This window comes from Lycium barbarum, chromosome 2 (assembly GCF_019175385.1).
Source record: "Lycium barbarum isolate Lr01 chromosome 2, ASM1917538v2, whole genome shotgun sequence".
NCBI lineage: Eukaryota > Viridiplantae > Streptophyta > Magnoliopsida > Solanales > Solanaceae > Lycium > Lycium barbarum.
This window is the reverse complement of record NC_083338.1, coordinates 97,570,064-97,642,152: the sequence shown is the minus strand read 5'-3', so window position 1 is coordinate 97,642,152 and position 72,089 is coordinate 97,570,064. Positions and strand designations below refer to the sequence as shown.

Sequence of the window (72,089 nt, the reverse complement as noted above, 5' to 3'; positions counted from 1 at the left end):
CTCTACTCCAATGTCGTATCGACGAGCGGTTTATTGTGTTGGAAACTAGACTCGACAAACTTCACTTTAGGCTTTTGAAACACCTAGTAGGATCTCCAACACATTTCCGAAGCATCGAAACATGAAATACTGGATGAACTGACTCCAAGTCTGGAGGTAGATTTAGCTCATAGGCGGATTTGCCTATCTTGCGTACAATTTCGTATGGCCCAATATACCGGGGACTGAGCTTCCCCTTTTTGCCAAATCTCATCACGCCCTTCATCGGCGACACTTTCAAGAATACCTAATCTTTCACTTCGAACTCTAAGTCTCTTCGACGATTATCCGCATAGGACTTCCGACGACTTTGAGCCGCTAGCAACTGATCTTGTATGATCTTAACTTTCTCTATTGCTTGCTGGACCAAGTCTGGCCCTATCAACTTAGTTTCTCCGGTTTCAAACCACCCAATTGGGGATCTACACTTTCTCCCATATAGAGCTTCATACGGTGCCATTTGAATGCTGGAATGGTAACTATTATTGTAAGCAAATTCAATGAGTGGCAAATGGTCATCCCAATTTCCTCCAAAATCTATCATACATGCTCGCAACATATCTTCAAGAGTATGAATGGTACGTTCGGCCTGCCCATCGGTCTGTGGGTGAAACGCCGTGCTAAGGAGCACTTGGGTCCCTAGACCCTCTTGGAACGATCTCCAAAACTTGGCTGTAAACTGGGTCCCTCTATCGGAGACAATAGATACTGGAACACCATGGAGTTTCACTATCTCTTTAAGATAAAGCTTCGCATAATCTTCTGTCATATAGGTCGTTCTGACCGGTAAGAAATGCGCTGACTTTGTGAGTCTATCCACGACCACCCATATAGAATCATACTTACGTCGAGAACGGGGTAACCCTGTAATAAAATCCATATTAATCACTTCCCACTTCCAAGTTGGGATTTCTATAGCTTGCAATAAGCCACCCGGCTTTTGGTGCTCGATCTTCATTTGTTGGCAATTAGGACATTGAGCTACAAATTCTGCTACGTCTTTCTTCATCCCATTCCACCAATATATAGACTTAAGATCATGATACATTTTCGTCGCTCCGGGGTGAACGGAGTAACGGGAACAATGAGCTTCCCTCAATATTTGGTGACGTAGACCTACCACTTCGGGAACACATAACCTGCCTCGACATCGGAGAACTCCGTCTTCCGAAATATCAAATGATGACTCCTCCTTCTGAGGGAGTGTATCTCTGTACTGCATTAGCATGGGATCCTCATATTGTCGCTCTTTTACTTCCGCTACTAGCGATGAAACGGCTGAATTATGAATAGTAGCTCCGCTGTTACCTGAGTCCACTACTCGGACTCCTAGGCTCGCTAACTGTTGAAGCTCACGGGCCATCTCTTTCTTTTCTGGTCGTACATCACTTAGACTTCCCATGGATCTGCGGCTAAGAGCGTCAGCCACAACGTTAGCCTTTCCGGGGTGATACAAGATATCAACATCGTAATCCTTTAGCAACTCCAACCATCGTCGTTGTCGCAAATTCAACTCTTTCTGCTTGAAGATATACTGAAGGCTCTTATGATCTATATAAACATCCACATGGACACCATATAAATAATGTCGCCATATCTTTAATGCATGGACCACTGCGGCTAATTCTAAATTGTGGGTTGGATAGTTCTGTTCATGTTTCCGTAATTGTCTAGAAGCATACATAATCACCTTACCATTTTGCATCAATACACAACCTAGCCCGACGCCTGAAGCATCACAATAAATAACATATCCTTCCAATCCCTCTGGAAGTTTCAAGACTGGGGCTGAAGTCAATCGGTCTTTAAACTCTTGGAAACTACGCTCGAAAGCATCTGTCCATTGAAACTTAGCTGACTTCTGAGTCAACTTGGTGAGTGGCGCAGAAATAGAAGAAAAACCCTCAACAAATCTTCTGTAATAGCTTGCTAAGCCCAAAAAGCTACGAACCTCCGTAGGAGTCCTGGGCCTTGGCCAAGTCTTCACGGCCTCGATCTTTTGGCTATCCACTCGAATACCATCAACTGCAACAATATGGCCCAGAAATGATATCGAGTTCGACCAAAACTCACACTTGGAGAATTTTGCAAACAACTCTCGAGCTCGAAGAACTCCAAGGCCAATTCGCAAATGATCCGCATGCTCATCCTCGGATCTAGAATACACTAAGATGTTGTCGATGAATACAATTACAAATAGATCCAGAAAAGGTCTGAATACATTGTTCATTAGGTCCATAAACACTGCAGGGGCATTAGTTAACCCAAACGACATTACTCGGAACTCGAAATGGCCATATCTTGTTCTGAAAGCTGTCTTAGGGATATCTTTCTCCCTAACTCTTACTTGGTGATACCCGGACCTCAATTCAATCTTTGAAAACCATTTGGCACCTTGCAATTGATCAAATAAATCATCAATCCTCGGGAGGGGATACTTGTTCTTAATCGTCACTTTATTCATTTGCCGATAATCAATGGACATTCTCAAGGAGACATCCTTCTTCCGGACGAACAATACGGGTGCTCCCCACGGGGATGAACTAGGCCTAATAAAGCCTTTATCAAGCAAGTCCCTTAATTGCTCCTTCAACTCTTTCAATTCCGCGGGTGCCATTCTATATGGGGGAATAGATATGGGTTTAGTGTCTGGCAACACATCAATCGCAAAATCGATCTCTCGCTCGGGAGGAAGGCCTGGAAGCTCTTCCGGGAACACATCCGGAAATTCGTTCACTACCGGAACTGACTGAAGAGTCGGCGACTCAGCTTCTAAATCTTGAACTCGCACTAGGTGGTAAATACACCCTTTCGTGATCATCTTCCTTGCCTTTAGATAGGAAATAAACCTACCTTTTGGTGATGCCTCATTCTCTTTCCATTCTAAGACTGGTTCTCCCGGAAACTGGAAACGAACCATCTTCATTCGGCAATCAACATTGGCATAACAAGAAGCCAACCAATCCATGCCCATAATAACGTCAAAATCTACCATTTCTAGCTCATGTAAATCAATCATGGTACGACGATCACAAATCACAATCACACAATTCCTATATACTCGACTAGCTATTATCGAGTCACCCACAGGTGTAGACACCTCAAAAGGTTTGATAGACTCCGGCTTAATTATAAATCGACCCGCAATATATGGAGTAACATATGATAATGTGGAGCCCGGATCAATCAAAACATATACATCATGAGAGAATACCGATAATATACCTGTGATCACATCAGGAGAAGACTCAAGATCTTGACGTCCAGCCAAAGCATAAATATGGTGCTGAGGACCGCTAGTACTGGGAGCTCTGCCTCTACCTCTACCATGGCCGACTGGCGCATGTGAACCTAGCCCCGTAGGGCATACAGATGCCGAAGATCCGGCTACCGACCCTGATGGCTGGGTCCTACCTCTACTATGCACTGAGGGGCAATCACGCATAATATGGCCCAGTCGACCACATGAATAGCAAACATCTGAACCCAATCAGCATTGACCCCAATGCGACTTCCCACACTGGGAACATCGTGGTATAGGTGGCCTTGACTGGCGTGAATCACCTCTAAACTGGGACCCCGGATAACTCTGACTCGGCCCTGAACGGACAGATCTATCAAGGCCCTGGTCTGGAAACCGTGGAGGTGGACTGGCGCATAGAATAGCCCGCATGTCTAGGGAACTGTTGCCTGTGTCCGCCTCTGGACTCACTTATTGGGCCCGAAGATCTAGCCCTCTTGCTATGTCCCCTATCCTGTTCACGTTCACTTCTCCGCTGCTGTAGGATTTCCTCGAAGTTCTGAGCATGTGCCTGAATACGTGCAATATCCATACCGTCCTGAAGGGACGCGGTCAAGCATTTGTCCATCAGATGGGGCCCTAGGCCCTTTACAAATCGGTGTACCCGGTCGCCCATATCTGCTACCATGGCCGAAGCATACCTGGCCAAGGAGTTAAAACGGAGGCTATACTCTAGGGCACTCATACTGCCTTGCCTCAAATTTAAGAATTTATCGGCCCTAGCTCGCCGAAATTCTAGGGGTATATAATGACGGAGAAAAGCATCAACAAACTCTTGCCATACCGGGGGAGGTGCATTGGCCCCCCGTGAAGCCATCCACACTGTATACCACTGGATCGAGACGTCTCTTAATCTATATGACGCCAGCTCTACCGACTCGGTGTCTGAAGCATGTATCAACCGGAGCGTCCTTAGCATACCATCAATAAAGTCCTGGGGGATCCTCCTCCGGTTTTGACCCAAAGAATTTCGGAGGGTTCAAAGTAATGAAATCACGAGCTCTTGCACTAACAACCCTATCACCATACCCTGAACTGTGCCTCTGAGCCTGGGCCGCAACCAATTGAGTCAATAAAGTAATGGCCTCTTTTACATCTTGGCCCGAAGCATTTGGTGGAGGAGCTGGAGCTGGGGCTGAGGCTCCCACGTGCTCCTCGGTAATAGGCACTGTCTGGGAGGACTGAGATTGAGCCGCACTCTGGGACTCATCTTCCTCTACTACCGGTGGCGGTGCTCTTTCAGCCCGCTTTTCTGCCACCGTCTTGCCCTTTTGGGCTGCTGTAGACTTTTTCTTTTTAGGCATCTCTGAAATACACAACACACGATTTAGGAACAAGAATTTCTTACATCATAGCTCTATCGCACGATTCTTATGAAGAAAGAAGGTCATATATTCCTAAAATGTCCGCAGCTTCTTGTTTATAAGTGTGGCGCGCAACACACCCATAACCAAGACTCTACTAGACACGGCTCGTAGACACATCCTAGGACTGAACCTGGCTCTGATACCACTTTTGTCACGACCTGACTCGGGGCCGCGACGAGCACCCGGTGTTAACCCACCCGAGCACCCTCTTAGCTTACTCTTATACTTACATCTAGGTGAGCCACATAATTATACATGCATTTCCATTCATTCGTCAACTAGTCTCATCTGGACAACAACCCATTTATATCATCGTAGGCATTTATGCCACATCAATGTACATGGGCCCACGTGGCCGACAAAATGATATACAAAACATAGGCCAACAAGGCCAAACACATCTACCCCCCCACACACATATCTACGAGTCTGTAAGAGTATAACATATCACATTAGCGGGACAGGACCCCGCTATACCCATAATTATATACACAAAAGAATGAGTACCCAAAAGATATGGCTCCGAAGGAAATGGAGCTCTCTATGTAATCTCCAAATAGGCAGCTATGGATCAAGTCTGTCTCCCTGTGCACCTGCGGGCATGACGCAGCGTCCACAAACAAAAGGACGTCAGTACGAAGAATGTACTGAGTATGTAAAGCGTGATTAACATCAATATAGAAGCATCATAGACAATATATGAAGTGGCACAGGAGGGAAGACAATAATATCATCATCATGGCACTTACCTGCCTTTCATAGGAACTTTCCATTTCTCATGCGTATTTCATAATAGTACTCGTACCCTACTTGGGCTCATATTCGCATACATGTCCTTATTCGTATTCGTATACATAGTCTTTTCACATTCATATTCATATTATATACATAGCCATATACTTATATACATACATAGCGTGCCCGACCATAAGGTTCGGTGTTTCATGCGTACTTAGCCAACCAAGGCCCAATGTTATTTCTACCTGGCCCTACCAAGGCTTCAGGGTTATCCGTACCATCTGCAGAGGTGTGCGCGCGTTACGTAATCGTATACATACTTTATACATAATCATATACATATATCCTACCCGGCGTTATAAGCTCGGGGTATCATTATAGCCCTTCATAGGCACATATAAGTATAATAGCCCGTAGGCACCTTTGGCATCATTATTATTATTATCGTCATCACTATCTTCGTCATTATTGATACATCCATATCTTAGGCTTACTCGTCATATGAGGGGCGTAGTACAATCGTAGTACATTTTAAGGATCGTGAGCTTATGAGCTCGGAGTGTCAATCACTTGAATACAACATACTCATATAAAGGAATTAGAAGTTTTGCCAAGAATCATGCCTTATGAAAGAAGGGTTAGCCTTACATACCTTTTCGTCGGACTATTCTACACTTGCACGTTTCTTTCCAATGCTAGCGTCTATACCTTCATTAATATCATAACAATGGCCATTAGTCATTCACATCATTCACATTATCTAGATTTCTCAATTTGCTTCTAATTCTCCCATATTTATGGTCATGACCTCCAACTTCGTCCATTCGTCTAAAGTGTCGAGTTCATGATCTTAGTACCATTATAATACATTCATATCGTAACACAACAACATTCATAATTCAATTCAAACTATTCCTCAAAATGTCACTATTCACCATTCATGACCTAGTTGACCACATTTCCTACAATCTATGTATTTTAATTCTCCAATACCTTAAATATCATGTAAAAATCATGAATCTTACCTTAGAAGTTGTAGGAACAAGCTTTGGTTGATAATACTCCTCTTTGAGCAAAACCCTAGTTTTTCTCCATTTGGATTTCTTGACTTGGATGATCCTTGATGATTCCCTTATCCTTCATTCACTTGTCTTAATGTTATTGATGGATTATAATCCTTGAAAACCCATATAATAAATGTAGAGAGAAGTTTTAGAGAGAAGTGGTGTAGTGTTGTAATGAAATAAAACAAGTGTTGGTCCCTTTATTTAATGACTTGTGAAATCTGTGCTGAGATGAACAGTGGTCGTCCATCGTGGTTTACGGCCTGTATTCCACTATACGGCTCGTCCTCCATGGGCGTATTTAACCATTTCCAGAACCAGAAGCTGGGCTGCCTTCATGGTGGTTTACGACCATGGTTTACGGGCCGTAAATCACTTTACGGTCCGTCCACCTGGTCGTGTTTTACCATTTCTTGACTGGGTAGAAAGTTGAAACCTTGCATGGCAGTTTACGACTGCCAGTTTACTGACCGTATTGCAATTTACGGTCCGTATTTTGCGATTTACGACCACTGGGCAGTTGCAATTCTGCAACTTCCCATATTTCTTAGACTTCTCATTTTAATCACCCCCGTCCATGCACATGCATTGCTCACCTTGTATCTCATCTTAACTTAGCCAACTTCCTCGTCTCACATCGGATACTTTCAAAATCTCGCCTAAGGTCATCAAACGTCGTTTCTTGCTCATAGATATCGTGCACTCACATTCATCACTAGTTCATCCACTTGCGTACCAACGGAAAATTTTCCGAGGTGTAACAAAGAATCATGAACTTCTAGCTTTTGAAAACAAGGAGGTTATGGAAACATTTATGGAATCATAACATAGGAATCATGCCTTTGAAAGAAAGGGACGAGCCTTAATATGCCTTTTTGGTCGCCTTAACTTTAACTACTCAACGCTTGTCCTCCCAGGCTCGTAAATCTATATTCAAGAAAATTTATGCTATTGTTAGACTCCCCTTTATACGCTTGTCTTAATCCGCCGAATAAATCTTTCTAGAGTTGCCGAAATTCAGGCAGCATCTCCCCTGTTTATATGCCTAGCCCGAAATCATAATTCAACAACCAACAACAATAAAAACAATACCAACATCCATAGAATCATTTTTAACACCATTATGTATCATAAAACATTCCACACGATGTTTTCCAATTTCCATAACTAACCAACTCGCTATACAATTATTTAGCGACTTTATCTCCGTAAATAAACCAAAAGTAATATTAACAAGGAGAGATTCATACCTTATTCTTGTTCAAACAGCAACATCTTCAACGTCTACCTTGAATCCAAGCCAAAATCCTCCGCAAAACAATACTAGAATCACGACTATACGCTAGCCGAGCCTCGATTAACCAAAATCACTTCAAACCCTCAACTTTTTATGACATAATTGCCCTTTGTGTGTGCTGAGCCTTTATTTTTTTCTGATTTTTGTGAAAAAAATGGGGTCTTTACCCTTTTATAAGGTTCTAAATTTGGGTCGGGGTCGCTGTAGCAGTACTGTAGCAGCACTGCAGCAAGTCGGTTACTATAGCAGTTACTGTAGCACGCGTTTCTGCTCTGTCAGCCTAACTTTTAACGTCCATAATTCTCTACTCCAATGTCGTATCGACGAGCGGTTTATTGTGTTGGAAACTAGACTCGACGAACTTCACTTTAGGCTTTTGAAACACCTTAAAACTCCTAATATACTAGGAGATATACCCCTTCAAATTCGACCTAGAATTCTATCAACTTTTTTCCAAATTTTTGACAAACTTATTTTTCTTCGATTTGCTTGATCCCGGAACCTTTAGATACTTGCTTAACACTTGTTAAGAGTATTCATTAGACTTATAAGGGTTCCATGACCTCTCCGATCTTATGTTAGTTTACTTACAACGCAAACAACGCAAAAACAATTCGAGGTGTAACACCACTGCAGTGATGTGTCTGCCTAAACGGCACGATGTTATACTGCCTGGCCATGTAGGCGCGGTGTTATACTGCCCGGACATGTAGGCGCGGTGTTATAAAAATACATATATAAATACATATAGCATGCATGAGAGCCCAATTAAACATTTCTACTCTATCAGAGTGACGTAAGTCGGTAACCCTCCGATTTCTGTTATGGAATCATTATCATCGCCGTATCCCACATTGGAAGAACAACCATTATAAGATGGGATTAATAACAATGAACACAATTGATAATTATATGACAACTCTATAGTATCATGAGAACATTAAGAACTTCAAGCTTTGGCCTTTCTAGAATTGAAACCATCATCATAATCATCATCACTATCATGTCTCACTTGAAGGAACAATAACATAAGATGAGGCCAATTATAATGAACGTAATCAAGAATTATATCATAAGGTCAATCATATCATGAGAACATCTAGAACTTTAGGCTTGGTATCACTAAACATGAAGTCATCACAAGAATCTTGAGAATGATGGACTTCTAGCATTTTTAGGAGTAAGGGTAATATGTATAGCATGTGTGGGATCATAACATAGGAATCATGCATTTTGAAAGAAAGGGTTAGCCTTACATACCTTTACAACTCCTTAATTACTTAACGTTCTCCTCCCAAGTCCGCAAATTCTACATTCAAAGGATTCATACTAAAATTAAGTCTTGAAAACACCCTTAAGTTCAAACTAGAGCAACTAAAAGGCTAACAGAATTTAGGCAGCACTTCCCCTATTTCATCAACTTCCATCATATTATAAAACAGCTCCCAAACAACAATAATAACATCCATAATATCATAATCAAGGAATTATATTCAATTCAATCCCAAATTTATCCAAAATCCCCTTTTCAAGTTCACCTCATAGTCATCTTCTTCACTTCAACATCTATGGATTCTCTAATTTAGATTTCTTCCTCAATAAGAGTTAATAAACCTTTATATCAAATAAATCATATGAATAGGATGAAGAACATACCTTATAATAGAAGAACTTCTCCTTACTCAACTCTTTCTTCAAGACCAATTTCACCACAACTTTGAAAGGAAGCAAGAACCATCACTCTCCATGGATTTACCTTAAGGTGTTGATGTTGATTCTCTTTTTAGATGATATGGAAAGGTGTGGAGTGATTGGGAACCTTCAAGAAATCTTACGAAGTCTCTAGAGAGGTGGAGAAATAAGTGTGGAAGGTTGGAAATGAAGTTGGGGTCGTTTGGGATTTAAAAAGATGGCAAAATCACCCTTCCGCCCCCACTTTGCGATGAGAATGCGGTCTAGCATACTTAGTATACGGCCGCATACTCCCTCCTCCGCTTGGGGGTGGTGTTGGGAAGTGAACTCTCCCAAAATGGAGAGTTTGCGGTACTGTCCTAGCAACCTCCGTTTTCGTGAAATTGCGTTCTTTTCGATTCGTTCGACCTCCAATCCTTATGGAACCTTCTTGGCACTTGTATAGAACTTCATTAACCATCTAGGGGGGCCTATATCTCTCCCTCAAAGTGATGCTAAGAAATGTATAACTCAAAGATACGAAATCTTCCCAAAACATGACTCAAACTCCAATTTCTCTGACGAACTTACTTCCATTGCTTCATATGACTCTGGAACCTTAAGGTATTCGCTTAAAATTATCAAATAACCTTCTTAACCTTATAAGGGCTTCACGTCCACCTTAGTATTACATTAATATATTCATAATGCGAGCGACATGAAATTTCCAAGGTGTAACATTCCTCCCCCTTTAAGAACATTCGTCCTCGAATGTTAAACTCTTAAGGATTCTACAAAAATTTCGCCAAAGTTTCCCCTGTGACTGTACCACTACCATCCTGTTACAACAGCCCAAAATATACAATGCCTCATAATATTACAACAACAATAACAATATTGACCACACACGACCAAGAAATCATCAAAATGAAGCATTACATACCTGAGGACAATGGTGTCTCTGCCTGAACCTTTTCTGGGAGCGAAAACAAATGTGGATACCTGGACATCATATCTTGCTTTGTTTTCCAAGTCATCTCTTTTACTTTCGCATCCTTTCATAATACCTTTATCAAGCTTACATTTCTTGTTCTTAATTCACAAACTTGAAGCTATTTGGGAGGCCAGTAGGAACTTCTCATACGATAACTGTTCTGTAATTCGAATTTCATCACTTGGTACAACTGTGGGGAATTTATCAATACACTTGCGGAGCATGAACGTGTAAAAGCCCAAATATGAAGATTCCAATTTTGACGATAAATCTATTGAGCTCTCTAGATCATCTTGCGCATATTCTTATAGTCCCTTAACAATCCTCATAAATTTCGTCAAAATGAAATTTCCACATTTTAACAATTTGATACTATCCCATTCTTACAAAGCTGCATACGACCATCTGGGTATGTAAATTCCAAGCCACCCTACAGGTCATTCTAACTTCCTTAAAGGTCTAGCATACATGTTCATAGCATATCTTGGGAAGTTTGAAAATGAGCTCTATGCGCTTATCTATCTCAAAGTGGAGGGCTTTACTGGGATGGCTTATATTCTTCAGGTCTCTCTGAATGTACTGATCTCCAGGCGCCTAGGAGAACTGAATATCTTAATCGGACAATTCCATAGATAGCTTATATGATCCTTTACAATTGTAACATCCATTTCAGTTCCAGATCCATGCTTATTTTGATTAATGCCACGAAACTGTCTTACATGAATTTACTCCTCATTATCCTATTCACTAACCTTTAGTTCCTCATTTTAAATCCATCTTACACCATTTATTTACAATGAGACCGTACTTCCTTTACATCTTGAATATTCTATGCCTGAAATTCTCATACAATCCATAAGCTTTTCTCTTCTAGACAATCATACCCATTTATTCTTTCTCATCGTAAGCTGCTACTATTAAGTACTCACATGCTTTCCCAACCGGTATGCAATGTTGGAACTTCGTATCCATGCAACTAGCTCACGGTGTCTATTTCCTTAACTTCTCATCTTAGTCCATTAACTTCAAGTGTCACCATATTCGATCCTTCTTTGTTTATTATGCTCGATCTTTACCTGCTGATAGTTAGGGCAATTGGTTACGAACTCGACTATATCTTTCTTCATTCTATCCCACCAATGAATTGACATAACGTCATGATACATATTCATTTCTCCCGGATGAATGGAATAATAGGAACAATGGGCTTCTTCAAAAATCCGATGACATCGCTCTGCAACATCGGAAACACGTGAGGGAAAGTATCTCGATAATAACTAGCATGGGTTCTTTCATACTTGCGCTCCTTCACCTCCACCACTAAAGATGAAACAACTGAACTCTGGTCAGTAACTCCCGCGTTGCCTGGGTCCATCAAGCGAACTCCTAGGCTGGCTAGCTGCTGGAGCTCACGAGCTAACTCCCTCTTCTCCGGCTGAACATCACACAACTACCCATGGATTTGCGACTAAGAGCACCAGCTACCACATTCGCTTTCCTCGGATAATACTGAATACTATTATCATTTCTTTTAATATCTCCAACTACCACCTTTGCCGTAGATTCAACTCTTTCTGCTTGAAAATGTACTTGAGGCTCTTGTGGTCTGTATAAATATCGACATGAACACCATACAAATAATGTCCCCACATTTTCAATGCATGAATTACCGCAACAAACTCTAGATCATGGGTAGGATAATTTTTCTTATGTTTCCGCAACGGCCTTGAAGCATAAGCAACGACTTGACCATGTTGCATCAACACGCAACCTATTCCCACACCTGAAGCATCACAATAAACAACATAGCCCTCTGATCCTTCTGGAAATGTCAGAACTGGGGCTGAAGTCAGTTTGTCTTTCAGTTCCTGGAAACTATGCTCACAAGCATCCGTCCACAAAAATTTAGCTGATTTCTGGTTCAGTTTTGTCAACAGTATAGAAATAGAAGAGAAGCCTTCTACAAATCTTTTGTAATAACCTGCTAAACCCAGAAAACTACGAACTTCTGTATGTGTTGTAGGCCCTAGCCAAGTCTTCATAGCCTCAATCTTCTGGGTATCTACTCGAATACCATCAGCTGAAATAATATGCCCCAGAAAAGTTACAGAACTCAACCAGAACTCACATTTTGAAAACTTTGCATATAGCTCTCGAGTCCGAAGAACTTTAAGAAAAGTACGCAAATGGTCTGCATGCTCTGCCTCAGTTCAAAAATACACCAAGATATCATCGATAAACACAATCACAAACAGGTTTAGGAAAGGCCTAAACACATTATTCATCAAGTTCATAAATACCACGGGCGCATTAGTAAATCCGAATGACATTACCCTGAACTCAAAATGGCCATATCTAGTTCTGAAGGTTGTCTTCGAAATATATTCTTCCCTGACTCTCACTTGGTGGTACCTCGATCTTAGATCTATCTTTGAGAACCATTTGGCACCCTGCAACTGATCAAATAAATCATCAATTCTTGGAAGTGGATATTTATTCTTTATAATCACCTTATTCAACTATTGGTAGTCAATGCACATCCGCAAGGAACCATCTTTCTTTCTTACAAACAGCACAGGTGCTCCCCATGGTGATAAACTAGGCCTGATAAAGCCTCTCTGGAGTAAGTCTTTTAGTTGTTCCTTTAACTCTTTCAATTCTGTAGGAACCATTCTGTAAGAGGAAATAAATATTAGCGTAGCGTCTGATAAAACATTAATAACAAAATCAATCTCCCGTTCTAGTGGAAGGCCTGAAAGCTCGTTCGGGAATGCATCCGGAAACTCATTCACTATTGGAACAGACTGAATAGTCAGCGGCTTTGCTTCTGTATCCTGAACCCGAACTAAATGATATATACAACCTTTATCAATCAACTTCCTTGCCTTGAGATGGGAAATAAACCTACCTCTCGGAGACGTTGTATTACCTTTCCATTCTAAAACTGGCTCTCCTGGAAACTAAAAACGAACCATTTTTGCTCTGCAATCGACATTAGCATAACAAGAAGCCAACCAATCCATACCCACAATGACCTCAAAATCTACCATCTTTAGCTCAATCAGACCAGCCATAGTATGACGATCACAAACTACAACCACACAGTTTCTATATACTGGTCTAGCTAATACTGGGTCACCAATAGAAATAGACACCTTAAAAGGTTTCAATTGACTCAGGCATCACCCCAAACCAGCCAGTAACATAATGAGTAACATATGACAACGCAGAACTCGGATCAATGAATACCTATACATCATAAGGGAATAATGATAATATACCTGGGACAACATCAAGGGGAGTCTCAAGATCCTGTCGCCCAGCTAGCGCGTAAATGTGATCCTGAGGACCACTCAAACCGAACGCTCCTCCTCGATCCCTACCACGGCCTACTGGTGTCTATGAGCTTTTCCCCAGAGGGCGTACCGATGATGAAGAGCCAACTGCTAATCCCATAAGCTGGACCCTACCTCTACCACGTATCGATGGACAATCACACCTGATATGGCCTGGCCGACCGCAGGCATAACAAACATCTAAACCCAATTGGTATGGTCCCCAATGTAGCTTACCGCACTGAGTACATCGTGGTATAGGTGGTCCCATCTGACTAAAACCACTCCTAATCTGAGAACTGGAAGCTGTAGGACTCTGAATTGGCCCAAAAAGAGCGGGTCTGTCAACCCTGGGTCCAGGAAATTATGGAGGCACACTAGCTGTTGAACGAGCTAAGTGCGTAGAGAAATACTGCCTTGGGGCACCTCTGGACTCACGGTCAAACCCTGAAGACCTGACCCTATTTCTCTGACCCCTATCACCATGGCAAGCACCCTGCCGCTGAGCTTAAGCAGTTACTAATTAGTCAGCAAAAGAATAGACTGTCTCATCTCATGGCCTGAGGCATCTGGTGGAGGAACTGGGGTGCTGGAGCTGGAGCTGAGGCCCCTTTATGCGACTCTAAAATGGGTGGAGTGTGAGAGGACCGAAATGGAACCTCACTCCGGGACTCGCCTTTCTCTATATCTGAAGGAAGCTCCCGCTCAGTCCTCCCTCCGACCACTGTCTTGCCCTTTTGGGCCACTGTTGCTTTTCTATTCATAGGCATCGCTAAAAACATAACGCACGATTAAGAAAAACGGGAATTCTTACATCATGGCTCTATTGCACGATCAATGATAAGGAAGAAAGGTCAATCACTCCTAAATGCCCCCGCAGCCTCCTGTTTATAAGTGTGGCACGCTTCACAACCATAAACAAGACTCTACTGGACACGACTCATAGACACACTCTAGGACGAACTGCTCTGATACCACTTTTGTCAAGACCCAACCGGAGGGCCATGACGGGTACTTGGAGTTGATCCACCGAGCACCACTTAACCTACTTCATATAACCATTTCTCAGTGGACCACATGGATAACTCATGGCTATCATAGTCTGTACACACATGAATTCTCCAATAAAACTCATTTACATGATAATCATCAACTCCATCCCATATATATATATATACAAGCCCACAAGGCTACAAAATGAAATACAAGATGTACACTGGTAGAGCTATGAAACTTCTAACTATTCACACATATGTCTATGAGCCACTATATAGAATACTGGGAATCATAAAGATGGGATAGGACCCCGCCATGCCCAAAATATATACAAAAAATGAAAATACCAATAGACTGCGGCTCCGAAATAAGTGGAGCACTCTAGAGACTCCGCTGATGAGGCACCTAAGGATCAGATCTATCTCCCTGTCTACCTGCACGCATGAACGCAGTGTCTACAAAAAACGATGTCGGTACGGATAATGTACTGAGTATGTAAGGCATGAACAACAACATAATCAAGATATATATATATTGTCACGACCCAACCCCGTAGGCCGTGACTAGTGCCTGATTTGGACACTCATATCGCCTGTTAACTGTAATCATTTATCACTAGCATGTCACGAACTTATTTGTATAAACAGGTAGGGTGTTATTTTTAAGGCTGTCAAAATTTTGTATGTCGTAGGCACCTGTCTCCTGAATAATTAAAATTTTTAAACAACAACATATATATATTCCTACGCAAGCCGACAAGGCTGCCACGATATGCAACATACCAAACATACATATATATGCAAGCCGACAAGGCTGCCATTACGAACGGGTACGCCCCAAACATATGTCATAATCATAAAACGCGTCAACAACCATAAACAGACCCACACAAATGTCCACAGACCTCTAAGAGTAATGACCATATCATATGGCGGGACAGGGCCCCGCCGTACCCAAATAAACTCATATGAATTCAACATAAGGGAGTTATACCACAAGCTAGGCTCCGGAACAAAGGAGCAGTCAAAATAGCTGAATAAGTGTCCTAAGCTGGCGGATCTCCGAAATGAACGTCTGTACCTGCGGGCATGAACGCAGCCCCCCAAAGAAAGGGGGTCAGTACGGAATATGTACTGAGCATGTAAAGCATGAAACATAGTGATAGACTCATACTGAGATAAGATGTATAGGACTCAATGCAACTAACAGAATTTCATAAAGACTTGCCTTTGAACATATTTCATCTGTATCATTCTCATATCAATGTCAATATAGTGTTTTGTAATCAAAGCTGCATAATCATTCTGTATATAACATGTATACGTGTCCCGGCCCTCTAGTGAGGGGCTCGGTAATTAAAATCATAGTATCATAAACATGCACATAGACGTGTCCCGGCCCTTTCGTAAGGGACTCGGTAATAAGGAATATATATGACCTCCTGGCCACCATCTCCATATCATCACATCATCATATCATCATATCATCATATATATATAACGTGTCCCGGCCCTCTAGTGAGGGACTCGGTGAATATAGTCATAGCATCATAAACATAAACATATGCGTGTCCCGGCCCTTTAATGAGGGACTCGGTAATAATATAGTAGATGTGCGCACGAGAACGTGTCCTGGCCCGGGACTCAGTGAAGGATATAGCGATAAGCACGAGCAGAATAATAAGCAACAACATATATGAAATGCATCTTTTGAGACTCAATAGATAAGCAACTAACCAGCTCTAAAGTATTGGGATAATAATCATATTCAATTCTTTTCAACTCTCATTATAAGCCATAGCAAGGAACGTTTCAGCTTTCATGTACATGTATCAATTTTCATGATGTAGCTTTTGAAAATCAAGTATACTTCTATTCATGCCATTCTTTTAAGAGTAGGAACTTCTATACATCATTCATTAGTCAATCATGTAGTAGGCTCGTGACAATAGCATTAAGGAAATATAGAATCATAAGTCATGCATGGAACTAGAGAATAGAATTTACCCCAAGGTTCATATCATTTCATACTTACGTCTAGGACATGCCAAGAAAAGAAGGAATAAGCTTTACATACCTTTAGCGTTTAGTTGTATTCTAACTTGTACTTGCTGCCCAAATACACTTATCCTATATCAAGATATCAAGAGCTACAATTAGTCTACAAGGGAATTCAATATGTATCTTAACGTTAACAATCCCTTTCAAACATTTAGACCACGTTTTGTTCGCATTCAAACCAACTACATACAACCAATCCAACATCAATAATCATATGTTCAATACCAACCCGGACAGCCCACATAACATTCCAAATATCCCACATTCACAACATTCCATAACGATTCACATACGGCTACTACATCCTCAAGTTACTCCTAATAATCCGTAGCCTTAACGTTTTCGTGTAACAACTTTACAACAACCCAAACAACGTAAATACAATATAGATTCTTAACTATCATTAGTATTTCCAATTTATAGAAGACAGCATGTCCAAAACAGTTCCTAACAACAACACGCCCAAAACAGTCCCTAACCAATCAACACGCCCAAAACAGTCCCTAACCAATAACATAAAGGTGCCCGGAATTCTTGCAAACGTTTACGAACATACCAAGCAAACCACATATGATTCTTACACATTATTTCATGTCTTCATTTCATATAATTTCAGTAAAATACGACCAGCAGTCACAAGATAAATATATCACCAAATTCGTACGCAAATAGCTACATTGTCGACACTAAAACCTTACAACGACAACAACATGTTTAATGACATTACTTTCATGATCCTTGGAACTGTTTTAGCATCATTTACATTCTTATAACAGCCCACAATTCATTCCAATTTCGACCTGAATCATTGCACTTCACTTTCACTAAACGTTCACAACAAGAATCAACACTCAACACATACAAATTCACCTCTAGCACTAAAACAATCCACTGTTTTGGACTGCTTATATGCTTCAACATAATTCATTTCTTTAACACCTTAATTCACATATTCAACATGCACACAATACACCACAATGTCCATAACAACAACAATCAAAATGTGACACAAAACAGTCCACAAATTCCTCTAAAACAGCCCCCTCACACGGCTTCAACACAACTACAACAACTTCATGATTTTCATTCATTTATCCATACTACAACACATTCAATCCATTTCCAATACATGTACAAGAATATTAAGCATCATTTCACCTAAGTTTATAGCACACAGCCCACTTCAACTTCAACAACAACAGTCCCTAACTTACGATAACATCTAAGTCTATATATCGCTTGTATATCAACGTTTCCTCCATGTATACACCATATTAAACCTTTAATCCAAATTAATAACATGAGTAGGAGGTTGAAATTACCTTTAACAATCAGAATCTTCAAGAATCTTGTTCCTCTTTCCAGCTTCTTGCTTACAACACAAGGAAAACTTAGGCTACAACTTCTCTTTAACTAATATCATGTCAAGGGTCTAGGATTTAGCTTATATGATGGCTCAATTAGAAAGGGGGTTTGGGAGAGAAAATAAGGGTTCTTGGATCTGTTTAAGTCGTGTGAAGTGATATAGGGAAAAGTGGTGGCTTATATATTAAGTTTAATGGGCCTCATGGGCCGAAATATGAGTGTTTGGGTCGGGTCCAAACTTGCTGCCCTGCCAGCCCAAATTGCATCGTCCATATCTCCGTATTCCGATATCATTTTGATGAGAGGTTTGTTGCGTTGGAAACTAGACTCGATGAACTTAATTTTAGGCTTTTGAAACACCTTAAAACTCCTCATATGCTAGGAGATATTCCTCCTACAATATAGGCTAAAATCGGGTCCGAAATGTTTACTGAAGTTGTTCCGATTCATTTCGTTTAACTTCTAATCCTCTTCCAACCTCATGTAACCTCTTATACATACATATACACACTCATATACATACTCATAACATGATTTCAAATCCTTTAGGTTACCATGTCACCTCGGGATACTGAAGGCAACCATATATATAACGATATTCTTACTAACTCGACTAACTTTCCTTGAACCTTCATAACTCATTTTTTTCTTGTTTTACTTCAAGTAGCACGGATTATTATGGAGTGTAACATATATATATATATATATATATATATATATATATATATATAAAGAAGCGTGAGATAAATAGATAACATGTATATCTGATTGCTTCTTAAGGTGGATACCATGCATGCTTAACTCTTATTTTTCAAAACAATATCAATATATATATATATATATATATATATATATATATATATGCCCATATAGGTGCGGTGTTATGCTGCCCGGCCATATAGGCACGGTGTGATACTGCCCGTCCATATAGGTATGGTGTGATGCTGCCCGTCCATATCGGTACGGTGTGATACTGCCCGTCCATATAGGTACGGTGTGATGCTGCACATGCATATTAGTACGGTGTTATCCCGCGTCCAGGATGATATTATAAGATGCCCACTGTAGTGATGTGTTTGCCCGGCTGCCTAGAGGGTGGCGTGATGTTATACTGCCTAGCCATGTAGGCGCGGTGTTATACTGCCCGGCCATGTAGGTGCGGTGTTATAAAAATACATATATCATGCATGAGAGCCCAATTAAACATTTCTACTCTATCGGAGTGACGTAAGGTCGGTAACCCTCCGATTTCTGTTATGGAATCATTATCATCGCCATATCGCACCTTGGAAGAACAGCCATTATAACTCAATAATACTAAATCTTCCCAAAACATGACTCAAACTCCAATTTCTCCGACGAACTTACTTCCATTGCTTCATATGACTCTGGAACCTTAAGTATTTGCTTAAAATTATCAAATACCCTTCTTAACCTTATAAGGGGTTCACATCCACTTTAGGCTTACATTAATATATTCATAATGCGAGCGACACAAAATTTCCAAGGTGTAACAATCTAATCTCATGGAGTTCTAAAAAGAAAAGAGGTGTTGCTCATTTGTCCATGGAAGCTGAATATCATGCTATTGCTTCAGCTTCAGTTAAAATTTGTTGGGTACGTAATTTTCTTCAAGAGTTATCTCTGTTTCTCAAGGAGCTACCAGTTATCTACTGTGACAATCTTGGAGTGACCTATGTGAGTGCTAAATCAGTTTTTCATTTTAAACTGAAGCACATCGAGATTGACTATCATTTTGTTCAAAATATCTGTCAACAAGGCCTCCTGTGTGTTTCTCATGTTTCATCCCCAGACCAGCTGGCTGATCTTCTTACCAAGCCACTTCCAAAAGTTCCATTCGAAGCACTAAGGTCCAAGACTAGTATATCGGACCGATCTACCATCTTGTGGGGGGCATAGTGGTGATATCTCTTGATTGATCTTCCATATATCTTAGTATCTCTATCAGTGATTTAATTTCCATTATAATTAGGAGAAGATCACAATTCTTTATTAATTGATTCTTTCCTTATTTGATGTTGCTCTCTTGTATAAATACACATTCATGTTAATAAGATGATACACTTCGGGTCCCGAAGTAAACTTCTATACCAAATAGCTTGGTCATCTAAACTTTGGTCAAGCTAATTAAAAATAGATTTCTCATGGATTTTATAATTTGCACCGAAAATACGACATGACACTCCAAATAGCTAGTTAGCTTAATAACACATATTAAATATAATGGATAAATTTCAGCGGCCTTCCCCCAAATTTCTCTACGTAACATTGGTCTCCCTTGTGGATTATGAAATTATGTTTATCTGCTTATTTTGATTACAATATGAAGCTCGTAGATTTTGTGTTAGTCCTTGAATTATTTGATTCTCTAAGAACAATGTATTTTACTAATTAAAAGAGGTATTTATGAAATTCACTAAGTAAATGAGTATATTAATAAGTGCAAAATAGTCAAATCATATTTTTTACATTAATGATAATGAGTTAGAAATTTTCCAAAAAAAATCAAAATAAGGAAAGTAATCGAAATATTGTAAACCACAACGAAGACTATTTTTTTTTTTTGGGTAAATCAAGATACTTAATTAACAGTAAAAATTAATAAAACTAATGCAAAAAGCTAAGGAGGGAGCAAATCCCAAGCATGTTCGGGGCATTCCCCATTTAATGTATTTGTATTACAAACCGGCACAAAACGCTCAAAGGTAGTTCCTAACATGTCTGCCCAAAACACATTACTAATAAACATAGGAGGAACTACTAGCACTTTAACATTTCCAAAAAGTTTTTTCTTGTCTCCCCCCTTTGCTAGCAGGTCAGCAACCTTGTTTTGCTCCCAATAGCTGTGTTTTACCTCGGGGGTTCCCAGCTTGGCCATCAGCAATCTGAATTCAGAAATAAAAGCACTGTAAGGGATGTGACTATTTTTTAACATTGAGATTACCTCTTGTGAATTAGAATTAATTTCCAAGGGTATGAGCTTGTGCTGCCAAGCTAGTTTGAGACCCTGCAATATGGCTAATAATTCAGATAAATTATTAGTGGAACTAGGAATGAACTGCATATAACCAATGACCGAGTCCCCTCTAGAGTCTCTAATCACTCCCCCGATTCCACTATGTCAAGACCCAAAATGCAAGGTCATGATGGCGCCTATTCTTTCCCACAGATAGGCAAGCCAACCCTGATCATAACTAAATCAATTAAAAATCAGAATAAAATAATAATCTTTGCTTATTAGAATAGGTCAATTTGATACAATTTATACAACATTGTGGAACTCAAAGAAATAAGCATTACTTCAAAACCTAGTCATAAGTGTACACGAGCGCTAAAGTTTCCTAACTATATAACAACTCAAAAATACAACTGTTCGAATAAGAAGTAGACAGAATAACAAAAGAGGAGAATTTTGGCGGCCCCACGCAATACCATTAGCTCACACCGAAGTTCTCGACGAACTTCAATCGCATCCGAACATCGGATCCAAACACCAATCAAACCTGCACTATAAAAAGATGCAGCAGTGAAGCATGGTACAAAAACAACGGTACTCAGCAGCATCGTCGACCGTCCCTAAATGATACGGAGATGAGGGCTGGCCGAAAACCACTCACCATTTCACTTAACCATGATTAATACAAGAGATATAAGAAAGAGATCTTACAAAGATCGAGTTCAACACAATTTCACTTATCCTTTCCAACATTACAAATCACCATTTAGACTTAGATTAAAGTTATCATGCACTAGGTGCATTCCATCTGTTTCTACTAGCTATCCTAACCAGTTATGAGGTTTGTCATCCCATAAGCCTAATAGGGCTTCTATCCCAAAGTTTCATCAAGTCTCTAGACATGTTTTACGGATAATCCGGAAGATCAATTCAATTAAGCACAACCATACTTATTACTGTTAACTCACGTGGAGGATAACTTCATCCTAGCCGATTTAACTCACAAAACATGTAAATACCAAATTACGACAAGTCAATACTAATAATTCACCACAAAACAACATGAATACGGAATAAATGCAATGCAAGTGTAAGTAATGCAATGCAAGGCCTTTGTTTTCACTTTCCGATATAGAAATGATCGAATGTCAAAAAATCGTGACCCATGAGGGGCTCATGAGGCCCATATACCACCGCTCCTGTAAATCTTCGTATCACGATCTCAACACATCATATCTCAATAACCTGTCTATGAGCCCACGGGGCACAATTGCCAATAGAATGTGCCACAATATCATCACTCATCCGGAACAAGATTCCCTGGGACTCACAAGCATATCCTCAAAAGTATACATGAGATACATGTAAAGTATGAATATGGCATGCATCAAGTCAATAATAAGTATAAAAGCATGAAATCCATTTTTAAGTTTGCAACAACCTAAAGGCTTCGCCTATTTACTTTCTTTTCATTTCAACGAGGGTATATGAGTGATATGCATACAATAGAAAAGACAGGAAATAATAATAAGGAAAATAAAGTACGGGCATCGAACCCAGTCACAGATCCATATGATTATATTATTCTATCAGCTAGTGCCCAAAGCATGGCATTCAAACCAACTATACAATTTAAAGTGCATAAATACGCTTAACATGATGACCGATATTCGATTTAGGTGCTCGTCACCTCATAAGTATCAGAACCCCTTTAATTACCCCATGACTCTCTTATTAGATTCATTTTAGACCAACACACACACAAATAGAGTTTACATTCTCAACCTGCCTGGAATTGAAGCTTAGTATCTCGAAGCCTTCTTGTTTCTTTGCCAAATATCCGAATGGTTTCCGATCTACTCAACACGTATTATATACGCATATATGAGTCATAAATACTCATATTTATTCAATAAAGGTTCGATCTTAAGACTACCCAACCCCCAATTTGGGACTTTTGGGCATAGAAGGGTAAAATGAGAATTTTGAAATTCTAAATTAGATTACCCAAATCTTTGCGAAACCCATTTCATCAAGAGTCAATCATAATACAACCACACACAAGGTTCATTTAGGAAAGCTTGAAAAGGGGTTTAGGTTTCATGGAGTGTGTTGTCATACTCTTCTCCCCCAACAAGGAAACTACCATTAAAACTTCCCAGTGAAGGATATAAGGTCAAATAAGAGAGTTTAGGACTTACCATAGCAAGGGTCTTGGTCTCTACCCTCCATTGCTGCCCTAGGTCAAGCTTCCAATCCCAAATTCCCAAATGGAATGAGTTAAGGCGAAGTGAGATATTTATTTCTAGGTCTGTTCAGTGATTCGCGCTTCTGCTCGGTTATTCTAGTAGGTACAAACTCGCCTCGGCGGGCAGTCCGCTCGTTGCTACGAGCACACAGGTTTTGCAGGGGCGGGAACCTCATTCGCTACAGCGGGCGCGCCGCTACAAGACTAGTCTCGCCTCTGCGAGGCTTGGCTATTAAACCATGGGAGATCTAACCTCCCAATTACTAACATCCGCGATATAAATGAGACATTCCAGACTTAATTCGATGAGGGACATTATCCCGAGGACACATTACTAACTTACCCGATTACGCAGAATTTTTGAAGGAAGTACAAAATAAACCGAGCAACTTAAACGTATAAGAACTTCGGACTGAAACTCATAGCTAGAATATTACCAAACACATCGAACGACTCATCATTCGCTTCTTACATGTTAACTATGCTTAATAAGAGTCGGAAGGAGAACAATAAAGACAAGAATTTTTGAATCGCGTCAAAACGACTGGACGAGTTGTTACACACTAATCCCAGGGTTACCCATACAAGATCCATCGATATTCTATCTGAAATAGCCTATAGGGGGTGGGTTCCACTTAATATTAATCAGGGTTCTAGAGAGGGGCTTATTATAATGGTTACAAAGTTGATCAAATTCTATGGCCCTACTGTAAGCTTGCTTAAAGGAGGGTATTGGTGCTTGTTCTCATTAGAGTTTCTATTAGTCCAAATACTCCAAAGGCTGTAAGGAATAAAGATGTCCCATTGCAGGAGGTTATTAAACTTTTTACCCTTGATATTATCCCAAGTGTTTCCCTAATTATCAGTAAGGAAAGATTTAATGTCAGTGTTGTAACAACTATCCTGTCTGGCTTGGGTCCAGAAATTTTGGACTCACGACAGTCTAGGAAGATATGGGAAATTTTTTAATTTTGGTGACCACAGAACTTACACTGAGGACTGATATTCAGGCCAATTGTGGAGGAAGGAGTTGGTAGGGAGTTTACTATAAGCTAGGATCCAAAGAGATCTTGTTAGGTGTTTTTGCTTTCCACACCCAGCGAAAGGAGATGTTTGTGCCTAGATCACAAGGAGGGAGTCAATGAGCTTATAAGCACTCTTCTAGGAGAAGGGACCATTACCAATCAAACCCCAATACATTAAGTTTTCTTTATTAATCGAAAGGGGAATCAAAGTACTAAAAATAGAAAGACTAATATCCATAGGAAGGTCAAAAGAGAGGTTACCCAAATCCCATTGCCCATCCTTCCAAAATTCGTCCACTTTAGTGAGCTCCTCATTCCTATTGAGGCGGACCTAAATAACATTCTTAAGAGATTCTAGGTGGGATATCCATCTATCATCCCAAAGATTAACCCTGTTTCTCTTATGGACAGCCCAATAAGTAACCTTTCTGATTAACCTTGTTTCTCTTATGGACAGCCCAGTGGGTAGCCTTCCTGATTAACCCTGTTTCTCTTACGGACAGCCCAATAGGTAGCTTCCTATAGATTTCATAACCCTCAATAATGCCTTTCCATGTTTTTGAAGTAAGGGAGGTATTGTTCTCCTGACTATTCTTAGCAATTAACACTTTTGCCCAGAGAGAGTCAGGTTTTTTAAGAAGTCTCCAAGTGAGGCTGGTAAGCATGGTCTCAACTCTTTGAATTCCTAGAACCCCCCCCCCCCCCCCCCCCCCGGTGTCCCCCTTATCCTTGGACTTAGTAACAGTTTGCTAACTTAGTAAATGTATTTTCTTTTTAGCATTGGTGTTGCCCCAGATGAAATTCCTTTAGGTTATATCAATAAGCTTATTAGTCTTCCTAGGGAGCTTAATTACTGCATAATATGGTTGGGAATACTTTTAAAGGAATATTTTGCTAAAGTTGTTCTTCCTGCCATATTGAGGAATTTTGTTTTCCACCCAGCAAGCTTAGAATTAAGGTTATCAATAATGAATTGGAAATCACTATGAGTAGGTCTCCTATGGAACATGGGAAATCCAAGATATTTCTCAAAAGAGTTTTTTTTTTTTTTTTGCTTTGATGGTAAGGCAATTTTCATGAGGTCTCTGTCTTCTAACCTGCAGTTATTGGAGAAGATGACCTTGGATTTAGCAGTATTAATCGTTTGGCCACAGCTATTACAGAAACTAGTCAGTGTGTTGATAATGGTGGTATAATTTTTTAAGTTAACCCTGGCAAAGAGAGTGAGGTCATCATTATATAACAAGTGAGAAATCTTAGGACCATTTCTACAGTTAGAGATAAGGAACCAGTTTAGATGGTCAACCTCATAATTAATTTTCCTGGAAAGCATCTCCATACAGTAGGGGGAGATGGGGTCTCATTGCCTTATTCCTCTAGTAGGCTTAAAAAAGTCAGTCCCCCTCCATTCACTAAGATAGAAATAGAAGAGGTGCTGATACACGAGAGGATGAGCTTCCTAAGGCTTTGATGAAAATTGAAATAGATAAGGATTGCCCTAATAAAGGACCAGTCAATTCTATCAAAAGCCTTTTCCAAATAAATCTTAAGAATCATATTGGCATTCTTCCCTTTCATTAATTGAATTGGGTAAGTTATTCTTGAACAATAATGGCACTATCAGAGGCTCTTCTATTAGAGAGGAAACTAGCTTGGTTATGCCCAATGAGGTTTGCAAGAAGGGGCTTAATTCTCTGAACAATAATTTTAGTAATAATTTTATATTGGGTATCGCAAAGGCCAATGGGTCTAAAAAATTTTAAGGACAGTTGCATTGGCACATGTAGGGATAAGGAAAAGGTAAGTGGAATTTACCTCTTCCTTTATCTTGGAGTTACTAAAAATATTTCTACAAAAGCTCACTATGGAGTTCTCTACTTCAGCCCAATATTTTAGGTAGAAAAAAGGGTGGGTACCATCTGGACTAGGAGCTTGGCTTGAAAGAAAATACAACTTGTTTGATCTCTAAGTTTCTGGGGGGAGGGAAAGTCTGGTATGGTCAGCCTCAGCAATGGAAGCATAGATGGAAGGGTTTGAGCCCTTGTTCAGCTTAGACAAAGGCTGCTCAGAGTTATAGAGGTTATAATAAAAACTAAGGATGTTCTCTTTAATCTCAGCTTGGTCATAGGTCCAGTTACCCATGTCATCCATAAGGGCAAGGATTCTATTCCTTCTTCTCTTATTAATAGTGGAGGTATGTAAAAACCTAGTATTACTATCCCCATAAGCAAACCAATTTATCCTAGACTTAAGTTTCCAGAATTCAGACTCTTGTTGAAGAATTTTACTATAATCCCTTGTAAGAGTAGTCTCATGATTTTGGAGGTATATGCTAAACTGGTAATTAGGGGACTTTTGTATCCCAGCCAGTCGGCCAAGAATGTTTCTTTTCCTAGTGAAAATATCGCCAAAGGTTACCCTATTCCAGTCAAGAATATTAGTTGGAAGTCATAGTTAGTTCTAGTAAGGTCAGAGTGGTTGTGATAACAATCTTTACCAATATTAATAAAATTCGAACGGTGTACCACATGATCTCTACTCGAAAAGGCTTATCAATGGGAAGACTGTTATTAGCCAACCTAACAAGCATGGGGCAGTGGTTAGAATGGACTCTAGGGAGGTGAATAACAATGCATTTAGGGTAAAGATTTATCCAAGCATCATTAGCTAGACATCTATCTAATCTTTCTAAGATAAGAGCATTTCTGTTACTATATCTCTTGTTAGTCCAAGTGTACTTAATCCCTTTAAAACCTAGATCAACAAGATTACAATGATTGATACAGTCCCATAAGTGGTTTGCTCTATTATTATTGATACTATTTCCTCCAAATTTTTCAGAGGCTTTCATTAAAATCACCCCCAACAAACCATTCCCCAGTTATAGTATCAGAAATAGTAGTAATTTATTCCCAAAGTAATTTTCTATCATTGAAAGTGCTACTAGCATACACAACAGAGAAAAATGAAAAACCAAGTTTTAGGGAGAAAAAATGCCTTAACAACAGTGTGGATGCTTTGTGCATTGATAGAGATGACTTCCAGATTCATGAGTTCCTTCTTCCACATGATAACAATACCTTCAGAATTCCCAATAACTGGAGATTCTAGTTGCCCAGTGAACCCCATTGCCTTAATAAGAGCTTTGTGGTCACTCATTCTAGTTTCCAACAGGACTAGCATAGAAGGCTTGTATAGACCTATCATTTCTTTGCAGTGTCTTTTCAACTTAGGGTTATTCGCACCCTTAGCATTCCATAGTATGAAATTCAGCATAGATTTCCTCGGTGCGGGGGATCTCTCATAAACTCATTCCTTTTACCCATTGAGGATGAGGTTGTTTCCTGAGTTTTCTACTGAGACAGAGTCAGAATTGGGTTCAAGACTACTGCAAAGTTCCCTGAAGTCGGGATCTGAAGTAGTTTGATGCCTAGGCTGACTTTGGTAAGGTCCCTGGGGTATATGACTACTAGTAGCTCGCTGTGAGGATCGTTGAACTCTATGAGCTGTAGTTTTTCTAGAAGTATTGCATCTGACTTTGGTACTTTCATAGGAGTTAGCATGTTTTCTAGTTCCCTATTGTTTGCTTTCAGGATTTGTAGCACCTTGATCTGAGCATTGATCAGTTCTTCTAAAGGAGATGGAGTTACTATTATCGAGTCCACTACCACGGGGGTTGGTATTGTTGGGTTGCAGAGAATAAAGAAAGGGCCTATTTCAAGGAATTCTGGTTCCAGGCTTAGGAAGAGGGGGATTTCCTTCGCCACCTCCTCCATCAGGGTTGATAGCTTCTGGGGTGTTAGGCCTTGATCTAAGTTTTGGGTAAAAGCTTTCAGTAAAGTCGACATCCATAGATGATGACATAGTTGAGCATCCCCTAATTCAACCCCTCTGCTACCACATTGGCTAGGTAGGCTGGGTCCTGGACTATGACATTTATCGGTTGGTTCCCTAGCATCAAACTCAATTATATGGGTTGGCCTTGCAGTCTAATCTCCAACCACGATTTTGGAGCATGGTCTAAGCGAAAAGGTTTGGACATGAAGTTAGGGGTGGAGTCGTTTGATCTCGGTCCATGGTTAGTAGCAGAAGAGTTAGAAAGGGAGGAAGTTGGAGAGGGATTAAAGAGATAGGGATTCTAACTAAGCTCCAGCTCTCTTTTAAAGGTGCGCCAAGTGCTTCATCTTTCAACTCATTTGATGGGAGTTGTTATATTAGAAGTGAAAACTGCCGTCAAGTCTAGCAAAGAGGTATGATTAGATTTTGAAATCTGCACAGGGATAGTTCTCGAATTAGGAGAGGACGTTTGATTTTTTGATGAAAAGTGCTCTTGATGGCGTTGTGCTCAAGGAGAAAATAGGTAGTAGGGGTCTAATTATCCTCTGATTTATAATCAGGGGTATCTGTATTAGAGGGGAATATGCCATTTTTATCCAAAATCAAATGGGCTTGGACCTCATTATTTAAAAGTGGAATATCATTGGGCCCATTAGAGTCAGAGGTAAATGAACTCTGTTGAGCTAAGGCCTAAAACTTATTGTTCTCTTTATGCTTGAAGTGGAAAGTCCCCTTAATGGATTGGGTTTTACCCCTATTCTGGTTTGAGCTCGAGTTAATTGGGCCTTTTTTTCCCAGATCAGAATGGCCTTTGTGGCCCAAATCCTCACCCCTCTCCATAGCACCATTAGGGTTTTGATACTCAGGTTCGCCAGCACCGCTTTTTACTTGACTGCGCCGGCTACTATTTCGATCATGGTATATGAAAGTTTGGGATTGAAGGAACTTACCTATTGTTCCATCTATGGTTTTAACCTGAACTTGCTCCTTTTGATTTCCCCTGCCTCTTGCCGATTTTGTGAGGAGACCTTCTGTAAGCTCTTTTTCTTTTTCGCGAACTCCATCGTTTGCCATTCGCTCTCTTTTGGGGGAGAAGATGAGGAGCTAGCTTCAGAAGGTTTTGGATTTGGGGTAGGATCAAGAAGCTACACCCCAAAACTATGTGGCCCAGTCTACCACAGCCCATACATAGGATACCCTCACTTTCGTAAATGATTTTTTGCCGATGTTGCCCGATGTTAATAGATGCTTTTACCTGAGAGTCTAGAGGTACTTCTATACAGATCCTTGCATATCTCCCTCTCGGGGTAGAGGATGTGCAAATTTTTAGGAGTTTCCCGATCGTTGACCCAACTCTTTCTAAGATCCCCTTGTCATAGAACTCTTTTGAGAGTTAAGGAAGCTTGATCCAGACGATGGTGGAGGAGGTTATTGGGTCAGCAGGGACGAAGTTTGGTCGCCATCTTCTCACTGCGAGAAAATTCACAGCTACAAATCAAGGTCATTCATGGAAGGCCTTTGTTAGGCTTTCCTCCGGTTCGAATTTAACGATATAATAGTCAATGCCAAGGTCGATTAGAGTCAAATTTTCATTTGGCTTCCATAGATCTAAGAGTTTTCCCCTCAAGAATTGGTGGTTGAATCTTTTACCAAATAGTTTGATTATAATGGAGTGTCTCCAAAGGAAATATAATCTAGCTTTGTCTTCAATTGACAGATTAATGGTATCCGTTTCCTCCATTGGGGACAATTCCATTTCAATGTCTTTGCCTTTGGCAAAGTCAGTGTGGTAGTTGGCTTCAATTGATGACGACTTTTCCAAGACTGCATCTTTGTAAGGAGTATTAATTTTTGGTGGGTCCAAATCAATGCCTTCAGTTGGTAAATCTGCCGATTCCGGTGGAATAGGTAGGGGTGGTCCCGAGTTGGAGGTGGTAGGGAGGGCCATACAATAAATTGGGGGCGGGGGGTTGTTGTTGGGGGTTAGTGAGGTAGTAGAGAGTGGTGGGTCTTTCTCACTCTAAAAAAGCTCTCATAAAGCAATGAAAGTTCACAAGGAAGACTATTGTTATGAAGGCAAACATTATGGAAGGTTTATGAAATTATCCAAAAATTAATTAACTTATTGTGAAGTGCCATGTCCTTTTTCCGATACAAAATCTAAAATTTCAGGTGAAATTTAGTTTATAGTCCACTTGGTCAAAGTTAGATGACTTCAGGTGACAACCAATTGAAAAATGACTTTTATGCGAAATGTTTTAAAGTTGGATGACTTTTATGTGATTACAATAGAAAAATAATTTGTGTGATAAACTTTAAAGTTGAAAATTTTTTATTTAACAAAAATAGAAAATTGATTTTTGCGTGATTAACTTGTTGGATGACCACAAGTAAAATTTACCCTAATTGTTTATGACATAGATTTTAAGGAGAAATGATGGAAACTAGAGGGGGGGAAAGAATAAACGAGCTGAAATTACCAAGTTGAATTACCATTTGATTTTGCATAATCTAAAATATAGATAGATATCAATAAACTAAAAGTAAGTATTACATAGCTAGGTACAAAAAAAGCTAGAAAAGCAAACTAAATAAACATAATTGGATATTTTTTTTTATATGTAGATTTTCAAATTTTTATAAAGGAATTAATCATCCTTAAGTTGTTACAGTTTGATCAAGGCAGGCAGGCTGTCTATTTCCTAATAGGAAATACCAGTCTTCTTAATCCAGCTATCTTGGTCAATGAAGTAACCAGGAGCATATTTTTCAGCCTCTTGTGGTGAAATGTTCCTCTTGTAACCACCCCACTTAACCCTTTTGTCAGTGTTTGCTCCTGGTCCTTTGTTTTGATACTCCGCATAAAACAACGTGTTTAGAGCAAAGTTACCATTCCATGGAGCCCATCCTTCAGGATCAATGAACCCATCAATATAAGATTGCATAATAATGGTCCTGGAGTACTCCTTCCATGGACGTCCAAGATATGCCTTGATTGGTGGTTGTGTGCTAGTAAATGCTGGCTCAGCCCGTATTTCGCAGTTCTGCAATACGATTGCACCAACGCCACGGTGATCTTTTCTACCTTGAGCAATGACCATGCAAGCTTGGTTATCACCTGGTTTCCTCACAATCATCTTGCAGTTTTGGAACACCGCAGATGCATCGCCGAAGATGAAGTCGATGGTTCCTGTGATGGTACAGTCCTTGTAGAATTGTCTGTAGGAATGAGTGTATAGGGTGTCTTGGTACCCATCTATGTTGCAGTTGTAGAACACTGTCTTATCAGCTGACACACGAAGTGCAACTGCTTGGTGCTTCATTGCTCCTGCTGTGTTCTCAAATCCTATATCCCTCGCTACAAAACCATCTCCATTCACAGCTGCACATTTTACAAAAGAGTTTAACTTTTTACACTGACCGGCGTCATTTAAAAGATAATAACAGCTAACTGCTTAAAATAAATAGAATTAGGACTAAAGTGTGAAATGGTTATGTATACTGACAGTGTAAAGGTCTTTACACTAAGCAAGTTATTGCTCTGTTTCTGTGGGAGTTGATTTCTCATATGGTCATTCAATTACATTATCTTAGAAAGTCACTTTCTTTGTTGAAGGAAATCGGAATCAAGAAGAAGGGTGACGAGTTGAGATAATAACTATTAGTTAAGTGATCATCCAAGAAATCACCATGTACGTGTACGAAACATAAATCATTGTTCAGAAAACTGAATGACTTACCAACGGTGGCGGTATGGAAAGTGCCAGTGCCATCAGCAAAGTTCTTGTTGCCAGTAATTTTGGTCTTGGTTGGGCCTTCACCAATAAACACAACGTTTGTCACACCTCTTGGGATATCAACCATTTCCTTGTATTCACCTGCCTTGATTAAGATAACATAGGTTTGTGTGTTCTTTGGGGGCACAGCTTTAAGAGCTTCTTTGATGGTCTTGTATTGTCCACTTCCATCCTGAGCAACCACAGCATTAGGCTTGATATTAGAAACTTGAAGAAGCCTACGAGAACCGGCTTCAACGAATGATGAGTAGTCATAATCGGTTGTCAATAATCGGCGATTAATGCCAGGGATATGCAAATTGGTGAGCATGTCACCAAAGCTAGTGATCATGGCAAGGCCATTGCTAGTGAGTTCCCCTGCACTCTTTAATAATTTCTTCATTTTCTCACCAGTGTCACCACTTGTGTTTGAAAAAGCATCTAAACAAGTTTCTTGATAAGTAATTGAAGCACTGATCCATGTTTTTAGATCATCGGTGTAATCCTTGATCTTGTTAATATCAAAGCTGCCAACTTTATCAAAAGATCTTCTTAGATCATCAATAGACACATCAAGAAGACCATTACAAGTTTGTAGAGCCTCTTTGGTTCTTGGATCTTTGGCGGCTTCCTTGATTAAGTCAGTGTTTTTTATGGCATTTTTAATGTCAGTGATGGTGGATTCAAATGCAACTTTTATAAGTTCCTTTGGGTCACTAGTGTTCTTGGCTGATGCAAGACTTTTTTCACATGCTTCTTTGTAATCAGTAGGTTGGCACATTGCTTTCACAGATTTTGTAGAGGTTGAAATTTGACTATTTCCAGCACCACCACCACCACCACTGGATGAATCACTGCTATTATTTTTTGAAATGGTGACAGCTGCTGCCACAACACAAGCCACCACAAGAATTGAGGCTAAGCCAGCAATGGCTATTTTGTTAGCCATAATGTATTTTTTTTCTTATATGTATTTTCCCAAAGTAAAAAGTGTTTCTGTTTTGTTTTTATTGATAAAGAGCTTTTGGGGATTTCTTATTAGAGAGGGTGCATGCCCCTTGGCTCTGAAAGATATGTTTCCTAAAAATGGACAACTCATTTATAGTGTATAGGAACAAGTAATTAACGAAATTATAGTTGGTTTTCTGTTGAGGATGTGAGGATGTGAAATGGTCTAAGAAAAAGACGAGGTTGTTACTGTTCATTTTTACCTTTATTATTCCTACAATCAAGGTTTGCGAAACAGAATTTTACTGTTCAATGCTATTCCCGTTTGTTCCAAACTAATGAGTAATATTGCTTTATCCTTTCAATATCACAATTTATAATACTCTAATTAAAAAAAGATACCGTGGTACTTCAATTTTCACTGAAATTTGTATAGAACTTGAAGGAACAAGGTTAAACCTGAATTACAGGATACATATCAAAGGGAATATCTTGTCAACTATACGAACAATGACTAGGGAGGATATTGTCACAACCCAGCCCCGTGGGCCGCGACTGGTGCCCTACTTGGGCACCCAAACGGACATACAAACTAAATCATCATTTTTAAACAGAGTTGAGAACGAATATTATCTTGCGCGATTGCGCGTACAAAACATTATATCAGAATCAGAAGAGGCAGCGGAATATACATCGCCGAACATATGCACATATATCAAAAAGCCAGCAAGGCTATCAAATATGTCAAAAGCCGACAAGGCTGCCACAAACATATACAAAATGCACGCCGACGAGGCTGCCATAACGAATAGAGTCATGCAAACACATCCGTACAGAAGTAGGCACACACACCCACAAATACGTCTACAGACCTCTAAACAGACAAACTGAATCATATGGCGGGATAGGGCCCCGCCGTGCCCCTGAACAAATACATGTATACATAGCGAACGAATATATACCAAAATGTGTGCTCTGAAATGAGAAGAGCACTCCAAACAGCAGAAGAGGGTGTCCTAAATGGGTAGATCACCAAACTGTGCGTCTGTACCTGCGGGCATGAAACGCAGCCCCCCGAAGAAAGGGGGTCAGTACGAAATATGTACTGAGTATGCAAAACAGAATATACAGAAAGCAAATCTGAGACATAAACGAAATAGAAGTACCAAACATAAGTGCAAATCCAACATATCAAAATTTGCTTACTTTCAAAAATATGTAAGTAATGCATAGGGTACAGAAGAATATGGTCGCCCACCCGACGATGGCGCCATAACACAGCATAACACCAGAAAGTTTCAAATCTCCGTATCCCCGTCACATATCACATCACAACATAACACCATACACAGCATAACACCAAATATAGGTGGAACCCGACCCTCATTAGCGAGTAGCTCGGAGAACCATAACACAGCATAACTCCGGAGTATATCAAAATGCGCACGATAACAGAACCGGCCCGGGAACCGGCGAAAGATATAACAGAACGCACGAGCAGAGTCATGAGTAACCATATGCATAAAATCATTATCATAGACTCAAATATAAGTAAATGACCATACTTGAAATTCGAAATGATAATCATACCAAATTCTTTCAAAAGTTGTCCGAATTACATAAAGGAAAGTCGCGGGACCCACAGATGGGTATTGACCCGAATCGGGCCCGCCTATGGAAAATATACTCATTATATGCCATATAAACTTCTACAACAATATTGAAGCTATCCGAGCCTTTCGGTGAAAGATATGGCGTTTCGTAGTTATGGAATTCTTTAAAACAACTATTTTTGTACAAAGTTTGGAAATCAATTCTTTCAAAAACATAAAGGTTCATATTTCATCACATCATACATAAGAATGCCAAGAAATATATATAAGGATCATAACGTGCTCGGATTTCGAATTTGGAATTTCCTCGAGGCTCGTGATATAACCTATTGAAAACTAAGGCATGCCAAAAGAAAGAAGAGTTGCGCTTTACATACCTCGTACGCACTCCAAGATAGCCAATCTAAAGTAAATCCCAATCTACGCCTCGGGCTCCCCAAGGTCTACAAATATGCCAACGAATATCCAATATTAAACATAGGCACTTAAGCCATTCATTCCAAACTAACATTAAATTCTACAGAAAATTCGGCAGCATTTCCCCTGTAAATAGGCCAACCCGAGAATTTAACTCGCTCAAAATCAACAGCAACAACCACAATAACCAACCTAACAACTCCAATAACCAATCTGAAAGACAATATTACATTAATACTCTCTTTTTCATCATTCGACAACTTTCCAAATATTCAATTCAACGGCTTACCTTCAAGCCAACATCAACGCCTATACATTCAAATACTAACCCAAACCCATACTAACAACATTCAAGAACATTCTAAATAATTCACATAATATTTCCAACGATCTAACAATTTCTCCAAATTGGGCCGAAAACAGCCCCTAAACTATAACATAACGATGCCCGAAATTCTAACGAACACTTACAACACACCAAGCAGCCCATATACACTTCTTACGCCTTATTTCATGCCATCTTTTCAGCAAATTTCAGGGAAATACAACAGCAGCCACACGACACCACATCATCTATTCATATGCAAGTAAATCACATTATTATCTCTATAATCCTTACAACAACCCACAACAATTTTAACTCCAACTCTAACCATTAAATTCCGTCATTCTCATCACATAATCTATGATTACAACAACCAAAATATTAATTCAAATCAATCAATCAAATTTCAATTAAAAACAGCCCCTACGGCATTCAACAACATTCCAACATTCGTGCAATTCATGTTACCAAGTTACAACTATGCTTCAACATCAAGATACATAATTTCACACATACAATTTACATTTGCATATTCCCCACACGTCCAACTTCATCATCAAACACATAGAAAAATGATCAACTCTTACCTTAACAAGTTGGCTTTTTCCACTTGGCTAGAATTTGTGAAATGAACTAATACTTGTTCTTGTTGCTCCAAATGAATTCTCCACGTTATTATCACCTTCCTAAGGGCTGAAATACCTAGAAAAACTGATTTTTGGATCAACAAATTTGAGCTCCAATTTTGCTAGCCATGGTCGAATGCCATGGCTTATGCTCTCTCTCTCTCTCTAGCTTGTATATCAACGTTTCCTTCACGTATACACCATATTAAACCTTTAATCCAAATTGATAACATGAGTAGGAGGTTGAAATTACCTTTAGAAATCAGAATCTTCAAGAATCTTGTTCCTCTTTCCAGCTGCTTGCTTAACAACACAAAAAAAAAACTTAAGCTACAACTTCTCTTTAACTAATATCATGTCAAGGGTCTAGGATTTAGCTTATATGATGGCTCAATTAGAAAGGGGGTTTGGGAGAGAAAATAAGGGTTTTGGATCTGTTTTAGGTCGTGTGAAATGATATAGGGCAAAGTGGTGACTTATCTATTGAGTTTAATGGGCCTCATGGGCCGAAATGTGAGTGTTTGGGTCGGGTCCAAACTTGCTGCCCTGCCAGCCCAACTTGCATCGTCCATATCTCCTTATCCCGATATCATTTTGACGAGCGGTTTGTTGCATTACAAACTAGACTCGATGAACTTCATTTTAGGCTTTTGAAACACCTTAAAACTCCTCATATTCAAGGAGATATGCCTCCTACAATATAGACTAAAATTGGGTCCGAAATTTTACTGAAGTTCCGATTCATTTCGTTTAACTTCTAATCCTCTTCCAACCTTATGTAACCTCTTATGCATACATATACACACTTATATACATAAATAAAAATCCATATACACATCTCGAAGGGTCCAGAGAATCACAATAACCTTAAGCATAACTAGAGAACTCACAAAGCTTTGACGAAACTCCAATCGCAAAAGTATATTCATATCTTTTGTCCATCCTCTATATCATTACTAATAATCTCAAATACTTTAAAAGGTCACTCGCATTACCTCATATACATACTCATAACGCGATTTCAAATCCTTTAGGTTACCATGTCACCTCGGGATACTTAAGGCAACCATATATATAACGATATTCTTACTAACTCGATTAACTTTCCTTGAACCTTCATAACTCATTTCTTTTTCTTGTTTTACTTCAAGTAACACGGATTATTATGGAGTGTAACAGATATTCAGGAAAATAAAATAGAGAAACTTAAGGAGAGTATATATATGACCATATAATTAACTTACTTCACTTACTGATAGAAGTATTAAAACGTACAAAATTAGATAATGCATTTTAATCAAATAAAGTGATAAATGAAATGTTTCAGTACTGACCTTTCCGAATGAAGAACAATTTGATTTAGTGCATCATATCTTTTTTAGAAAAAAGGCTTGAAAACACGCTTGATTAAGTTTATTACTCCTTTTGTCCCTATTTATATGACTCTTCTTTTAATCTAATCCAAAAAGAATGATATCTTTTAAATTTAAAACAATTTAACTATAAGTTTTTCATTTTATTCTTGAAAAAATGATTCATTGCGGCACAAAATTTTATGACTTCTTTTAGATGAATAGTTTCAATTTTTTTCCTTCTTAAATTTTGTAGCCAATCAGACACCATCTCATTAAAATGGGACAAAGGAGTAATTAAAAAGCACTTGGCTAGCACGGAATAAAATATGCAAAGTTTTGACAACAGATCAAAAAGCCTATGGAAAGCAAAACTGTCTAAACGCAGAATGGGAATTTCTAAGGAAAAGCCACCTTATTATTACAAATTTCGTTCTGCTGATGTTTATAATCATTTTAACTCCGTATCATTTTTTTTTTAAACTCCGTATCATGAAAAGAAAAAGAAAAAAAACCAACTACTATAATTTTTTAGTGTTGTTTCTACAATTGATTATGGTTCGTTACTTTGAGAAGATAATAGTAGAATATATCCTGTGTATGTATAGAAATTCCAAAACTGAAAGCAATACGAGAAGTAAGAAATTGACGAGACGATCAAAGCTTCAATGACCATACTAGCGACAAGTCCAAAGCCCATGCAAATGCAGGGAGTTCTCAAGAAAACAAAAAATTGCTTACAAGAAATAAGAAATCTAAGAATAAACTGATATATATATATTTGAGAATACAGTGTAGACGACCTGAGAGATAGTACGAAAGCTCGAAATTACCTTAGCTATTTTACAATAAGGCAATCTAATACAGCTTCAAGAATTTCAACAGAGCAAAATGAGGAAAACTTACTGTAAAAACCAAGATGATGCAACTTAGAACTTGTAGATCATGTTATACATCAGTGGGTAAGATTTATGTAGGTGCCACAAACTGACACCATTATATTATTGACCTAGACAAATGGTGATATAATCCAAGTAACATATGCTTACTTAAACTCATTATTAGGCTATTTTTTGCTCCATAGCCTTCTATTTTCATGCTTTCTGCCCTCTTTTTCCCAATAGTCTCATTATCAATTATTCTTTTCTTGACCAGGGCAGCGGTTGAGGTTGTGCGCAAACAAACGACTTGTATCAGCCCAAAAAGAAAGTATTTGTATCAACCTTTCACAGTCTGGCTCTCTGTAGTTCCATCTTTGCGATTGTCCCCAAGTGTACTTCTTCAGGACCATCTGCTATTCTTAATGTCCTAGCTGTAGCCCAGAGATGGGAAAGAACAGTGTCGCCTGATAAACCAGCACCACCGTGCACTTGCATTGCTGTGTCAAGCACCTTCAATGCCATATTTGGGGCAGCAACCTGTAAACCATATAATCCTGGTAAAATATTTTCTGGAAGAGAGATGATTCAATCACGTAAGTCATTGTCACTATGCTTTGTTACCTTTGCCATTGCGATTGTACCACGGGCCTTTTTGTTTCCAAGCCGATCAAGCTGGTCAGCAGCTTCGAGAACAAGTAATCTAGTTTTCTCCAGATCAATTCGGCACTATAAAGTCCATTGTCATGTATCATTTCATATAGAATTATGGAAAAAGAAGAGACATTTTTAATAAAGTAGTTACTGTTATGGGAGGTTTTCTTTGCGCAAACTTAAATGCAAAAAACTTACCTTAGCAACATCAGAAAGGAATGAGCCATGTTGAGCGATTAATTTTCCAAAAGCTCTCCTTTGAAGTGCCCTTTGTACCATCATCTGCATGCCGCGATCTGCTGCACCTATTAGTCTCATGCAATGATGCAACCTTCCAGGTCCCAGCCAACCCTACAAGAATAAGAATTCGGCAACCAAGTTTCAGATGCAATTCCATATGCTGTCATATATATATATCTTCCCTCAGATAATCAAAATGAGCAGTTTAGCAATCCATACGACTCTCTGTCAGAATGGCCCCTTTACAGATGTACCATTAACTTGAAACGAAAGCAGGAATTTTCTTCTTTCCCCCTCAAACCCCCATAATGGGTGACAATCAAACTTCAGAACATGTAAAATATTTGGAGATTAAATCACTTTCCTGCGATGTGCACAACCCAAAAGAAAATGCAAAAGTATTGATGATCGATTGAATGTAACAGATTTAGGAACTTCTGATGAATAGGCATCAAAAGATTAGCTCATAAAATGTCATAAGATATGTAAATGTGAACTTGATAAATACATGAAACAACGTTACCTGTGCAATCTCAAACCCACGCCCCTCACCAAGCAGGATATTCTTGGCTGGGACGAATACATTCTCGAATATTATTTCTGCATGCCCATGAGGGGCATCATCAAAGCCAAATACTGTTAGCGGTCTCTTTATGGTAATACCAGGACTGTTGATGTCCACCAAGATCATGGATTGTTGTTTATGCTTTGGAGCTGCCAAGTCAGTTTTTCCCTGCCATTCATCCAGACTAACTGCCTTGAACACACTATAAAATGAAACAAATTATTTTTCGTTGAGAAGCAAGAACTAACCATCACAATGAGAATTTTGCACCGGGGATCCATGGCTCCACTGGTCCACCATTTTGTCCCGTTGATAATATACGAGTTCCCATTTCTGTAAAATGCATTGCTTCCACAGTTATTTTCATTAATCCAACAAATTCCAGCCTTCGGGTCCTCCTATTTCCTTTTTGGGCTAGGGGCAGGTAAATCCTAGTCATTGCCTCTAATATGACCAAAATCCCTCTAAAGGTTCCTGTGTATATAACAAGCATAGGATGATTAAGTTGAACACAATCCTTCTAAATTTTGACGGGAACCATCAGAATTTTCTAGATTCACGTTCAACATCTTGCATGATACTCTGATCCCAATGTTACGAATTTCTCTCCTAAATATTCATCAACTATTTAAGACACATAAATGCACTTCAAGATTCCCACAAAAATTTGAGAAATTTAGATTTACCATCTTGGGATCAATGTAACCATTGATCAAATGGTTCCCTTTACCACTAACAATATAAGACATATCATTAGTACCTCATTTTACACAGCCAATTGAACTGTGCAAATATGAAGTTACAGGGAGTACTAAGTCACCAAGAGAAGAGGAGACGATAGAGAGGATGAAAAGACGATTCATAATTTTTGCCTGTGCAATGTATTTCATATAGATAGTAAGATGACATTTGGATAAACATAGAGATCATGAGATAAGGGACAAGATAAAAGGGAAATCCCTTTAGAACTTCTTGTTAGCAATTCCAATTATTTCACTTGAGAATATCATTTTCTGCTTTTCTTATGTTATTTTTTCCATGTCGTTCATTTTCCTTGTTTTTGCCCACTTTTGGCCCCCTCAGACCCTAACAGGATGGGGGAGGGGAACATACTATCAACTGCTATTTGTGATACATATGATGGCTATAATTATTTCTAGTTTGCACTCTCTTAATACCTTGCCAGTCTTTTCTAAGGTGCTGAAAATCTAACCTGGTGCCCAATCTTACACCTCACAGTTTATCTATCCGAGAGTGTTTATATATAAGAGAAATATACAAGAGAGAGAGAGAGAGAGATGCTAATCTCATATATTTTGTCCCTTTCAAAGTTTTAGCTTGTGTCTACCTTTTAATGGAACACTCTATATTGGTGGCATCTGAGGATGCAACTTGAGGCTCTGTCATTGCAAATCCAGAGCGTATCTTTCCCTCAAGCAAGGGAACAAGACATTCCTTCATCTGTAGCTCATTCCCATACCGAAGTAATACCTGAAACGATGAATTCCCCCAAAACAATGTTAGAACATAAACAATTATGCTTGTGCAAGAGATAGTTATGCTTCAAATATGCTATATATCATATATTTGCAAGTGAAGTCTTCGTTGACTTTAGTTAAAAGAAGATTATTGTGATAGCTACCTGCAAACTATATCTTTACAAAATATTAGGTACTAATGTTTATTTTACCTCCATATTTCCTGTATCAGGTGCCCCACAGTTGAAAATTTGCGGCGCCCAAACAGAACGACCCATAATCTCGCACAGATATCCATACTCCAGGTTGGAAAGGCCAGCACCCAATAAGCTACCAAAATCATTGTTGACTAGACCATTTCTGCTGCCGAAAATAAGTTCTCTGGCCCGAGCAGCACTATCAAACTACATATTAGTAGAAAATAACATCAGGTACGCTCTTAGGGAACAAATCTCTTTCACTCCTTTATGATAGAATAGAGCTTTACAAACTCACTGGTATCCACAAGTTCCACAATCCTTCTTTTTTTGCCAGATCCTTTAATTTCTCTTCATCCGGGAGAACTGTCCAACGCATGGTAGACTGTGCAAGCTTGTAAAATTCATTTTCCCTTGGATATATATGATCCTCCATAAAATTTGTCAATTTTTTCCTCAACTTTTGAACCTTCTCACGGGCACAAATTTCCCTCCCCTAGGCATTCCTTGATTTGGGCTATCATGTCCAAGTTGCCTAACATGATCCTCCAAACTTGTCTCTGCATAGCACAACAGAAATATCTAATTACGGAAACAGGTATTACACCTCAGTTTACTATCTAGAGTGACATGATCAACAAAGTCACAGTAGCCTATCATATTTTATGCTGCACCAATTTCACACGGTAATCAGTTCTCGTGGACATTTAATGCCGATGAAAATGAATGTGAAGATAAAGGTTGTTTTCAAGAGCAAACTTGTTCTTTTTGTTTGAGACATGTTGAGGTTGGTTAATGACTAGAATATCTGCAATTTCACTGAAAAGTGGAGTTTGAACAGAGCAGAATTTTGGTTCAACATTTTAATGCTACATAAGAGTTTCAAAAGTGGAGCTGGAGAAAAATTACAGTTGAAATATACAGTATGTAGATAGTCCAAGAGCTATGCATAATAAGAGAGTATACATGATTTCTGGAAGAACTGAAAAGACTACAATGACAATCCAAAATTACATTTTAACAAAATTAGAAACAGCAATGAAGTTGTTAAGGTATAGGATTTACCAGTTGGAGGATGCTGAGGGAGAACAGATTTTCTTTGGATAAACGACCATGCCATTCTAATGAAGGAATCAGCCTTTTCCCCAGCGCATCGGGCACGTTCACCTCCTGAAGCATTACCCTACAAGGTGATTATTAGATAACTATAATATATAGATAATAAATCTTACATAATTAAATTGTTAGCCAAAACATCAAACTGATGTCACTCATAAAATTAATAAGTCTGATTACCATGATCCATCTGCAATGTACTCCAGCATATATCGAAGCCCCACGAAATAAGGAAAAGGTTATGTAGAACTTCCATTGATCAACTGGCCAAGGTCTTCCCTGAATGCACACACACACACACACAAAAAAAAAAAAAAAAAAAAGGCAAAAGAACTGAGAAACAAGTAGTTGCACAATGTTAGGGTGCTTAAAGAATAAAATTTTGCTGATTTCCTCTTGATACTAGATAAATCGTGCATATCGTGTTTAAAATTTTTGGATTTGGGATGATACTATAAGTCAGGCTTTCTCAAAAGACATCACAATCTCTATACTCCAGTCAGTTTATTTTCCTTGCATCACAAAGGAACTAATCTGAACATGCTTTGCTGATAACTAGTGTTCTGTATTAGTAGATCAAAGTGAAGTATAAGAAATCCCGGCTCAAGGATGACCATCTAACAAAGACGGAGAAAATTAGGTCTTACAGCTGCTGAGCAGTAATCTCGGAGATAATTGGAAAGAGAAGGCACTCCTTCAGGGAAGCTGGTGAGTTCAAAGCCATTATTCTCTTCTATACTTTCTGATGCTATATTCACAATATGGCCCTGATAAGAAAGAAAAGATATTAGCAACTTTAAAATTTCTTAATTTGGGTCCATATATCAATCAGAAAGAAAAGATATTAGCAACTTTAAAATTTCTTAATTTGGGTCCACATATCAATCATCTGAAACGAAGGGGAGCCTTGGCGTAACTGGTAAAGTTGCTGCCATGTGACCAGGAGGTCACGGGTTCGAGCCGTGGAAACAGCCTCTTGCAGAAATGCAAGGTAAGGCTGCGTACAATAGACCCTTGTGGTCCGGCCCTTCCCCGAACCACGCGCATAGCGGGAGCTTAGTGCACCGGGCTGCCCATATCAATCATCTGAAACTCAAAATGCTAGTAAGGGGTTTTAATTACAAAAACGTGACTCTGAGGATAGTGCATGTCATTGGTCAAATAACATCTAGAAATTAAGTAGAAGTAGCAAAAGGGTGGCCGTACCAAGCAGCTGTAGGCAACATCACACATTTGATTACCCAAGGTGGAAAGCTCCCAATCAAGAATACCTATAACTCTATCCTGCAACAGCAACTAACAGAGTCAGCGGAACCTATAGCTTATTTTGGAGCAGGGAGAGGGGCACATGTCACATGCATTTGAAACGACTCCAATAACAAAAGCTACAAGGAACAGAAGGAAGTATCAGACGCTTTCAAGGACTGCACCTCAATAGGATGAAACACCACATTATCAATCCGAAAGTCACCATGGACTAGACCTGCTGTTGCACCAGAGGAATCTTCGTGGGGAATATGTTGCCGCAACCAATCTGCCAGCTCCAACATTTTAGGGTTTCTCCTGGACTTACCCTCACCGGTAGATAAAAGATATTGTTTGGCCCACCTTTCCACCTGAAGTAGGTTAGGTAAACTATCACACACTATAAGAACATTCAAAAATTAAATACTGAAAATCACCCCAAAAGTGCATTGCATGAATAAAGCAACTGAACGTGTCAGGGTAAGAACACAAAAGCATGTTTTATTTCCAGTAGCATAGTAATTATCAAGGGTCAAGATTGATAGACCAACAAAAAAATGTCAGGCACAACTTAATTTTCCCAGAAATGTAGAATCAAATGAGCCTAAATAGAGAGAAATATGTAAGAGTGCATGTTGTCGGACCCAACTATTTTGGAATTGAGGTTTATTTAGTTGATTTAATCTTTTCAAAATTAAAATTTTCTGCACCTGCCGCTTACAATAGTCTGTCCGCTTCCCATAGTTACCAAGACCAATTGTATCAACATCAGCAGAGTGAACAACGGCCAAAGCTTGAGCAACAGCACGGTATATGACCCTTCTTCTTTCAGGCAGTACATCCTAAAGAGGCAAAAAAGTACATTTATCTTTCGAATCAATGAAAAGAATCAGGCTTACCAATCACACTAATGTTACTCTAGTAATGCCACAAATCTAAATAATCTAGGAAGATAAATATTTGAAAATAGAATCCGTACAGGTAGCTTAGGGTCTATAAAGATACGTCCTTCCAGATACTCCATAATGTAGAATGGAGTTCCAATCAGACTTGAATCTGTACACAAACAAAAAACCTTTGGGACTGGGACCAGCGTATGAGTACTTAATGCATGTAGAACCTGCCATGTCAACATCAAGATCTCAAAGTTAAACACAGCCAATACGCACATAAACGAGATATTACAATTTACATCATATGGGAAAGAGAGAATGCACAACCTCATACTCTCTCTCAACAGCATGAGCAGATGCCAACAGATTTCCATAAGGTTTCTTTCTCAACACATATCTTTTTGCCAAGGTTCCTGAGCGGACTCAATGAGGAAAGTGGGATTTGACTGGCCGTGCCCAAACTGATCCACAACGAAAACGGTATTTTCTTAAAAAATGAAAAAAGTGAGAACTTTGCATCAGAAAATTGCATTAGACATGGAAGCCTCTGTTTTGAGTACAGACGAAACCACACACAACTAAAGAAAATTGTATGTTCCAACACCAAATTAATAAAGCATGACATCATTCAATTAGCAACAGGTTTACTGCTGAGCTCATAATTTCAGGATTGGCAAGAATTCTTATAGCGGCTTTGATTCTATCCTCCTTCCTTCTCTCCTAGGGAGAATGCCTAAAAGGGAAGTCAGTGTCGTCAAAGGCGCACTTAAGCCCTGAAGCGAGGCTCAAAACATGTTGAGCGCTTCGCCTTGCTTTATGTGCGCTTCAGTGTCATTATCAATGCTCTAAGACATACTTTTCCTTGCCAATGAGCCTTTATTGAAGAGGTGACACTAGATAATTGACATTTCACTTTATCGTAAAGCTTTTACAATTTCTTTGTCCATATATTTGTTATTCATGCTGATTATTATTCTAAGTCTTGGACTAAACATATATATATATTTACTTTGCACCATTGCGTCTTTTTTCATTAAAGCCCATGTTTTATTTGCGCTTTTCGCTTTTGATAACACTGAAGGGAACTAAAACTACTATTACTAATCTGGGGAATGCACTTCTAATCTCTTTTTTTTTTTTTTTTTTTTTTTTTTTTGGGGGGGGGGAGTAACTTCTAAGAGCCCGTTTGGATTGGCTTACAGCTTAAAGCTGTTTGCAGCTTATAAGCTGAAAAAAATAAGTTGGGGTAGTCCAACTTATTTTTTTTGGCTTATAAGCTGTTTTCAGCTTATAAGCTGCTTTAGATAAACTAAGTCAAATGGGTCCAATTATTTTTTTGAGCTTATTTTAAGCATAAAATGACTTTAAGCTGGCCAGCCAAACACTCAAAAAAGCTGAAAACAGCTTATAAGCCAACTTATAAGCCAATCCAAACGGGCTCTAAATTACGTTCAAGAGAATAGCGACATTGCATTAGAAGATGATCTGTTAGAAACAAGCACATCCCAAAATTGAAGTTCTATATAACATTTGTTTATCATTCTAAGAATTCCCCCTTTCCTTAAAACAAATGAATGATAATGAAATCTTACAATATTCCATTTTCATTACTATATTTCATAACCACTCATTTGTAGATTATTTCTGACCTTTCTACCACATGTTTCTTTCTTTCTAACTAGACAAACAAATTGGATTGCCTAGGCTACAATTCCCTGCTAGAAGGAATAACGCTTTGATTGCCATACACATACACCTACTATCAAACAACAATTCCTCCAAACATATCACTGTCTTCCATGGAAGCTACACGAATTCGACACGCTCAATCCCAATAAAATCATATAATTTATTAAATGAAAAGAAGTAGAAAAAGAAAGAAATTTTGTATTAAGCTAAAACTGAGGATTTCTTGAAGCTTAGCTACCACCAAACACACCTTTTGCTAATTCATCATTTAACACATACACTTATGTTCACACAATCAGTCAGAAATCATAGTTTCTGAAGCCTCTCTTTTACATGTCACAGTGATTAATCTTTATTCTTTAAGCAAAATGAATTATAAAGAGAAAAAAAACTAGTCTTTATTCCCACAATTCCCACAAAAAGGGGGTCTTTTTTTATCCTCTCCTTTCGCTAATTCCAGCATGTAACAAATATTATGTATGTGGGCACAATCAGTCACAAATCATAGCTTCTGCAACTCCTATTTTACTTGTCAGACTGATTAATTGGAATTACAAAGAGGGGGAAAAACCAAGTCTTTATTTGTCGCAATCACTATTGTAGTTGGTCCTTTAGCAAAAAAAAGATACTCCCTCTGGCCCAATTTAAGCAACGCTTTTCATTTTTTGAGATTGAAACTAAATGAACTTCGACCAATATTTTAACATTGTATCTTTTCATCAAATTGATACGAAAAAAGCTACAAATTAATACTGCAGATGTATAAATTTTAATCTTAAAATATTAAGTTAATCTAATTCAGTTTAGCTTTAAAATTTAAACAAATTGACTCTCAAAGTGCCCACATAAATTGGAAAGCAGGGAGTAAAAAGTGACTAGAAGAATATAGGATTTGAATATAAGAAAAGAAGACCTGAGAAAGAGTAAATTGAGAAGGGTTTGTAGGGAAGCCAAGAACATTAGTTGAGGGGGGCATTTAGTTAGAGGTGACTCTTAAGTCTTTTTATTGAGAGAAGGTGACTCAAGTTTTAATTATTGAGTGGAGATGGTGTTTTTTTATTAGTGATTAAGAGGTTTTGACCTTGCCCAAAAGTTTTTATTTTGACACTTTGACCCTTAACTTTATTTTTAACACTTTGCCTTCAAGTTTTATTTTTAACACTTTGACCCAGTCAATATAAACCCTAAAATACCAAAATGGGTCAAAAAAAAAAAAGGCGCCAATAGCTGCACCGGTTTTTGCTCTTTTCCCTCCTCTGTTCTTCTTCTCCTTCCTCCATTCGTTCTTCCTCCTTCTTCTTCTTCTTTTCCATCCGCCTGTTTTTCTCCCTCCATTCTTCTTCCTCATCTTCCATTGCTGCTTCCCGTGCTTCTTCTTCATCCATTGCTGTTCCATTTTGAAGAATCTGCTCAACAAAAGAAAAAACTAAACCACCAAATTTGCAATTTTTTTTGTTGGATTTCGTTAGTGTCTACGTGGGCATTACTTCATAAGTATTGCTTCTTCCCCTGCTTCTTCTTCTTCCATTGGTGCGACATTTTGAAGAATTTGCTCAACAAAGAAAAAAACGAAACCAGCAGATTTTGCAATTTTTTGGCTGGGCATTACTTCAGAAGTAATTTCCGCTCATTTGGTAAGTAAAATATTACTGTTTTGTTTCAATTGTTTATGTGGGTTTTGCTGCTGATTTTCCAACAATTTACAATAGCAATTGTACTTGTTGCATCAAGTGCTAAAGCTGCTGTATATGAGCTTCTAAATTTTTGCAACAACTGTTGTAGTTGCTGCAGAAGTTGTTGTAGTTTATGCAACAGCTACTGTAGTGGCTGCCACAATTACAACAGATTATGTAGTTGTTGCAACTTCTATACTAATTGTTGTTAAATACGTAGTATGAATAAGTTGCAACAGATTTGTGAGTTGTTGCAAGTAGTGTACTACCTGTTGCAACAAGTATCTTACTTGTTGCAACAACTCACTGATCCGTCGAATTCAGCTTCAGTCCAACAGAACCCAAAAACTGGACCAAAAAAAAAAAACTGTAGCTGACTCCCACAGATTAGTTAGTTGTTGCAACAAGTTTATTACCTGTTGCAACAAGTTTATTACCCGTTGCAACAAGTAATTTACTTGTTACAACAACTCATTAATTTGTTGGACATCTTCAACTGTCTTTGGATTAAACAGAACTTAAAAAACTGAAGTTGACTCCAACAGATTAGTTAGTTGGTGCAACAAGGATAATACTTGTTGCAACAGGTAATCCACTTGTTGCAACACCTGATTCATCTGTTCCAACAAGTCACTAAGTTATTGTATTTTGTTACTATACAGTCATGACCGTTTTTAAAAAAAAAAACAAAATATATGTTACATCCGACATTTTCGCTTATTCAAAAAAATTCAAGATAAATTGACTTGTGATGAATAAGGCCACAATTGGACCTTACTTGGTATGCATGTGTAGGTTATGAATTCAATGGGGTGGAATTACGAAAGGTGGCCAAGGGCAAAATTGGAATTTTGGAAACTTGTTCCATGAATTACCATATGTAACCAACCATTTTGGGCTCAAAAAAAATAAGTGAAGTGAGGCCCAATTTTAAGAGGCCCATTCGGCCAAGACCAACCCAAGGCCCATGGAATTAATTAATTTCCATGTGCTAAATATATATCATCCATATCCTTAAGAACATTCAAGAAAAAAATCAAAGAGAAAGAGTAGAGAGCAAGAGAGAGCATTTCGGGTTTGGAGAGAAAAAAAGAAAGAAAAGAAAGAAAATTTTTTGGAGCCAATCCTTTGGTTTAAAAAGTTCATCTCTTGAGAGATTATTGCTAAGCACAAGATTCTCTACAAGTTGATATAAAGATTGTGGCAAGAAAACAATTTCATCTTCCAAGTGTAGAACTTGAAGAAAGGTAAGGATTTCATGCTTTTGTTGTGTTAAAAATGATGTATGTATGTTGTAGTATGTGTGAATGAATGAAAAATATGGAAATTTGGTGTGTTGGAATTTGGGGTGTGTGGCCGAAATGCATATATGTATATTGCATGTCTATGGTGACTTGAAACTATGTTGAAATCTAGTTGTAGTGTGGTAGGAATTGTATTAGAAATGAAAGTTGAATGAATTAAGGAAAGTTGAGAATTTTGAGGTGTGGCCGTGTGGTGTGTGTTGGTGTTGGAAGGTGAATTGAATCTTGTTAGCATGTTAATTGTGTTGTTATGGAAGATTGGTTATTAAGTTGTTGAAAGTTAGGAAGGGATTGGAAAAGTAGTGACTTGATGGAAAGTTGAATGTTTGTGAATTTTATGAATATCTTATGAATATTATGTGAACATGTTATGAATTCCTCCGATGTGTGTGTCGTAATGATTTTGATGGATAATGGATATGAAAATAATAAGTTTTGGTTGGAAATGTAAGCTTGAAACGAAAGATGATTCGTCGTGTCGAAAGGTGGCTAATAATGCCATAGCGTATGATTTAGTGTTTATTGATGTTTGTTGTTGTTTGGATGTCTCCTCTGGGTTGTTGTGTTGCTAAGTTGAGCCGAGCTAAGTCTCGGGGATGTCGTATATACATAGGAAATGCTGCCGAAATTTCGGTAGGCAATTATGTGTAAAGTTAGAGTATTGAAAGAATGAAACTAACCAAATGGTAAACTTGACCATTTCCAGATTTTGGACGAAATTTGGATTGACGCCGAGCGAGCATAAGGCCCCATCGAGGTATGTGAAGCACTTCTCTACGTTCCTAGGCATGTTCTGGATGTGGTAGGCTCGGCCGCGAGCCTTAAGTCCGACTCCGTTCCCCGGAATTCGAGACGGAAAACCGCTCCAATTCCTTCAATTCAATTGAACCTATTTTCTTACAAATTGTCCTTAAAGTGAGATTTTGTACAAAACTTTCCCCAAACGGAGTCGGAACACTTCCGAATGAGTATGGGTGACCTCATAAGGTCAATTATCAATAATTTACGTATGTAGTCTCGGGTGGGTCCGAGGTGGGCCCACAAGGCCCGATACTCCCGGTACGATTTTAAAATACATCTGTTTTGGTCCGATGTTCTCCAAAAACTTCTGAACTATTGTTTTATGTATATTATGGCTATTTTTGTGTAATTTATACAATATGATTTCTGAACAGTTGAGAATCCCATTCTGATAATAATCTGTCGTGCCTTCCCAACTAGGATATAGGCGCGTACTATGCATACTATCTGGATATTCTGATTTTGGCTCGCCGTTTGGCACCCTTCAATTTGATCGAGTCTGTATGTTGAGTCTGTAGGTAGGTGGTTTCTCATTTATCGATTCGTGTCTGTCTCAATGCATTCTTTCACTGCGACCCGGGCCAGGTTCTGTTATCGTGCATAATTCTCTGCATTGTTCACCGCGTCCCTCGGCGTACGGGCCGGGATCTGTATGTCTGTATGATCTGTGTATGGGGATGGCGGCCAGGATGGCATATGATCTGATTTGATTCTGTCTGTCCACCGCGTCCCGTACTAAGAGGGCCGGGTTCTGTTACCGCGCCCCCAGACAGGGCCGGGATCTGTATGAATATATGCGTGTGCCATCTGTATTTATAAAGCACACGCCTTTGTATGATTTTGTATGACTCTGTGCTACTCTGCATGCATAATTCTGTCCGTCATACTACTGTCTGTCCGTCTGTGTTACGACTATTTCTGTATGTCCGTATGGCTTCTGCTTCTGTATGTCCGTATGGATTCAGATTCTGCTCGTCTGTCCGTATTATGATTCCGTCTGTCTGTCCGAACTATAATTCTGTTCATTTGTGTGTAACACGATTCTGTATGTCTGTCTGGATCATAACTCTGTCCGTTAGTTTGACTTATGATTTTGCCCGTTATATTTCTGTGACTCTAGTTCAGACTATGTTTATATCTGTTACGTTTCTGCTTTACATACTCGGTACATTTTCCGTACTGACCCCCGTTCTTCGGGGGCTGCGCTACATGCCCGCAGGTACAGACGCACCAGGTGATACGCCGCCCGCGTAGGTTTCCGACTCTGCTTTTTGAAGAGCTCCTTTGACTTGGAGCATATCTTTTGGTATATATCTTCTGTCTTCTGTGTACTCCGTATGTTTGTATATTCTGGGTACAGCGGGGCCCTGTCCCGTCATATGACTCTGTATGTCTGTAGAAGCCTGTAGATAGATGTGTGGGTTACGGGTTTCGTCTGTATGTTAGCCTTATCGGCTTACTTGTAAATATCTGTATGTTCAGGTATATATGTATATATACGTATGTTACGCGCGTGCCGTACTTGTATCGGCCTACTTCTGTACTTCTGTTTTGAAACACAAAAAAAAAAAAAATCTGTATGGTTCGAATTCGATCAGGTAGGTACGTATGGGTACCCAGTTAGGGTACCAGTCGCGGCCCACGGGGTTTGGGTCGTGACAATATATTCATGTAGCATTAATGGGAGACTCAATAACAATAGGTGTTGATTGCCATGGCGAATGGATCGAGAAGAACAATCGATATATTTGGCGATGGAAGGGTGGTCACATGTTAGAGACGATAGCGATGAGTGTCCAAAGAGATGTTGTGTTTGATGATTTTGTGAACTTAATCATCACCTATTGTGAATTAACTTGTGAACCGAAAGATCTTGCCATCACTTACATGCATAGCTCTTTTGAAAACCAGAGGGTCTTGCCTTTTAAGATAACCGATCAGGATCGCTTGCGTACTTATTTGAATGATGTAGCTAGGCCCATTTTAAGGGTATACGTGGTTGGAAGCCCGGTAGAGAACCATAATTTAGGCCAAGACCAACAAGATGTGTTAAATGATAAATTGGATGGGGTAGATATCGATATAGATATTCCAAATAATGGAAGTGGGGGTGAGCCGATTCCTACACCCTAAGTTGCGAGCAATACACCGTGTTCTACACAATCTTCACAGTGCAGCCATGTTCAAGATGATGAAACAGGCTTTTATAAAGGAATGTCATTCAAGAACAAGGAACAACTAGCAACGATGTTGAAACTTGCTTGCGTGAAGAAAGATTTTACACTCAAGAAGGTGATTAATTCGCGCACTGTATATTGCTTTAGATGTGTACATCCGGAGTGCAAGTGGTGGCTGAGGGCTATGAAGCTTTTAAGTTCTGACAGATTTTGTATTACAACCTACGTAAAGTATCACACATGTGGTTCTGAGCATATTACTAGCCATAATCCACACGCCACAGCGAAAGTCATTGGTGAATACTTCAAAGATAGGTTTCCCGACGGTAAAGGCCCATCTACAAAAGATATGATCCAATCATTCCGCACAGAATTGGGTTGTAAGGTAAGTTATTGGAAGGTCTGGAAGGGCATGGAGATTGCAAAATCTTTGACAGGGGGGACACATGAGCACGGGTATGCAGTGCTTGATGCGTACCGTTATATGCTTCGTTCCGCAAATCCAGGAAGCAAGACGACATTGAAGGTTGATGCTAATGGGAAGTTAAAGTACTTTTTGTAGCCTACAAGGCCTGGATGCTTGGTTTTGCGCAAATGAGAAATGTCATAGCTGTCGATGGGACATTCTTGAAGAGCAAGTACGAAGGAGTGTTATTGTCAGCCGTGGCGCAAGATACGGAGAATCATGTTTTTCCTGTGGCATTTTGTGTAGTGGACAAGGAGTGTGATGCCTCATACAAATATTTTTTTGAACAAATGAGAAGCTTTGTAGATGATACCAAAGAGTTGTGCATAATTTCTGATAGGCATCCAAGTATCAAAAAGGCAGTTTCAATTGTCTTCCCTTTATCTCATTATGGTTGTTGCATGAAGCACCTTGGGGAAAATCTCCGAACCACCTTTCACAATACGAAGGTCATATCTCAGTTTTATAAAGCAGCAAAATCGTACAATATAGATGAGTTCAACGACCATTTCAATCAAATCAGAGATACCGTCCCTGGGGCCGCCGAACATCTTGAACGTGTCGGATTCCACAGATGGAGCAGGGTATTCTTCCCCGGAAATAGGTATTCATACATTACCTTTCCAACAAACACATCTACTAGAACAACTAACTAACTTGTTGCAACAGGTAAGTTAGTTGTTCCAACAACTAAGTTAGTTGTTGCATTTTGTTATGACACAGAGACAATAACTGAAGCTCTCTCCAACAAGTAACACATCTGTTGGAACAACTAACTCACTTGTTGCAACAGGTAAGTTAGTTGTTCCAACAACTCACTTAATTGTTGCATTTTGTTATGACACAGAGACAATAACTGAAGCTCTCTCCAACAAGTAACACATATGTTGGAACAACTTAATCACCTGTTGCAACAAGTGATTTAGTTGTTCCAACAACTCACTTAGTTGTTGTATTTTGTTATGACACAGAGACGATAACTGAAGCTCTCTCCAACAAGTAACACATCTGTTGGAACAACTAACGCACTTGTTGCAACAGGTGATTAAGTTGTTCCAACAACTCACTTAGTTGTTGCATTTTGTTATGACACAGAGACAATAACTGAAGCTCTCTCCAACAAGTAACACATCTGTTGGAACAACTACCTCACTTGTTGCAACAGGTGAGTTACTTGTTCCAACAACTCACTTAGTTGTTGCATCTTGGTATGACACAGAGACCATAACTGAAGATCTTTATTTGACAGGTATAATGTTATGACGTCAAACATTTCTGAGTCGGTGAATTCAATGTTCAATGTTGAAAGAGAGTTTCCCATTACTGCTTTATTTGATGCCATAAACAGGAGATTTGCAGAAAAATTTCATGAGAGACGTATGGAGTTCATCGACTCACCAAACATCTTTGTTCCTTCAGTTGAAATTTTTTTTTCAAAATTTGTCAACTTGGGGAACAAGTTGTTAGCCCATCAAATAGCCAACTACAAGTTCAGCGTCATCGGTCATGGTGCAGTTGCGACAGTCGATCTGCAAAGTAGATCTTGTACTTGTAGAGTTTTTGACCTGGACAAAATACCTTGTCCACATGCAATGGCAGCGCTTCGTGTCCAATATGGTGACGACTTTGGAAGGCGGATTTATGACTACTCATCTCCATATTATAAGGTGGAGAATTACATAATTGCATATTGTGAGGAAATTTGTCCTGTGCCTTCTGAAGAATCTTGGGAAGTTCCTTTGGAGATTTTAGAGAGAGAGATACCTCCTCCATATGTTGATCCAAGCAAATCCGGAAGAAGGCGGACAAAGAGGAGGCGCGGAATCGGGGAATCATTTCCAACGAGGAAAAACAAATGCTCCTTATGCAAAACAGCTGGCCACAAAAAAATAACATGTCCAAGCCTAAATGCTCCATAGTTGTAAATTGCATTATGCTTTAACAATAGTTATCTGTTGGAACTTTATGACATTGTAATGTTATTATTTCTTAGCATGGTAATTTATGTTTAACTTCCAGCAAGCAATAAATCTGTTGCAACAACCAAGTTATATGTTGGTGTTTTTTCAACTAAGTTATGTGTTACAACTTGTGTTTTATCCAACACGAGTAAGGATTTGTTCAACAACTTAATCACTCAAAAGAAACAGCTATTACAATTGTTGCAACAGATTCTACATATGCTACAACAGATATTGTATTTGCTGTAACAGATACTGTACTTGCTGCAACGGATACTATAGCCGCTGCAACACATACTATAGTTGTTGCAACATATATTCTACTTGCTGCAACATATATTGTACTTGCTGCAACAGATACTGTACTTGCTGCAACGGATACTATAGCCGCTCCAACAGATACTATAGTTGTTGCAGCAGATTACTCACATGCTGCAGCAGATACTATACTTGCGGCAACAGATAATATACTTGCTGCCACAGATTACTCACATGCTGCAGCAGATACTATACTTGCTGCAGCAGATACTACTTGGTTCACCCATATTTAGTGATCAACTACTCGATTCACCCATATTTATTGATAAACAAAGGAAATTAACCATATTTAGTGATAAACAATGGAATATTTAATCAATTTGATGTAATTTTAGTCAGCGAAGAGGATCTCCTAAGCCAGCATGCACTAAATCGAGTGATCATTAGAGAGAATTGATGTGAACTACTCGATTCACCCATATTTATTGATAAACAAAGGAAATTAACCATATTTAGTGATAAACAATGGAATACTTAATCAATTTGATGTATTTTTAGTCAGCGAAGAGGATCTCCTAAGCCAGCATGCACTAAATCTAGTGATCAGTAGAGAGAATTGATGTGAACTACTCGATTCACCCATATTTATTGATAAACAAAGGAAATTAATCATATTTAGTGATAAACAATGGAATACTTAATCAATTTGATGTATTTTTAGTCAGCGAAGAGGATCTCCTAAGCCAGCATGCACTAAATCTAGTGATCAGTAGAGAGAATTGATGTGAACTACTCGATTCACCCATATTTAGTGATAAACAAAGGAAATCAACCATATTTAGTGATAAACAATGGAATACTTAATCAATTTTCAAGTGCATTGTTGTAACAACTAAGTAAATTGTTGCAACAGAAGATCCATATGTTCCAATAGATGCCTTACTTGTTGCAACAACTTCAGCAGCTGCTGGATTATTTGCAACAAAAGATCCATATGTTCCAACAGATGCATTACTTGTTGCAACAACTAAGTAAATTGTTGCAACAAAAGATCCATATGTTCCACCAGATTCCTTACTTGTTGCAACATCTTCAGCAGCTGCTGGATTATTTGCAACAGAAGATCCATATGTTCCAACATATGCCTTACTTGTTGCAACAACTAAGTAAATTGTTGCAACAGAAGATCCATATGTTCCAACAGATGCCTTACTTGTTGCAACAACTAAGTAAATTGTTGCAACAGAAGATCCATATGTTCCAACAGATGCCTTACTTGTTACAACAACTTAGGTAAGTTAGTTGTTCCAACAACTCACTTAGTTGTTGCATTTTGTTATGACACAGAGACAATAACTGAAGTTCTCTCCAACAAGTAACACATCTGTTGGAACAACTAACTCACTTGTTGCAACAGGTGATTAAGTTGTTCCAACAACTCACTTAGTTGTTGCATTTTGTTATGACACAGAGACAATAACTGAAGTTCTCTCCAACAAGTAACACATCTGTTGGAACAACTAACTCACTTGTTGCAACAAGTGATTAAGTTGTTCCAACATATCTGTCACTTGCGTAAAACTACTGAAACAATATATAAGGGTACTGAGCATATAATACATATTTAACAAATTTACATAATGTGTTCATCCACCATAATTCAAATTGATGGTAGAAGAGAAATTGTTTAATGCAAACATAGTTTAAGAGAAATTGTTTGTCCCAAGCCCACCTCCATTAGGGCTCCAACACTTTATCAATAATTCCACAAGACCACCTCCATTGCATCCTCTCCACAGTATTGTCACTCAATAAGGTATCGGGCTTGCTCATATTCGTGCGGGTAAGCAAAGCTTCAACAAAAGCATGTGACCAGGAAGCACATGCCTTATTGGTATCATTGCGGGGGATATCCTTCTTCCGAACAAAATTCCATGATTCATTTAGCAACTTTTCAGGTAAGTGTGAGAACATGCCACTCTGCTTTAGCAACTTGGGGAACAAATCCATTAACGGCTGCATGTGGCAGAAGAAATCACTGTCGTCATTACATGGAATGTTGCAATCATAAACATTTATGATACCCTCCTCAATGATGATCTCAACAGTGACAAAATGGTTGTCATTAATATTCATGACAGCTATGATCCTTTTGGCACCAATCCACTCGCAGCCACCTGGGTAGGGCACACTACCTCTGGGAAAAGCGAGACCATCATCGTCCCACCTAAAGAGAGCAAGTCTTTGATCATAGGGAACGACACCCACATTTGTAGACTCATCGGACAATCCTAAGTACCTGTTGCGACAGTGATGGTAGAAGTTGAGGTCCATGATTCTATCAGAGGAATCATAGTACTCAGGGAAATTGGGCTGCCTCATACGCATCAGTAACAAGATTTCATCTACATACTGCAGTAAAAGTATCAAAACAGTCAGCCACTTGCTGCAACAGGTAGTTAGAGTTGTTGAAACAACTAGTGAACTTGCTGCAACAGGTTGTTAACTTGTTGGAACAACTGGTTAACTTGTTGCAATAAGTTAGTAACTTGTTGTAACAACTAGTTAACTTGTTGCAACAAGTTCACCGAATTACATGACTAGTTCAAACAGCATACTGAATTATATACATATATATATGAGTGTTGAAACTTACCCAATCCTCCTACCATTCGTGCATGTTTGTCATAACCTTGAAGTCTTCGGCCCTAAATTCATGCATTGAGTACAGTGCTCTCCCACTCTTTTTGGATTTGATCAAGGTTTCAAGCTTCTTCTTTTTTGGGGGTTTACACGCTTGAAAATATCAAATTTTTTCAGCACTTGTGGCACAACTTCAGCAGGAGGAGTAGCAATAGACTTCTGCGGAGTACTTGCTTTCCTTGCTCTACAATCAGCAAGTGCCTTGGAAATTGTTTTTGCCCTCTTGCGAATCCCAATAGGAGTATAGGGTGAGCTGAGCTTTTTGGATGGCTGGACACCCCTCTTGGACATCATACTCTTTATAGCTGAATTCGTATTTTTTTGTGCCTGAAGCAACTCTTCAACCTTGTTTATCAAACCTTCCATTTTCAGCCTGCAAGTACTGCATTCACAAGCACAAGAATACACCTTGGGGGAGCCGGCACCAACTGAAGAATATCTAGCCAACCTATAAGGGATATCTATGGTCTGCCCACCACCACCACTTTGGGGAGTGTATCCACCAACTCCACCACCAACTCCATCACCACCACCATCATCATATCTTCTTTTATCAGCAAGACCTTCCACTGCTTGTCTTGCAACATCAACAATAGTATTCATATCAACAGCATCACCAACACCATCACCATCACCACCACCACCACCAACTCCATCACCACCACCAACTCCATCACCACCACCATCAACAACACCAGCCCTTATGATGGTTGTGGCTCCAACCAATTCTTCTTTTATCTTATCAATCAATTCATCATGCACAGATTCCCTATGCCCTAAACTAACGAGGCATGGCATTTGCACCTCTCGTTTTGTCGGGATAAGCCTTGGATGTACAACCTACAACAAACAAACAAATATATTCAACCAATAAGTGTGTAATCTGTTGGAACAACCCCCACATATGTTTCAACAACCTCCTAGGTTGTTGCAGCATATTATTTAGCTGTTGGAAAAACCAAAACAGCTGCTGCAGCTTCCTCTGCAACTGTTCTGTTATTTTCCAACAGATTGTGAACCTGTTGCAACAACTGATCAAGTTGTTCCAACATCTTAGGAGTTGTTGCAACATATTCACTATCTGTTGGAAAATATCAGAACAGTTGCTGCAACTTCCTCAACAACTGTTTTGATTTTTCCAACATATTCTGAGGTTGTTGCAGCAGATAAATGTATCTGTTGCAACAAGTAGTTACTTCTTATAAAACTATTCAGGGATATTTTCCAACAGATTCTGACTTACTGCTTCCTTGGGGGGGGGGGGGGGGTTAAAAGGATCAAGATTCATTTTTTTGTTGTTGTTTTTGGTAGTCAACCATCTGAGGATCCTTGGAAAACAAACTTCTTCTGAGTAGTCCCTGACTTGACTCTGTAGGTGAGGAATGGCTTCAAATGCCCAAGCCTAGAAAAAATTATGCCACCAAAAATCAGAATAATCAATGAAGGAAAAGAATTAAAAAGATTTAACATTGAAGAAAGAAAGTTTACCATGAAGGCCCAAGGGAAGCCATAGATGTTGGAAGTCTTCACATTAGGGTTCAAAGCTTTGCACAAATATTCAACAGTCAACTTAAAACTTTTATGACCCCATGGATAGTTATTGAATGCCTCATGATCCTCCGACAGTTTAATCAAACCAAGTTCTATATTATTCTTTACATCCCTTGACCAAAGAATAGAATTCACAAACCAAACTAAGCACAATGACTCCTTGTGCTTTCTTAACATAGTTTCTGACTTCAAGTCTGCTAGCAAATCCGCTGCCTTGTAGCTCTTTCCACAAACATCCACTAAATCCAAATCATCATCAACCTTGGCTTTGCCTTTCTTGCCTTTCTTGGCTGTCTTGGATGACTTGGGTGTCTTGGCTCCCTTGGATGACTTGGGTGTCATGGCTCCCTTCTTTAATGTAACTATAGGAAAAGGCTGAGAAGGATCATGACACCTCAGTCCGGTAATTATGGCAAACTCCTTGATGCCAAAATAAACTGGCATGCCGCAGTAGTTTATCCATATCTCATCAGTTTTACTGCAAATAATTCTTTGTTTGAGAAGACCATACACAATGGTCATTTGAAACCTTGCATTGTTGTCCTCAGGCAAATCTAGATACATTCCAAAACATGTGGCTCTGAAGAAATCCTCCAAGTCCTCCTCCTGAAGTATCTTCCTAAAGTGATCAAAGGGCTTGCCCATGACTGATTTTACAACAAGATCACCATTCAAATCACCTATTTTATCCATCGGCATCTGCATACGGAACTTCTCAATACTGAAAGTTTTGACAACTTCATCAGTGGAAGGTCTGTCAATATCAGTCCCAATAGAAGAATCAACAGCCCCGGTCGCCGACCTTTCAACTTATTCTTTTTCTTCTTCTTCTTCTTCTTCTTCTTCTTCTTCTTCTTCTTCTTCTTCTTCTTCTTCTTCTTCTTCTTCTTCTTCTTCTTCTTCTTCTTCTTCTTCTTCTTCTTCTTCTTCTTCTTCTTCTTCTTCTTCTTCTTCTTCTTCTTCTTCTTCTTCTTCTTCTTCTTCTTCTTCTTCTTCTTCTCTATTTTCTTCTTCTCTATTTTGTTCTTGTTCTTCTTCTTTATCTTGTTCATCTACTTGATCTTCTTTACTTTCTTGGCCAGAAACTCCTACTTGAGAGGTTTCCTGTTCAGCAGTTTGATCAGAAAGAATATTTGCCTGTTCAGCAAGATCATCTAATGATGGCCCCTTAGCTCTTTTACTAACTGTAGATGATTTCGATGATTCCTCCCCTATTCTTTTTCGTGAAGACATTTTATCTGCACACAGGAGATAAGCAAAAACACTTTCAATTGATTTGTGCACCATTTAAAGTAAATAAATAATGAATTTTTACAAGAGCTGAAGCATATGTTGCAACAAGTGTGTAATATATTGGAATAACTCCATCATATGTTCCAACAACTTCATAAGTTGTTGCAACATATTATACATCTGTTGGAAAATATTAATACAGTTGCTGCAGCTTCCTCAGCAACTGTATTGATTAATTCCAGCAGATGGATAATCTGGTGCAACAACTGGTAAAGTTGTTGGAACATATGATTGAGTTGTTCCAACAGACTAATCTGTTGGAAACCATCAGAACAGTTGCTGCAGCTTCCTCAGCAACTGTTTTAACAATTTTCAACAGATTTTAAATCTGTTGCAACAACATATTCACTTGCTGCAACAACCTCAGCAACTGTTGGATTTTTACTAACAGATTAGAAATCTGTTGCAACAAATTACTCAGCTGTTGGGTAAAAAAAAAATGGCAAGGCTTTTCCTAAGCCTTACAAGGACAACAACATCTATTTCACTATCAGGCTGCAATATCAGTGTATTACAAACTCACAACAGTAAAAAATTGAACAAAATACACAGCATTGCATAGACACCCTGCCCATGTTCTTCCTCTTCTTCTTTAACCAAAATTAGTCATTTTTGTACTTTTATTTCAAAACTCTAACTTTTGAACCAGAAAAAACATTTGTTTCAATACAAACACACCACCATCACAAGTTAAACAAAATAAACCAACCTCAACTGTCAAACAAGTGCTGAAGTTGCTGCAAAAACTTACTCAGCTGTTGGAAAAAATCCAAAAAAAATTCAAACCCTTTTCTCGAAACCCAAGGAGAACAAGAACACAAACAGTACCAAAAACCATAATTTCACAACCACATACACTATTTAACAACACAGAAACCCCAACAAGTGGAACAAATAGAGCAAATGCGGGTTTTGTCAAGCCCAACAAGCCCTTTTTTTGAACTACTAAGGAGAACGAGAACACAAACAACACCAAAAACCAGAATTTCACAACCACATACACTATTTACAAACACACAAACCCCAACAACTTGAACAAATACAACAAATAAGGGTTTCTCAAGCATTGAACAACAAAATAAACAACATTGCAGACAAACCCATGTTATTCTTCTTCTTCTCTGACCAAAATCATCATTTTCTCACTATGATTTCAAAACCCTAACTTTAAAAGAAGAAAAAGTTGAGCGAATTTACCTGAGAGAAATGGAGAGCAGCAGTTCGTTGCTGAGTCGAGTTTTGAAGAGGTTGACGACGGTTTCAGCAGGCACATTTAGCAGTTGAGATCGTGGGTTTGAATTTTGAAGGAGCAGTTGAGATGAACGTGTGTTTTGGATGAAGTTCGTGTGTTTGGATATGGACTGATGTTGAGTTTGAAATAAATGGGGGGTTAGATTAAATGGTTTGGGGTCTTTTTTGTATTTTATAAAAGATTAACAAGTTTGGTAAAATACATTTTCAACCCCAATTTTCTTAATCACAAATTTAATTGAGTTTTGACTTCATGTGGTCCCTACAAGTCACCTCTAGTAATTTCCAAACTTAAAGGTCACTTTTGCTTAAATTTTATAGCGAAGCAGTGCTTCTGTATCGAAACTCTGAGCTGGGTCCACTTGCCCAATAAGATCGTTGGTTCTATTCGCCATATCTGATGTTAGAGACTGTTTGGATGGGCTTAAAAAAAGCAGTAAGCTAAAAAAAAAATAAGTCAAACGGACTCAATTAATTTTTTGAGTTTATTTTAAGCACAAGATGACTTTAAGCTGGCCAGCCAAACACTTAAAAAGGCTGAAAACAGCTTATAGACAACTTATAAGCCAATCCAAACGGGCTCTTACTATCACCCAAACTACACACCTTTTTTTGGGCTGAAATAAGAGAACCCCAAAACAGATACAAAGGACTAAAGTCAAAAGAGGGAAATGGTAAAAGATCAAAGTTTTTGCCTTGGAACTGTCGATATTACTATGACTGTATGCTGACGGTTGTGACCTGGATAAGATTTTTCTCTTGAAAAAATCATGCAAGATTACGCTCTTTCTTTTTTTTAATAATAAATTTATTTAACTCAACTCAATTCAAACTCATTTAATCAACTAACTCATGTCTTATACCAATTTAATCCGGTTAGAAAACATCAAAGAAACGTAATTTTTATATCCGTTTTTTGGTTTTTTTTTGCATTTTGCACCCTTAGAAGGGAGTATATGTTAAGGATGCAAAAATTCCAAAAGCAGGTATAAAAGGAGGAAATTTCAGAATTATACAATTTACTCACTTACATTGCAAAATAATAGCTCAAAGCTTACATTGCAAAGTTTTAACCCAAAAATATTTTTATACGGTGTTATACACTTATATACAATAGACAGGCACATTATGTATATTAGTATATAGGTGTTTGAAAGTGTATAATGTGTAGGTATATACACTAAAAAAATATAATTATACAATATTATACACGAAAATACGCTCATAGACATATTTATACACAATTATACAATAGACAAATATTGTATAATGTATAATGTGTAGGTATATGCACTAAAAATATAATTATACAATATTATACACGAAAATACGCACGTATATTGTATAAGTGGGTATAAACATAGATCTGGACTGATTTTGAATAAGAATTTCACTTTTATACAAGATAGATACATTATGTATATAGGTGTATAAAAATGTATAATAGTGTATAAGAGGTGTGTATACACCTATATACACTATTATACAATAATATACACTAATATACAAAAACTAAATTCGTCTTCTTCCTTGCGTCTCTTCTGAAGTTTAACTCAAATCTAATTAAATCTACTCCAAATCACTTCAAATTTAAGTTTTGAACTTCTCTTGATATTTGCAATCAATTGGAGCACTCCCTAATCCAAACAACTAATAAACTTGAAAACCCTAATTTCCAGCACCACCTCCTACTACTCCACCTCGTCTCTCTGTGCCTCTCACTTCTTACTCGCATCTGACACCATCTATTCAATTTTAACAACAACAAAAAACTTTCGATCAGTAAAAAGCACAAGATATACAGCAAGAAAAACGTCAATAATATGTGTAACTGAATCGAAAAGAAAAATACCTTGAAATAGGAGATGTTAATAAGATGATTTAGGGTTCCACAATAATAAGATATATTTTAGTCTTCTTTTTCTCTGATTATAATTCCGATGATGAGGGTTTTGAGTATGGGAGGAGATGTTAGAGGAAATTGTGGGGGGGGGGGGGGGGGGGGGGGGGGGGGAAGGGGGCACAGAGAGAGAGAGAGCGTGGGAGAGAGGAGGAAAAGGAGGGAGTGGGTCATTTTTTGTAACATTTAAAAAGGTGGCTTAATTTTGGTAGCATTGTTACCCTAATTAACATACAACGTAATTATCTCGTATAAAAGTTACGTTTCTTTAATGTTTCCTAACCGGGTTAAGTGGATATAAGACATGAGTTGGTTCGTTAAATGGGTTTGGGTTTGGTTGGATTAAATCGATTTGATAAGTTAAATAAATTTATTATTAAAAAATAGAATTTTATGTGACATGACATGCCAACTATGAGAGAGAGAGAGAGAGAGAGAGAGAGAGAGAGAGAGAGAGAGAGAGAGAGAGAGAGAGAGAGAGTTTTGTGTGTTTAGTATAATTTGAGAAAAATAGTGATAGTTGGGTGATATTCTAGTACTAAAAGAAACAAAAGTGGTATTTGTAGACAATTCTCAATACTTGGATTGTTATAAAATAAAGAATATAAAGTAAATACACCAAAGACAAGTATATAGAGAGAGATTGATATATTATTCAACTTTTAACTCAAGAGAGATTTCATTATATATATCATATTCAACAAATGAACCTCCTATTTATAGGAGGAAAATTACTTGGTGACCAAGAAACCAAGAAAATGGCTTGGTGGACAAGTTCACTTGGTGGCCAAGTTATCTTGGGGACCAAGTAATCTTGCTCTTCAAGTTAAACAAATGGACATACATTAATAATATTTACACTCTCCCTTGGATGTCCAATAATTGATGATGTACTTCGGTCTTTATACCAACCTATCTATCACGACCCCATTAGTGGATCGAGCGGGCAACCACAAAACTAACTCTCCTGGTGGGCTAACCCTTCCCTTATTCAACTTTCATTTAAACATACAAAAGGAAATAGAATTATTTAAGCAATCTCAATATCATATCATAATTATCTAAATGCATAAATACAAACAAACCAACACGAATCTGCTCAAGTCATAATACAAGAGCCACTATAAACTACATAAGTCTGAATATAACAAATACATAAGAGTCTAAAATACTGTCTCGAAACAGAAGGACAGATATCATAAGAGAAGTGTTTTTCGGGCTGCGAATCTGGAACATGGCTCACCCTAGAAACTCGTACAAGAAGCCTCAGGAATCACTCACGAGGAGCTGACGTGGATCTTGTAGCAAAACGTACACTCAGAAAGGCGTACAACAAAATAGTATCAGTACAAACACTATGTACTGATAGGTATCATAGGCCGACAACAATTAGTTCACATATATGAAGGAAGAAATCAATAAGTAGACATGTAAGCAGTCAAGCACAATCACAAAACAAATCAACATAAGATCAACTCAACATTAATTCCATGAACAATTCAATCAATGGAGAATGGATGTAAGAGTGAATGCATATACGATGCAATGCACTGGCCAAATATCTCAAACCTGTACACACATGCTACGGATAGAAACCTCCACGTCCCAATAGTCATGACCCATGGGGGACACGCGAAGTCCATGTACACGTTCGTCCCGGCAAGAAACCTCGGGCAGCGAGTATAACACATTCCGCTCCGACAACAACCTCGGATCACAAATTATCATCTCTTTTTTACACAATCCGGCAAAGACCTCGGATGTTCCTTTGTCTTACTTATGATCATCAGTACCAAGTCACAGTTCATATCAATGCAACATATGAAATGAGAGTGTAGTCCATGCAAGATATCATAATCAATCAAAAGATCTTAACTAAAATCTCATTCGTGTCTTATCATAAGCACACATCATAATTCAAGCCTAATCTCATGATTCTTTTTCTTTTCGATGATAAGTGACATAACATGAGAGAGATGAATGCATACGCAAATTACAATGATATTTGGCACAAATATCTAGATTTAGTGTCATTTGCACTTCACTTATTAGCACTTTAATCGCAGTTTTAATGCAAATTGTTGTATATGAGCTTATGTTGGTATGCTTGTATGAATAGGTACAACAAGGACCAATGGAGGGTATTCCGAGCAGTTTTTGATTGATTCTGAGGCTTTGCACGTTGATTGAATGTTGGGAAGAAAGTTCCAGGACTTGAAGGCAGAATCCAACCACTAAAGGGTCTCATGCGCTGGTCATGCGTCGCAGAGCCAGCGCACAAAAACCCCATCTCTGAATCTCAGACAGGCCATGCATTGGCCATACGCCATACAAGCAACACATAGAGGAGATCACGCGCTGGCCATGCGACGCATAGCCAGCGTACAAGCGGCGTCATTTGTCCTACTTGGATCGGGATTGGGCCAACTTATCTTATATTTACCCTAGCGTATAAATAGTCGTTTTTAACATTAGAAAGACGGCTGGGACGAATTTTGGGATTTGTGAAACTCTTTCTAGGTTTTATTCCTTTTCTATTATTTTTCTTTAGATGGAAACCCTATGTTAATCATGAATTATTGCTTGCAGTCTCGAATCATGTGTAACTAAACACCGTAATTCTGGGGTTGTGGCTTAGCCATGAATATTGACATTCGACAAGTATTTCAATCTTAGTAGCTTGTTCATATGCAATTGCTTCTTTACTTCTGTGATTAATTGCTTGATTGTCTGCGCAACAGTTGAGTTCTATTTACTAATTGGTACACGTGCTTGGGAAAGACGTTGTTAATTTGGAGAAGAAGTAACAAGATTATGATCTGAATATCCCTATAGTTAGGCTAGGATTTGTGACTAGGATAGGAATATACGTAGTTACCGCAATCAATTTCATGCCGTGCTCTTATTGCATTCTTGAGAGGTCAATACCATAGGAATATAGGAGGCGAGTTATATTGAATCGGCGAGTAGTGGTTCGGGAGAATACTACAACCTTAATAATCCGGTTAATTGACAATTGTGAACAAAGTTGCTAAGGTATGATACTTGAACGACTCAATAGGATTGGTGAACAAACCACGACCCTGGAATACTTCTAAAATCTTGATAAAAGCAGTACTCAAATACGTTCTTAGCACAAATTCTGGTTACATTATCAGTTATTTACATTATAGCAATAGTTTACAAAACAACCAAAGCTTTTATTCTTTACTTGCATAATTAGTAGTAATAGTTTATTTTCGTGAAAGTATTGGTCATAAGTCTCTGTGGGTTTGACATTCGATTTTATATAATCACTATATTACTTGTACGACCACGTACACTTGCGTGTGCATTTGGACGCAACACGTTTTTGGCGTAGTTGCCGAGGACTTAGAAATCAATTATCTTTGCCATAATAAATTGTATTGCTTTATTTATCCAAGTATTAATGTCTTGATCTTAACTGCTACTTAATTGAAGGTACTTTACTCGAATGCGAAGGACTGCGAGTTAAAACAATCTTGAGGAATTTGATCCTGACCCTAAACGTACTTTCAATCGGCGCAGGAGAGATTTGAATTTATTGCAGAACCCGCAGGCTTTAGCAGAGTTACCTGTGGTTATGGCTAATCATCCACCAGCGAAAGTGAGAGAGGTTGCAGTGCCTCGTGTGGCAGATGTAACTTCGAGCATTGTCAAGCCCACCATCGAAGGGCACTTTGAGCTGAAGCATCCCATGATTCAGCTACTTCACTCTAGTGGGCAATTCACGGGAATGTCCTATGAGGATCCTCGGTGTCACATCCATACTTTTTTGCAGATTGTGGATACTTTCTCTACTGGAAGGGTCACCAAAACATATGCGCGACTGACATTGTTCCCCTTTTATCTATTGGGGAATGCAAGTAACTGGTTATTAGCAGAGCCCGCAAATTCTATCACTTCATGGGATGATTTGGCGACGAAATTCTTGACGAGGTTCTTTCCACCAGCAAAGACAGCTTGACTCCGAAGAGAGATCATGTCATTCAGGCAGAAAAGTGGGGAAAATTTGTATCAAGCGTAGGAGAGGTTCAAAGGTCTTCTCAGAGATTGCCCTCACCACCATCAGACGAATAAAGGTCTGGCACACATATTTATTAAGAGTCTGGATGCCCAACATAAGTCATCACTAGACACTGTTGTAGGAGGGCAGGCTCTTGATCTAAGCTATGAAGAACTATTCACACTATTAAACAGGTTTACTCAGAGCACTCCAGACTGGCAAGATGATGCAGCTAGCAGTTCAGTTAGGAAGGCATCAGGTGTTTTTGAAGTAGATAATTTTACAATACTATTAGCACAGGTTGATGCCATGCGCACTGAAATCAAGAAGTTAACTGTTGCGCAAGCTCCACCACAGGTGCATGCAGTGCAACAAGCCATCGTTTTTTGTGAAGTCTATAGAGAAGGTCATAACAGTGATGAATGCCCTGCAAATCCCGCATCCATATACTTTGTGGGTAATGCAAGCAAGGGAAAGGAAAAAACAATCAATACGGGAATTCCTACAACCCAAATTGGAGGAATCACCCAAATTTCAGGTGGAGTGACAACCCAAGTAATCAGAAACAGAACTATCAGCCAGTACCTGCTCCTCAAGCACCCACGAACAATATGGAATAGATGATGAAAAAGATGATGGGTGATATACAGAAGATGATGATAGACCAGTAGAAGTTGATAGCAGATAATTAGAATCGTGATTTGGCTGTGCGAAATTTAGAGAGGCAATAGGACAGATAGCTGGTGCATAAAATACTAGACCACCTGGAGGACTTCCAAGTGATACGGATGTGAATCCCAAGCCTTGTAATGTTGTGACTCTTCGAAATGGGAGAGAACTAGAGGAAGTGGATCCGAAGAAAACTAGTTGAGTAGAAGTTGAAAAAGAGAAGATTACCGAGGAGATGATTGAAGAAGAAAGGGTAGTCAATACACCAGTGGAAAAGCAGCCACAACCCGTGGTTGCAAAGCCACCACCTCCATTCCCTCAACGTTTGGCAAGACATAAATAAGAGGCTACTTACAAGAAGTTTCTTGATTTGCTTAAGCAGGTACACGTGAATGTCCCGTTAGTTGATATGCTGCAGGGTATTCCAAAGTATGCTAAGTACAGCAAAGATATTGTTGCAAACAAGAGTCGATTCACAGAGTATGACACTGTTGCACTTACTGAGGAGTGCACTTCACAGATTCAAAACAGGCTGCCCACTAAATTGAAGGATCCCGGAAGTTTCACGATTGAGATTTCTATTGGGAAGCAGGTTGTTGCTCGAGCACTATGTGATCTCAATGCAAGTATAAATTTGATGCCTTCATCTATCTTCAGGAAGCTAGGTTTGGGAGTACCCAGACCAACCACTATAGTTCTTCAGCTGGCAGACAGATGGTTAGCAAGACCCGAAGGCATTATTGAAGATGTATTGGTGCAAGTGGGGTCGTTGATAATTCCTGCAGATTTCGTGATTTTAGACTTCGAGCCAGACCCGGAAGTCCCATTTATTTTGGGGTGTCCATTCTTGTCCACAAGCAGAGCACTTATTGATGTAGCTGTTGGGCAGCTCACCATGAGAGTACATGATAAGTTAAATTCTTCAATGTATACCAAGCTCTGAAGATGCCTGCAATCTATGAGGAGTTATCCACCATTACTGTTCTGAATGACGATACACGAACGCCACTCATCACTTCTCATGATCCATTGGAGAGAGCCTTGGTGGGTGATGATAATTTTGGTGACTCGGCGGCATTTAAGATGGTTCAAATTCTGGATATGGCGAGTATTTATATTCGTGCAGGCGAGTTTGAGCCTTTAGATAGAAAAATGGGAGTAACTCTGAAGCTATCAATTGAAGAGCCTCCAAAGTTGGAATTGAAGCCCTTGCCCGCACATCTTAAATATGCATTCTTAGGCGAGGGAGATACCTTGCCAGTGATATTAGCAGCAGAGTTGACCGCCGAAGAGGTTAGTATTTGTCTGGAAGTATTGAAGTCTCACAAAAGGGCATTGGGGTGGCAGATAGGTGATATTCAGGGAATTAGCCCCACGCTATGCATGCATAAAATACTCATGGAGGATGATCATAAGCCTAGCGCACAGCATCAACGGAGACTGAATCCTGTGATGAAGGAGGTTGTCAAGAAAGAGGTAATCAAGTGGTTAGATTTCAGCATTATTTTTCCTATTTCGGATAGCAAGTGGGTGAGCCCGGTGCAGTGTGTCCCTAAGAAAGGAGGGATGACAGTTGTGACAAATGACAAAAATGAGCCCATTCCTACTAGAACAATCACTGAATAGAGAATCTGCATGGATTATCACAAGTTGAACGAGGCAACCAGAAAGGATCACTATCCCATTCCCTTCATTGATCAAATGCTAGACAGGTTAGCCGGGCAAGAGTTTTATTGCTTTCTAGATGGCTATTCTGGCTACAATCAGATAGCTATTGCTCTGGAGGATCAGGAGAAGAAAACGTTTACATGCCCATATGGTACATATGCTTTTAAACGTGTCACGACCCAGCCCCGTGGGCCATGACTAGTGCCCGAGCTGGACACCCACACGTACCTGTCAACATTATAGGGCCGGCACTATAGGCCTCAACTAATAACATCACAGCATATTCACATGCGCAAGCCGACAAAGCTGCCACTATACATGTTATTATACTACGCAAGCCGACAAGGCTTCCACTACACGTCAGAACATTACGCAAGCCGACAAGGCTGCCACTACGAAACGATAATACAAGCAAGCCGACAAGGCTGCAACAACAATAAGACAATATATGCAAGCCGGCAAGGCTGCTATAGCGATAAAACACGCATAATGATCATATACACAACTGACCACATCGGAATACAGCCCACATACATGTCTACAGACCTCTAAGAGTTTCAACCGTGAAATATGACGGGACAGGGCCCCGTCGTACCCTTAGACAACATATACATATATACATCAAAAGGAAGTCTGTACCAAAATCTAGGCTCCGAAACAACGGAGCTCTCCAAGATAGCAGGAAGGGGAGTCCTAAGCTAGCGGATCACCAAAATGAGTATCTGCACCTGCGGGCATGAAACGCAGCCCCCCGAAGAAAGGGGGTCAGTACGGAATATGTACTGAGCATGTAAAGCATAAAATACAGTAAACAGGATCATAATTGAAATAAGAAGTACGGAAAATGAGTACAATAATCAGGATACCAAAATACTTGCTTTTGAAATATAAATCATGCATGTCAAGTCATATATCATATCCGGCCCCATTATGGGACTCGGTGAACATGGTCGCCACCCCCTCTTTGGCGCCATAACACAGCATACTCCAGAATATAGTATAACTCCGTAACACAGCATAACTCCGTAACACAGCATAACACCATAACACAGCATAACACCATAATATATATATATATATACCGTACCCGGCCCTCTAGTGAGGGACTCGGTGAACAATACAGTGGAAATTTGCACGATAACAGATCCTGGCCCGGGACTCAGTGAAAGACATATTGAGGCATGCACGAGCAGAGTAGTGAGAAACCATATGCAGTTTAAATCATTATCAAGACTCAATGGAACAATCAATGCGAGTTATCATTTAGAAATCAGAATAATGGTCATGTCCAATACCTTTCGAATGTTATTCAGGGCATATTAGCTAACTCTCGACTGTTATCACAACGTATATCAAAGGGCTTGGAAGCCATAGTCATATGTCAATAATGTATCGAACGTCTTATAGGAATCCAGCCACAAATTGTCATAAAGTTCCTAGAAATAGAAACGGATGTATATCGACTAGTATTCAACATACAGGGAACAGAAGAGGGAGGCACAATCTCTCGGGAGTTCTAACATCTCTAAGTAAATAAAAATCATAAATTACATCCAAAGTCTAGGAATAGAGTTACCCCAAAGCTCATATCATTTCACTTAGATCTAGGACATGCCAAAAGAAAGAAAGGACAGCTTTACGTACCTGTCGGCGACTATTCGTGAATCCTTTTCGCCTCGTCGCTCTTTAGCCTATTTATATAAAAGTAACGTTATCGTTAGTAACTACATTTTCTAGTTCGCAAATCTATGGCCCATTCCTTTACAGGACCTACATTTCAGTTTATATATATACTCTCGTTTAGGGTTTCCTATTATCTAAAAATTTAGCGAAAATCCGGCAGCACTTCCCCTATATGTTCACCTATCCCAAATTTCCAATCGCTCTCCTGTTGACACAGAAATACCAACAACAACATATGGATACAATAATATCTTCAATTCCTTCAATCCGCAAAACAACAATATGTTCATATCAACACAATTTCAACTTTAACTTTCTAATCCTTTCGCCGTATAATCCAAGATAACAACAACTATAACGCGACTTAAAATTAACTAT

General features: G+C 39.0%; 1 protein-coding gene, 1 long non-coding RNA gene, 1 other non-coding gene and 1 pseudogene across 4 annotated transcripts; all 4 read right to left on the bottom strand.

Annotated features, from left to right (window-relative positions):
* Positions 1 to 30,779: 30,779 nt before the first annotated feature.
* On the bottom strand, positions 30,780 to 33,162 carry LOC132621104 (pectinesterase-like). The gene is made up of 2 exons (XM_060335258.1): positions 32,055 to 33,162; positions 30,780 to 31,696 (listed from the first exon to the last, which is right to left on the bottom strand). Exons 1-2 carry the CDS (start codon positions 33,037 to 33,039, stop codon positions 31,017 to 31,019), a joined length of 1,665 nt encoding a protein of 554 aa, XP_060191241.1. The 5' UTR covers positions 33,040 to 33,162; the 3' UTR covers positions 30,780 to 31,016.
* Positions 33,163 to 33,688: 526 nt separating this feature from the next.
* Positions 33,689 to 36,723, bottom strand: LOC132621094 (uncharacterized). Of its 2 annotated transcripts, XR_009575414.1 has the most exons (4): positions 36,273 to 36,723; positions 35,981 to 36,206; positions 35,029 to 35,094; positions 33,689 to 34,089 (listed from the first exon to the last, which is right to left on the bottom strand). It is a non-coding gene; the product is annotated as an uncharacterized LOC132621094 (long non-coding RNA). The 2 variants fall into 2 exon arrangements; XR_009575412.1 differs by having other exon boundaries at positions 35,981 to 36,723.
* Positions 36,724 to 38,016: 1,293 nt separating this feature from the next.
* Positions 38,017 to 47,317, bottom strand: LOC132626685 (probable acyl-CoA dehydrogenase IBR3; annotated as a pseudogene).
* A 20,332-nt stretch (positions 47,318 to 67,649) lies between these two features.
* LOC132629537 (small nucleolar RNA R71) lies at positions 67,650 to 67,756 on the bottom strand. Its single transcript, XR_009578308.1, has one exon. It is a non-coding gene; the product is annotated as a small nucleolar RNA R71 (small nucleolar RNA).
* Positions 67,757 to 72,089: the final 4,333 nt, after the last annotated feature.

What these genes read in the sequence shown, in the direction of transcription:
- LOC132621104 (XM_060335258.1), bottom strand. Translation starts at nt 33,039, where the DNA reads ATGGCTAACAAAATAGCCATTGCTGGCTTAGCCTCAATTCTTGTGGTG. An exon ending in TTTCCATACCGCCACCGTTG is followed by an intron (nt 31,697 to 32,054) that starts GTAAGTCATTCA and finishes TAAAATGTGCAG; the next exon opens with CTGTGAATGGAGATGGTTTT.